This window comes from Perna viridis, chromosome 11 (genome assembly GCF_037379345.1).
Source record: "Perna viridis isolate PV_CMFRI_1.1 ecotype Kerala chromosome 11, ASM3737934v1, whole genome shotgun sequence".
In the NCBI taxonomy this organism is placed as follows: domain Eukaryota; kingdom Metazoa; phylum Mollusca; class Bivalvia; order Mytilida; family Mytilidae; genus Perna; species Perna viridis.
In genome coordinates this window covers 35166800-35238888 of record NC_142455.1, presented here as the reverse complement: position 1 = coordinate 35238888, position 72089 = coordinate 35166800, and the positions used below count along the sequence as shown (strand labels likewise).

General features: G+C 33.6%; 1 protein-coding gene across 12 annotated transcripts; it reads left to right on the top strand.

The window, feature by feature from the left end:
* Positions 1-18061: 18061 nt before the first annotated feature.
* Positions 18062-60472, top strand: LOC148603881 (uncharacterized). Of its 12 annotated transcripts, XM_088553819.1 has the most exons (7): positions 18068-18582; positions 28098-28418; positions 29179-29417; positions 32341-32464; positions 57442-57477; positions 58426-58482; positions 59415-60472. In XM_088553819.1, exons 3-7 carry the CDS (start codon positions 29184-29186, stop codon positions 60413-60415), a joined length of 1452 nt encoding a protein of 483 aa, XP_088409945.1. In that variant the 5' UTR covers positions 18068-18582; positions 28098-28418; positions 29179-29183; the 3' UTR covers positions 60416-60472. The 12 variants fall into 12 exon arrangements, with proteins under 12 accessions (XP_088409935.1, XP_088409941.1, XP_088409945.1 ...); XM_088553809.1 differs by having other exon boundaries at positions 18062-18582; positions 28098-29417; XM_088553814.1 differs by lacking the exon at positions 58426-58482 and adding an exon at positions 58319-58351 and having other exon boundaries at positions 18069-18582; positions 28098-29417.
* The last annotated feature ends 11617 nt before the right edge of the window (positions 60473-72089 follow it).

Genomic DNA, 72089 nt, shown 5'->3' with positions numbered 1-72089 from the left:
TACAGCAACATATTACAGATAACACATGTTAAAACAACAAGGTATGGGAAACAATCATTCAGGTACGCTGCTCCAGCCCTGTGGAATTCTCTGCCCGAAAACTTTAGGCAGTGCTCAAACTTCAATTAATTCAAAGCCAGGATTTCAAGCAGGGAGGGACAAAAATGTTCTCGAGTTGCTTGTAGTGGCTGTTAATCCATACATGGAGCAGCGACCCCGAAACCTTATTTTTTTTTACTTTTATTTATTTTGTTTTGTTGGCTGCCTATTTTGCTTTTTGTTCCATTACTTGATTTGCTTAATTTTTTTTAAAAATTGCTATTTATGTCGGTGTGCTGTATGTGTCTGTCTTATTATAACTGTTTGTCTTATTGCTTTGTCAGTGTATGTTACATGTATGCATGCACTGTATAGCTATTTCCTTATGTCGGTTATAAAAGCTCTCAAGAGCTAATGTTGTATTGTTGTAATGAACTTGCCGACTTAAAATAAAGCTTATTTGATTTTTTGATTTGATTTGATTGAAGACTGAGACCATCTAATCCTAGGGAAACATACTGTCCTCAAGTCTTAAAAGTCATCCTCTGGGTATTAGTTTTTTTTTTCAATAAACCATCTTTCAAAAATACTCTATAATTGATGTCAAGAATATTACAAGGAAGAATGTGAATTGTAATACCCACAGTATCGCCAACAGCGTAGTGTTTGGTGGTTCTGTTTCATAACGAAGACGGCGACGTTGAGCTTCTCGCATATAACTGACAGAAGAACTGTCTTGAATGACATTGTGTCCGAACACTTTAATATAGAATTGTTTAGTATTTCGTACTAATATAAAGAACAAACTTTTCTATTTCATGTTTTTGTGGCAGGTGACTTTCATATTCACATAATTTTTGGAAGAACAAAATTGTTTTCATACATGTCGGTTTTATAGTTGTGATTTTAGGTAAATGTGTGAACAACACTCAACACTTTTGATCTATGTTCTAAGGATTAAATCCAAAGGTGAACCATAAGAGATAATTAGATAATGAAATACACCAAAACTTTAATTTGACTGTCTAACTGTATAAAAACATGAATTTTAATTTACCTGAAAATTATCCTCAGCACATAAAATACTTTATCTTTGATATTTGAAAATTTTAAGCCAGTTGGATACATAATCCCCCTAGTGCAAATCGAAATTCTAAATTCTCCAACGACAAATTAGTATTCTAATTTACACTAAATCGGAATTCTAATTTCTTCAAGGACAATTCAGAATTCTGATTTGCACTGGACAAAGTCCAAGGCAAATTGGAAATCGAATTTTGTCCCAGGAGAAATTAGAATTCCAATTCGATCTATTAGGATTCTAGTTTTGTATTTATAGACACAATACAATAAAAAAAACCCACGCAAATGACTGTATAAAGTCACATCTTCTGTGGATAATCATGGTTGAAGACGTTATTTTAGAGTTACTTCACTGGGGTAGAGCGGATGACCATAACGGCCGTTACGGTCATCCCAAGATGGAGAATGGAAATTCGGGTAAGAATGTTTTTCTTTAATAAAGATGTTTATTCAAGTTATTCAACAAAATAAATATGACAAATAGTTAGTCATTCATCAGTGCTTGATATTTGAAGCGGGAAGAATATGGGTAAAATGTATGAATTATGAGAAATTACAAGGTAAAATTACCCAGTCAGATAATGGTACTAGACATCAGAAACTCTCCACTCCTACATGTTAACCTAGATGACGGTCTTCGCTGTCTAGTTGAGTGGCGGAGTTCAGGAACGGACTCCATATTTTCAGAATCTGTCGTTATAGGAGATGCACTATTAAGGTCTTGATCTTGAACTATCTCCCCATCTGAAGCCCTTCTATCAGAGATAACGACTTTCTCCACACGTGCCTTTATCCTCCACGCGTGCCTTTATCCTCCACACGCGCCTTTAGAAGAATTGGCGTCCCCATCTATCTCTGTCTCTTTTTCATCAGAACTATGAACATGAAGATAATTAGTAATGGATGAGTCACTGTGTTCTTGTTTCTGATAAACTGTTGTTCCATTTCAATTCCTCTTCAGAATTACTGCATGGGTATAATACTCTGGTTCCTTTGTCTTCCTTAATTTTCTTGTTGCAGAAATTTGTTTTGGGGGTTTCCTTGGAACAGGCATTGGCTTATCCCGAATGATTCCCACTGGTAACATGATATTTCTATGTAATGTCTTTAGACGTCCAGTGCCATTTTCCTTTCTCACTGTAAACACAGGAATGTCATCATTCGGCTGCTTAACAACAACACAGGAATCATGCACCCATCTACTAGTATCAGCCAATTTGTGTTTACACTCGAATGCTACAACTTTGACCAACACCCTGTCGCCTTCCTGTACCGTTCCTCATAAGCTTCCTTCTGTCTGGCTCTTTCTTTATCTGCAGCTTCCTTTGCTAAGAAATGGGCTTGAGTAATCCGATCTCGTAGCTCTGTAATATACTTTGTGTTTATATCCTTGTCACACTCTCTTAAACCAAACACAGCATCTACATTTAGTTTGGGATTTCTCCCAAAAAATAAGCATGTATGTTGATTGACCTTTGTCTCATGTCTCGTGCAGTTGTAGCAGTGTACAAGTGGACCTACCGATGCCTTCCAGCAAGACTGTTTTCAGGTTCCAGTGAGCCTAACATTTCCAGTAAGGTGCAATTGAATCGTCCTGTCATTACATTACCCGTGATATGACAGCGTGTTATCCTTGACTTTTTCATTCCCATGATTGCTCCTATTTTTTTATGATGTTACTTTCAGAATTGACACTTTGATCTGAGTGTATCCTTTCTGGAATACCATAGTGCAATATAAAATGATTGTAGAAGGTCTCAACAGTTGTCTTTGTTAACTGGTTTCGTGTTGTTATGACAAATCTAGTGAAGTGGTCTACAATCACTAAAATGTGCTGATATCCTCCTTTAGATTTTTACATAGTCACAAAATCCATACTTACTACTTCTAATGGTGAAGTAGTAGTGATGTTAACTAATGGTGCTCTCTGGTTGGTAAAGGACTTCCTTCTTATACACCTGCCACATTCTTGTATCTATGTCTCATGCCTTTATGCATTCCTGGCCTATAAAAACTATCTCTGACTAAAGACGTTGTTCTGTCCTTACCAGGGGGTCCCATATCATCATGGAGAGTCTGTAGCACTGTCTTATAATTAACGTACTCGGTGCGTAATACAAACTGATACTTATCCTCGTCATCAATCTTGGTCACACGGTGAAGGATTCCATCTATCAATCTTAAGTGACCAAGCTGCTTACACACCAGGGTTAGGTCCTACATCCTACCTTGTGGGCTTAATATCCTCCTGTAAATAACTAATAATGGTATAAATATCTGGATCTCTTGACTGTACTTTGGCCCAATCAACACTAAATCCTCTATGACTACATCTGGTGACAAAGATCTCCACATACGCTTCTGATATTGCTGCATTATAATGTCTTTCACTGAATATATGGTAATGGATAGTCGGCTAAGTGCATCTGCATCAGCATTATGTTTGCCGGGTCTGTATTTGATAGCTGCCAGTTCTGCCAACCAGCGATGCTCTGTTGCGTCTAACTTGGCAGCGATTAAAACATGTGGCTGATTGTCGTAGTATACCACACTCCTGAACTTACTGTGGAAGGGTGGTATACCAGAATAATTCATCTTTGTAAACCAATGAAAACAGTAGAATTTTATATGAAGTATAATATAAAGTTATATGGACCGGCAGAGAAAAAAAAATTAAAAAATAATAATCTTAAAGTATAATATAGTTTATCATCATATTTGATTAAAGCAAGGAGTTACATATATATGCTATATACAAATTCTTGATTAAAGGGTTTTGCATTTATATTGGTGAAAATTCGCAAGCTCATGCACTATGATCAGGACTTAAGATCCTTCCGTGTTACATGTATCAGCGGGGTAGTTGGTGAGCATGCTTAATATACACTTCCTCGAGAAAAAAATATTGATCTACCCAAAACATATCCATGTGAAACGCACACTCATCGACCACAATGCAGTCTATATACATGTTCACATATATACATGTAAATGCAATAACGCTATAATGTATATTAACAACTAGCACAGGTTTTGTACATTATATTAAACAGATTGTACACTAGAGCATCATAAATAGTAAACTGATCTCCATATAAACAATGCTACAGATAAGTAAATAATATAAAAAATACTGGTATCCTACATAATCAATACCAAAAGTTGTCAACAATTTACAACAAATACAAAAACATTGATTAAAGTAAAGAAACATAAAACATTTATACACATATTACCAGTGTACATTTTGTTTATGAGCTTTCATATGAACTCGTATGTCTACATACAATGACTAATGATTATTTAGTATTTTTTCTACTTCAAAGTTTGCGTCTGCAAAACACACACAAAAAATGACGCTATCTTAATTAGTCGACGAAACAATACTCCTCGACAAACCTGTCTTAAGTGACCATCCATGGGAGAGCAAAATTAACCAACGAATTGCCGTTACCAACTTCATGTCCGTTTTGTTAAACATATATTGTATTCCGTAAAATTAGTGACCTAATTCAAAATGGCTGGTCACTTTGATAACTGTCTTCATTACAAATGTTTTCAAAGTATTCAACACAAAATTAGGTTTTTTATCGCTTGATGTCCTGTAGGTTAAACCACAGGGACTTGAGATCGTGAGTTGTATTAATTGTACTAAAATGCTGTTTAACTATTTTTTTACATTTTACCTTCCATGGCCATACACTAAAAGGGAAACAGGCCACCATCTTAGATTTCAATACCTACTTCTTTTTTAATACAAAAAAAGTAAAACCTCTCGCTACATGCCTTATTTTTATCTTGAAAGACACAGGAATGACCTCTGCCTCGTTCATAATTATTGTCTCGGGCCTCCTCACAGCGGTATTTTTACAGTTCTTGTACGAAGTGGAAAGTTTTCATAAATTCCGCACAAAATGCAACTTAACTGACGATTCTGTCGTATTCATGCACAGTGGAAGGGACGGCTTCGTTGCTTTTGAAGATACGTCACGGGAGATTCAATGGGTCATAGTTTTCCTTTCCTCGTTTGTCTACCCCGGACTTGACTTTTTATGAGCAACTCGGCGGGTGTTTCTAGAAAAGCAGAGGACGCTTACCCTACCGGTGCACCTGGTCCATGCTCCCAGTTTTTAGTGCAGTCCGAGTTGCTCATTTGCTTTTGTTACTTTGTATGTATGATTTTAGTTACTTTATGTTCTTTGTTGTGTATGTCTGTTTTTCATGTCTGGTCTTTGTCCCTGGATTACATTCTTTTGATTACCGCTATAACCTTGGTTCCATTGATTACTTTTTCTTTTGTCAATAAGACGAAATAAAGATACTTTTAGTCTTTTTTGTATCCCATCGATTTAGATTTGTTTGTCTCCTTCAGTTTCTTGTTTTATACTTTAAATTGCAAAGACGAGTATAAGTGTCTGGTTCTTGTTATCCAAAGCGGAGAATAGTTCCGTTTTATTTCCCCATTTCCCGATCGACGGAAAACGTTTCAAACGTTCAAAAACTGAAAGTTGGACAAATCGCTAGACATTTGTTTTGTTCGAATTTTATCCGTTGTAAACGGTTTAAATAATAATAAAAAAATGAAATATGTGTATTCCTAAGTATATGTACAATTACTAAGTATTATTTCATAGAAGAAATTGCCAATTTGATTGTAAAATTGCGTTGGAGCATGGAATTGGAATTTTCTCAACGAACCCGGAAAATATTGACATCCGACATTTCTGAAGACATTTTCAAAAAGACGTAATTTTCTTGTTTGCACTTAACATTTTATCAAATACCGACGTACAGTTGCTGAAAGTTTGTACATTTATAGGAAATATTAATCGGAAAAGAATATTGTGTAAATAAGTTCGTACTTAAACAACAGACTTTGATTACTGGACACTTTTAGAAATCTGACAATTTACCAACACTTTCATTTTTGCATTGAATATTTTTTGCCTAAAATTAGCCCAATTTCGATAATTATTTGATTAATGATTTAATTGATTATAACGAATTAGAACAGTATACAGCCTTCACATATTCACGGTTTTGATTGCAGTAACTCTGCACTTACGATATCTCTAAAAGTAATTTCTTGTTTAATGCCACTAAACTAACTATACCCGAACATACATGACTGGTTTTCTCAAGATTTGACCCCAAAAAATTCTATAATTTTATTATTCATAAAACACTTCAGTTTATATAAAGACGTTGCTAATCTTTGAAAGCTAGTACATCTCTATGAAACATACATGTATCAACAGAGTACACTTACATGTATCAACAGAGTACACTTACATTCATTTGAATCAAGCAAATACATTTTGCGACAGTATTGAACCGATTCTCGTGAAAATAATAATTTTAGTATATTCAAAATTAGCGAAAAAAATATGTTAAAAGGGATTTAAAACGTAATTGTAAATTACTTGATTCGGTAAACACTATCATCTTTTACAGTCTAAGATATAAAGATCAAACATGTTGTATTTATGTCTGCACTTGAAAAACAGTTACATGTCTATGATGTTGAATTGGCACTTCGTCTTCCCTTTTAATATTCCTGCACCTGCTTGACAAATACTCAAAACGGTGGTCCGCTCTTCGAATTCGCTGACAGAACAAATACAGAGGAGTTGCGCATACGAGGCATTTAGACGGACGGACGGACAGATGGGATGATTCATATATTAGTATGCTGTACCCCTAATATGGAAATGAGTAATGATATTAATATATCAATAAAATAAGACTTGAAACGGTTCATACATGTACATGTATGTCATTAGAATAAATATCGGTGTAATACTGATGTTAGTATTCGAATTAGAATGGAAGTAAGAAATCAGTGAAAGAGACAACAACCCCCGCAGGATGACAAGGAACAAGAAGACGGCTAACTGGTCATTTAAATGGCATTACATGGCAGGCCACAAATGACCCAGGTTAGAATTATATATGGGTTCACCAAATAAGTTGAACTGTTAGTATAAAATTTAACGTAGAAACGGGTACATGTTCGTCGTATTTGCTTTCTTAACTTATTTGAAAAAAAAAGCACAATACATTCTCTAAAACAGCATCATATTATGGGCATAAAAGTTAATAAATCATAACAAAATATCCATCAGATCAATCGATCACGCCGAAAAAACAATAAATAAATACAATTAGGCTTTAGAACATTAAACTAAATTCTCACAATCATTTTGAGCATAATACTGATTATGTTCTGATTTACGTATATCACAAAGGATATTAGTAATTAGAGTAAACAAAGGAGCAGCTTCTGTAGAACTAATGTACTTTGACTGGTTCTGTACTTTGACTGGAACAGACGTCTGAGCATGTGTGGATTAATGTTGTTTGATCCATAGTAAAAAAAATAGAGCCCCAGACACGTGTAGGATTTTGAACAGAAGAAGGCCAAAACTGAGGTACAAGGTTCCATGCTGCTAACGGACCGTGAGCGAAACTTGGAAAGATTTGCCTTACGTTTATGGAAGACTGATTTAGGAAACATCCTAATTATGCAACATTACAACAGGTCACTAAAATGGCCATGTACTGATTCTGATTCTGTTTCCCCGTTTGCAAATTCTCCTTTCAGCTATGACACAATGCATGACATCGGATAGCTCTCCTTGACATCTCCAAACAGTATACTCTAAGCTTTGGACAGCCGATCGCATCCAGTCAATAAAAAAGTGTTCCTACACTTATTATACAATGTCCTGACGACCACAAATGACTCAGAATAAGCTTCTGGGCATGCGTGCTTAAAACTTGATTCGAGCGTTCCTCCAAACTGAAAAGTGAGAGGATCCACAGCAGTGAACTTTTTAATTTTAATACGTGTTTAGAACACAGCGGTGTAGAAGAGGGTTGACTCCTTTCTAAAGTTGTTTGCAATATACTTTTTATAACAGCTACATAAGATAATGGCATTTTTTTTTCTATATACAAGAAAAAAACTTTTGTAGAAAAGCTAATTTCAGAAAGAAAATAACAAGTATTAATACGCTAACTGGAGTTCTCTTCGGAACTTAGATTATAATGTGATATAAAGAATTCAAACAATAATCCATAAGGCTCTCTCTGTCATTTCAGGGTGTCGATGCCCGGAACTAAACCGCCCAAAATATTTTTCACAAACTACTGTACCAGTGTATTGTGGGATTTTTGTAAGTATTTTTGTTGTTGTACAAAATTTGATTGCTCTCAAACCATTTAACCACCGTGTTTTCTTCGTATTTAGAAAGAATAGGCGCTGGTCTTTCTTTCTTCTGTTTTTTTTTTGTTTACTGCTTGGTCCGGCCACGGAAACCTCTGGCACCTGTTCTTTTTTCAGTGTTATCTTCTTGGACAGGTTCCGATACATTTTCATGTGAATCCGGTACATGGATGCTTGCTATTCCGCGTGGACGTTCGAACCATGTTAATTTAACGAGAGCTAACACAGAATATCCATTGTGCGAAACCAAGAAAAACTTTCTGAAATTTAATGTGAGGTAAAAACGACTAAATGTCATTCAAATCGTTGTGATGTTGTAGAAAGATCGTAGTAAGGACGTATTGAGCGTAGTAGTATCGCGGTATCCGTACACAAGTATAGGTCGTAGCACAGTGGTGGCGAAGTCGCGGCGGATCCCGACCTAACACGACCATACATGTACTACGCTCTCCACGAGTCTTCACGACTACAGCACAGCCCTACTACGATTGTCTTCGATCTCGCAAAAATGAAGGTCGTATTACGGTCGAAGTCCAGTGTGACGTGGGCGTTGTGATAAGAGTGTAAAGGTTGTCTTGAGAGATTGCATGTACAGGAACAAGGGTGACTAAGTTAAAAAGGCAGTCTTTTAGATGAAAAGGCACATGCATGTTATGATTCTAATGCTATTAGGAACAGTTTTAGAAACTCATTGGTTTGTTTGAGAAAAATCAATAAAAAATACCTATTATTTCGAATTAATTAAAAAAACATTGTCAATTTTGTGTAGAGTTTTTTTTTTATTAGACATCGTACATAACATCACATGATGATTTTCTGCAGAGTAATCGTTCTTTTGTCTGAATTTGTTACGTAAATGATGTGTCTGTGTTCAGAATAAACAGTTATACACAAAATGTATTTTTGTGGCTTAAGATAACTCCATGACATCAATAAAATACACAAGTTAAATGTCTGTTCAGCATAATAGATATCTGATTATACAGGTGTTCTAAGTATACAAAGGTCATGTGAAACAAAACCAGGTTCATCAACAATCAATCTGCACATGATAGAAATTGTAAATCGATACTGCATCAAATCGGAATTGTAATAACATTCTATATTTTGACGTCCACAGATGAATAACCTTTGAAAGAACGTGTGACGAGACTGAAATACTCTACTAATACTAGCGAACGGAATCAAAGTTTATATTTCAAAAAGATGTTCGTTTAAAGTTTATAGACCACAAAGAATCACAGGAATGTCCTCAAATAAATAAAGACAAAAAGCCCAGTACTGCATGCAACTATGATGACATCCGTTGTGCAAATGGATGGTATGCATTTAATAACAAATGACTACAAGTATTGTCACAATTAAGACGTTGCTCCTTAAATGATACAAAATAAAATGTAGATGTGATTGTCCCTAATACTAGTACATGTAGTACTTGTATTGATATATTTGTCATTTTACACATAGTGACAAGGAAAACATGCAATTTAAAAGGTTATCTTGTAAGGACCAAGCTTTTTTGTTTTGGATGGCGTAATTAGCCCTAAAAGGTTATCTTGTAAGGACCAAGCTTTTTGTTTTGGATGGCGTAATTAGCCCTAAAAGGTTATCTTGTAAAGACCAAGCTTTTTTGTTTTGGATGGCGTAATTAGCCCTAAAAGGTTATCTTGTAAGGACCAAGCTTTTTTGTTTTGGATGGCGTAATTAGCCCTAAAAGGTTATCTTGTAAGGACCAAGCTTTTTGTTTTGGATGGCGTAATTAGCCCTACACAATGTACCAATTACTTGTTTGAAATGGCCACTTCACATTTTTTGTTTCTTAAGGTAAAGAGATTATCCATACTGAATATTACATGTCAAAATTTGTATCCCGTGTTGTATCAACCCGAGACTCATGTATCATGCCAAGGGTCACCGGCCCGCAGGTTAATATAGGTCGAGGGTTGATACAGCATGTGGTACAGATTTTGACATGTCATGTTTATTATACCATATATTTTAACCGAATTTAAAGTTTGGTCTGTAAAGGAGTGTGATATAGGGTATGCGATATAGTTCTGGGTGTGATTTAGGGTATGCGATATAGGGTAGACGATATAGTGTTTAAACAAACACATATAATGCATATACAAAAAAGTTATATTTTAATCTCAATATATGATATAAAGCAATGACGTTTAAGACATATAGTGTGTACGTCTTTAACATGGAAAAATACATTTTAAGGGCAATATACAGATATGGTCTTTACTTTGCAACTTATTTGTGATTTGTTTCCTAGAAACATGTCCGTGCAGAAGTTAACACTTTAGTTGAGATTACTTTTTCATGTCATATCACATGTCATATCACATATCTAACATCACAGGTAATATCATCACATGTAATATTACATGTAATATCACATGTGAACTGTAAAAAACTAACTTTGATACTTATTTTCTAATTTATACCTTTAACAAGTACTTACGGTCCATGGTTCAGTTGGGGTTGTACTTAATTTTGAATCAGAGGAAAATCTTGTCTGTTAAATTGTATGATGACTTCACGGCCTTTACCCACTCTGACAGAGAATCAATGTTTTCTCGTTGTATCCATTTTCTTGCGTAGTCCTCCACGGCTTTCATAAGAACTTTAAAGCTATAATTCCAATGTTCACGGTATTTGGGACCATTGCAGAGATTCGTTTTCGATGATGGTTAAATCTCCCGTAACGACGTGATCAGAAGGACCATATTTGAATGGAAAGTTTTTGCAAGAACAGTCAGGTGGTTTAGCCTTGAAGTCCCCAATCTCGAGGTTCTGCAATAGCCTTTTATAATTGAAAATTTTGGATGCGATGGGTGAAGTATAGGAATATGAAATAGTTGGTATGGATTTGTCTTTGAAATATGGGGGAATTTTGTTGGTTACGTTTTGTGATGGAGGATGTTAGCCAAATTAATTGCATCTATACCTTTGTTGACAAACAGCAGTGGAAGAAATGATCGTTTTTCCTCATCTTGACATTTTACACAAACCTTTTTTAAAAAGTCTATGAAAACCAATATCCAAACTGATGGCAACAAGTCAACAAAGTTCAGAAATAGGAATGTCAAGACTTTCGAAAGGGAGTGTAGTAGAGTGAGAGGTATAGAATAAAGTTAAGTTCAACTGTGATAAAGTCCGAGTGGTTTTTGTATGAAAGGAAGGTGACCATCTATGGAGACATCATGTGCATGTATCTTAGGTGAAGTACAGTGGCGTTGGCCATGACTCCTTTTCCGTCTTTTATTTTTTTCAAATAAATTAATCACATTTATGCTATGTTATATTGCCTTGAGAGGTTTCATATACTTTTGATATTGTCATTGCATCCGTAAGGTATTGCAGTGCCTAGCATGCATATCCAGTATAATTATTCCTCTCTTTCCCATACGATACTTTTTACTTGGGGCGGGACTGTTTGTTGGATGGTAATTTTTGTTCCAGAAAAATTGATCTGTAGTTATCATAATTCCATGGAACCAGCTCCTCTCTTAACTTTTTTTTTTTTATGACGAAATCCGTAATATAGACATTGTTTAACACATCCTCTTGTATACAGGACCTTTCTAATTTGTACCGTTCTTTGTGTTTTGTATTTATATCTTTGTGTTTGTGTTTATGTCCCAGACATGTCAGAATAGGATCGATATCTTTATAATGCGTTATTACATACACTTAAGTCAGGAAAGGTTTGATTGATTGATTGATGATTGTGAATTGATGTACTCTGCTTTGGACTACATCCGATACGTTGAATTGGATCTTTATTGTGCTTTCTCACAGAACAGAAACATCTGCCCATAGGTATGTATGTCACCCAGATTGGATATATTATTTTGACACCGAGCCAATCAGTCGTCATGTTATCCCCTTAAAAAATGCGTGCTTGGCAGAGAAGCAATGACTACAAAGAGTAATCAAGGAAACCAAGGTTATAGCGGTAAGCGAAAGAATGTAATCCAGGGACAAAGACCAGACATGGAAAACAGACATACACAACAAAGAACACAAAGTAACTAAAATCATACATACAAAATAACAAAAGCAAATGAGCAACTCGGACTGTACTAAAAACTAGGAGCATGGACCAGGTGCACCGGTAGGGTAAGCGTCCTCTGCTTTTCTAGAAACACCCACCGAGTTGCTCATAAAAAGTCAAGTCCGGGGTAGACAAACGAGGAAAGGAAAACTATGACCCGTTGAATAAATCAGTTTTCATGGTGCAGATGGATACACCATAACGATCCACGAGTTCAAGATGACGACCATAAAACTTCTGTAGTGATGACTTCAATCTTGTAGCACCATAACCCTGTTCCAGAAGCCTATTTGTTAGAGATATAGCGCAATACAAAAAGTCTGCGTAGTTTCGGCAAGCTTTGGCATAACGTATGAGTTGTGATATGAACACTCCATACGCAGGTGCTGAAGAGATGTTGCCACAGATGAAAGGAAAATTGACAATTCTGAATGAAAAGTCATCACGTTTGTCGTAAAGTTTGGTTAATAGTTTTCCTTTACCATCGATTTCTAAGTATAGGTCGAGATATGAGGCTGACCTCACATTGTCTGTAGTATCCTTTATTTCAAGTTCTTTGGGGTAGATGTGATGTATCAAATCTCCGAAAGTAGGATAGTTTAAAGATAATACGTCATCTAAATAGCGGAAACTGAAATTAAAGGATCTAGCCAAACGATATTCTTTCTTTCGGATCAGATCAGCTATAAAGTCAGTCTTATAAGAGTGAAGGAATAGGTCAGCAAGTAAAGGAGTACAATTTATTCCCATTGGCATGCCGACCGTTTGTTGAAAACCACGTCCACCATACTGGACAAATATTTTGTCAATTGAAAATCCAGCATTTTGTAAACATCCTCCTCTGTATATTTGGAAGATGATATGTAATTAATTCTTACAAAGTATGAAGAATCTCTTCCAAGAACTATATATACATGTATTAGTATAAATGTTCGAATCTTTGGTGGTTCTTGGCTGTGGATCCCCACGCACTCGAGGCCAGCAAGCTACCATGAATTGTTTTGTAGCCGATTGATGTTTTGGTACACTCGTATTCTCTTTAAGTGAGTGGCGGTATAAACCTGATACGTTTGCTTCTCCATTGTGAAGGAAGGGCGACGTCATCTGGTATATGTCCTTCGTTCTCTGTCCCATGTATAATTCCACGTATCCTTGCTTTATTATCGTTATTCTGTACAATATGGAACTTTTTCAACAATTGTGGTTAAAATGTACAAGGTTGGCTGACAAGATGTAAAGGCGTGCATACGTTAGATACAAAGTATTTTCGTGGTATATTTATAAATTTATATGTACATATACAGTCTAGAGAACCAGATTAATGCAAGAGGTTTTAATCTTCTGAAAAAGGGCAGTGTTCAGGAGAGTGTCATTATTGTTTGACGAATAATGAGCCGTAAATTGTACTACATGTACTTGTAATACACTTTCACACACAAATACACACCAGCTGAACCAATGTCGGAAACCGCCCTGTGTCATACAGTACAGGTCGGTTAGTTCCAAAATCATCAATCAGTGTTTGGTGCACTGAGAACATAATTGTTCGTTTTAAAACGGTTTTATTTAGTATGAACATCGTGATAGATACCTGAACGTAAATAAACGAAGTATCATTACTCAATCCACTATTCTATGATATATACCGTGTGTGTTGCTAAAAGATAATTTTAAGAGCATAATCATATTCTTTATTATCTAACAGCTTGTAAGAAAAGATAGTAACAATACAAACTTAGCTTGTTCGTTCTTTGATCTGTAAACGATTTCTAAAGTTTGATTGCACGTGCAGAAATGATACATGCATACTTTATTTCCTGTATATTTTCACAAAAAGTTCATTTTTCTTGTAAACAATTGATCGTTAAGTGAAGATTATTTTAATTAGTAACACAATGATGCCTTTGATGTCAAGAGTTTCAATGAATTAGTAACACAATGATGCCTTTGATGTCAATAGTTTCAATGAATTAAGCTTTTCACTTGATATCCGTAATGTTCAGTCTGAAAACTAGAATGAAGTGACTCACTCAAACGTTGTTAACAAATTCTTCCTCATAAGGCCATTCTAAATTAATACGATGGCTCTTATGTCAATTTTTGCATGAAAATAAACTGGTAGAATTTATTCATTTCTTATTGCATAAATTCTTATCCACCCCCGTAACAAGTTACATATATCAAAATTGGTCAAAGCTTGAATATATAAGAAAGACATGATGACAACTGAGCTAGAGAATAAAGAGATAAGTCGTGGTATACCTACATGTACATGTAACTGATACATATTTAAGATACCAGAATTTATTTAGGAGCCTTCTATGGAGTATTTATTGTAGGAACTTCCTATGGAATATTTATGATATCAGGATAACACTACACTCTGTACAGGAACCACTATTAAACAGAAGTTAAGATGACGAGCAGTAACATATTTACATGTAGTTACATGTCTTTATAAATGGTCTGCCCATTTGTATTTGAGCACAGGGTGGGGTGTTGCTCCCACTATCAAATATGCTGGCCAACTAGTATATGAACACATCATCAAATACTTCTAATACTATCAAAACACGCGGTTGTACATTCAAACTCCATATTTCTACAATCGCTTGGACCTTGCAACTTTGCCATCGCTAGACAAACCGATATTCTCGGCATTTATTCTGTAATCTACGATGCCACTAGAAAGGGGGAAAATTTGTGTTTCTAGTGTAATCGCGAACAACATGATAAATGCCGAGAAACTGTCCAAATGAACCCCTGGGCTAATGAAACTCCAGACAATCCAGAATTGATCCTCGCTGTCGAGCCATGGATTTCTTTACAGCGTTGACCGATGAAGGATACGAGAGAGTTTTTATTCTATTAGTAAATCCGTCTCAACAAATTGGGCTCGGTGAAAAAATACTACTTGCAAATTGACATTTAGCCCAATGAAGCACGCTGTATAACCACTATTCCTTATTTCCTAGCACATTCGTTGACAGTAGAGACTAAGCTCAGGAAATGACCGAATAATTATCTCTGCGTTTTTCGCTTAGCGCTTGACATTTTCATCACTTAACGTCAATTTAATATCTTTATATAAAACACTTGGTGTGAAAAGTGATTATTATGTGTCATCAAATAAATATTATACTTTATAGAGAAGATATTTCTTCGAAAGTTACTGATACACGTATGTAAGACATGGTCTATATAAGTTTTATGATTCTCAAGAATTTGCCGAAACTAGTCGAATAAAAAAGTTCATGTGTTGACAATTTGATGCTAAGAAGTTTTGCTGTTAAGTGGTAAAATATGCTGAACATTGATTTTGGTCAGACGTCTTTAAAAAGTTATCTGAAAGGTCAATAACTTCACAGGATACTTAAAACGTTGATAGCTCAGGTATCATTGCATGCAGTATCAACTTAAACTTTCTTCTGGTTACTGACATATAACAGGAAAAAATAATGCAGAAAAATGTACATATCTAGTATTTCATCATATCTTACATCATGGCTTCACATTCGATGCTAACGATAGACATTTAGTAAAACCGGATTAGATATCAGAGCCGCAGAAATGGGCCAGAGAAGTAAATTCAAAGTGAAAGAAGCCTTTAAATTGATTTAAAGTTGAAATATTCAATTCAAAAACCAACAAAAAAGATAATTATTTACAGTATCTAGTTCCGGTTCGCTGGATAATTTAAAAAAAGGACTACCGTTTACCTATCCTATCTCGCCCCTTTCAGCCGTCGTCCAATTTTAAATTCAGCAAATGAATGTTCAAACGTGAGAAAAGTGTAAGCGATGCTCAGTTGCAGGTTGTAACTCACATTATATCATATACCTGTTACATGTCTGTCTCATGCTTTTAATTCTTTTTTGTTGACTTCAATTACATGTACAGGTTTAGTTTTAACGAGAATCATTCGGTCAGTCTGAAAGACCTTCAGGTGTCACGTGCATTTCTATACTGATAACACAAAGGACTATAATCCTGTGCCAAAAATCAAACGCTACCATGCTGAAGTTAATTCTTTGTAGTGATTTCTTGTTTCTGTGTTAAATGGCCTATGTAATCGTTAAAATAGTTTCATTATGAATATAGCCTTAAACAAGTGAATTATTTCGTGTTGAGAATTCTCACCACAGAGTTGACTATTTAAGTATATAGTTGTGTTGAAAATTCTTTTTTTTTTTTTTTTTGGTTGTACTAATAGAGTAGTATATGTTATCAAGAGAAACAAATGTTTCTGACAACAGGAAATTAAGTCTATAGGAAAATATGATTTTCCACTCAGAAAGTCACATTGTATTCTCAAGCGGCTGAGGATTATGTCAAATTTCCTCAACTTAATAGACGAACGTAATATGCGATTATATAAATGCATCCTGACATCTTCCGTCGCCATTTGTATCTATTTTCTATATAAAATAACAATGGACGTAACATGTTATATGTCATGTTAGTTATGATATTACAGTCTTAATCCTTGCGTATCACCTACATGTACAAATGCACGTGTTGAGACCACATGACATGTAAATTTTAGCGCTTTAAATGATTTCTTTCAGGGAATTACATATATGTTTTTTTATAAAAAGAAAATAGAGAAGAGGTTATCCATGCATGTCAAAACCCCGCAAAATTCACTTTTATTTCTTACCCAGAAACAACATAACCAGTCTTAATTTGTCATAAAAGGTTGTTTGTTGCACTTTTGAAAAAAAAATACTTATATTGTACATGTACATGGAATTTACACCTTTGAAAAGTTATCGTTCTTGATTTGGTTGATTTTCTATGTATGGTGTCCTTCCAAATACAGATTTGTATACGAAAATGGCTATGGTTGCGTAAAATATGGCATATGAAGTCACCAAAAATCATTGTTTTCTGTACATGAAATACATCTACCATTGGCAGTATATGAATTTAATATGTATTGGTACCGGAAAAAAATCAGCATTAATTTACTGCTTAATATCAAATAAATGTCATAATGAAGAGAATTGGTGACAACTGGATTTATCACTTTCATAAATAAAGGCACATGCATAGTACAATGGCATGCGTACACTTGTACTTGTATAACGTACTGCTACTTATCAAGTCACGCTTAAGTCATTGAGGTTTCCCACCACTTATCCACTTTGTGAACTTCAAATAAAATTTACTATCTGCAGTACGTTATTAATCACTATAATAATTCATGCTTAGTACATGTACATGTACCGTGGTATGCCTATCCAAAATAATAAAATATAGCCTCTATCATTTATATAACAATTATGTATTTACATTAATCACTTCATAGAATACATTTAATACTATATAATCATCTATAGTTGGTTTGCACATGTATTCAATGTTGTCTATTGATAGATTTATAACGAATGAATCAGAACACAACCGTTCATAAAGTCTGGTTTTTTTTTTTGTATACACAGTTGGCCGATAGTTCTAGTACATATGTACATTACATAAACATATGGAACCTTGTACATATACATTGCACATTTCCACTCAAGAGCCGTTTATATGCAATGAAGTACGTTGTGTTTTTCTTCTAGTAGTTTGTCTTATCGGCATATATATATTCCATAGGCGGATCCAAAGGGGTCGTCTTATTGTAAACAAATGTTGATTATATCTAGAAAAAAATCCCTGGAAATCAGTGGAACCACAAAGGCAAGTCAATCACCGTCAATATAATTAACACACTATATCGGTAAAAATGACATTCAAACAGTGACAGTAAATGAAATGATAGTCACGGCTTTTCACGTACAGCACACCGTCACACCGATAGTAACCTACTACATAACCCCAGGAAGGTTAATATGCACCTACAAGATGAACCCTATACCTACTTTTTTTTATTTGAGTTCCCAAATCATGAACCCCAGGACTGATGAATAGATAACCCTGGTATATCATGCAATATATCGTGTATTCATGAAGACACCACTCAATGAACCCAATGATGTCTTTCTACCTGTGTGGATTACGTTAAAAAGGAACTATAAATGTACAAAATTACAAAACTTTTAAATCACCTGTGTTTTATGTACACAATATTTTAGCGGAAGTTTGGTTGGTAAACTCTTGAATAAATAAACCCACAACCACCTAAATAATGGAAGTACATGTACGAGGGGTCCATTAACAGGTAATATTATGTAAACAGGTGAATTTATGTTATTTAAAACGTTCAACTTCAAATTTTATTGTTATTTAAAGAATTTAATCATTTACTTGTTATAGTTGGGATAATAATTTGAAGTGCCTTTCCAGATATGATTAGTTAATTACTCTTTCTATCTGTTGTTCTTGTCTAGAATGACAGATTGTTTTTGTAAACACTTGTAAAGACATACAGTGTACATTTGTACTTGTAAAAGGAGATGGTTGAACTTGTACATGTATTTACTTTATTCTTATATAGTTGGCATTGTGTACATGTACATGAACATGTAGTTATTCGACTTGTCTTGATGTACACCTCCTATAATTGTGCAATGTTAATGAGTACTGAATACAAAGAGTTATATCGTGAATATAATTTTTACTGTCGATAGTTGTTCATTTTGACATAAGCAGTTGATTCCTGTCATTGCCTAAAAACAATAGAGAATGGACATTTTCAAATTATGTATACTACATTCGCATTTTCTTCTAAAATTACTCCATCAAGCGCGCGGCATATCGGAGATACTTGTATAGACCCGGAGTCATACATGTATATATCTAAGTGAATTGATATGCCTACCCATGTGCTGTTGCTTTTGTGAGCTAGGACATTGAAATCCGACAAAGGATGTCGAACAAGTACTTCGATTGATCAAACATTCTCGTCCTGAAATGCACGAAACATCCGTAATACCACCATCAATCAATCAATCAATCGATCAATTAATTAATCAATCAATCAATCAATAATACCCAAACTTTTGAACAGAATGACACCTAAGTTTCTCAAGTTAGAAAATGAGATTGCTCCAATGTCGTTAGGTCAGTTTCTGTTTATAAAACTGACAATTTGTTGGCTGAAAATTTTAGTTATCACTTTCCTTTTAAGACTTTTGGGAATATGCCCATTACTAACCCCAACATTATAACATACATTTCTGCTTAGCATTTACACATATATGATTATCATGATTTGACAAGACATATAACATTTTTAATTATTTCTGTCAAAATACTAAATTTGCAATACTTGTTTGCGAAAAGTTAAAAAAAACTAACAACTGTCGACGGTAGATATAAAATTTACGCACAGTTTTAGATGACAGTATTGAATCAAGCAGTATGTTCGTGTATTGATGTTCATTTAGTTGTCGGTTGAGGTCATTTTTAGAATTGTCGGCGTGAGGTCATTTTTAGAACAGAAACAATAAATCAATTTACATAAAAGAAAACAATCAAATGCTTAGGGGGCCCTGGGATTCTATGTCGGATAAGTATGTGGCACTGCGGGGGCCCTGGGATTCGACGTCGGATAAGTATGTGTCACTGAGGGGTCCCTGGGATTCGACGTCGGATAAGTATGTGGCACAGAGGGGGCCCTGGGATTCTATGTCGGATAAGTATGTGGCACTGGGGGGTCCCTGGGATTCTATGTCGGATAAGTATGTGGCACTGAGGGGTCCCTGGGATTCGATGTCGGATTAGTATGTGGCACTGAGGTGGCCCTGGGATTCGATGTCGGATAAGTATGTGGCACTGAGGGGTCCCTGGGATTCGATGTCGGATAAGTATGTTTGATTTTTTCCAATGGAGGAGTGAATTTTTTTTTTTTAATTGGAACATTTTTTTTTTTCAAAGAGATCCCAGACTCCCTACCCTATTATAATATTCGGGACCTTACAAGCAGAAGAACAAGTACCCCACTATTCACCCAGTAATACTAGTGCTTACACATTTTACTCGGTACGATACGGTTGTACTACTATCATCGGTCGTATAAGTTGATTAAAGAGTAATCAAGGGAACCAAGGCTCTAGCGGAAATAAAAAAAAATAATCCAAGGACAAAGACCAGACATGGAAAACACAACAAAGAACATAAAGTAACTAAAATAATACATACAAAGTAACAAAAGTAAATGAGCAACTCGGACTCCACTAAAAACTGTGAGCATCGACCAGGTGCACGTGTAGGGTAAGCGTTCTCTGCTTTTCTAAAAACACCCGCCGAGTTGCTCATGAAAAGTGAAGTCCGAGGTAGACGAAAGAGGAAAGGAAAACTATGACACGTTGAACAAATCAGTTTGCACGGTTCGAAGGTATACACAGTAACGACCCACGATTTCATGATGACGACCATAACATTTCTGTAGTAATAACTTCATATTTGTAGCAACATCCATGTTTAAAAAGTAAATACATTTGAATGATTTGAAGATCCTCTGGTTAAAAATAGCAGACATTGACAAAATCGTGAACAATTTCACAAAAGGGTAACCCAAACTTATCATACAGCTGTTCTATGACAAATAGAGATTTTCTACTACATACCATTTTAAAAGTCATCGTTATGAAAACCTCGTTATGAAAAACTTGTCAAATTAACAACAACAAAACAAAAACAAATATATGGTTTATGTTTATATTGAGGTTTTAAATTCCTGATAATTTAAGATGCCTTAAGTACAACATCTTACCATAGTTCTACACAGCGGTTAAGTAGGCTAAACACGTGGTTTTATTCAATCGTTTCATTTAAACCGAATATTGTATGTTTGTTAGAAATTTTACATGCAACCATACAAGATCCTTATACACTGTTATCTAGTAGATTACGTAACATCATAAAATATTTGTTATCTAGTGTGTACATTTTTTTAAAACAGATGTTTGAAACCTTTTTCAAAATTGTTTATGGTGTTTACCATGGCTTTACGTAAGGGGGGTACGTGGGGTTGCCCCCGGGGGTTGCGTCTTCTGTTCAATTCATGCTCTACACCATGCAGCATGTGTTTCTGATCTCCGTACACAGTTATGGCCGATATTTCTAGTATCAACCTTTACATACCGCATCATTGTAGGTTTATGGTATTAATTTATGGTCCTAAATACATGTAAAACATATACGATGATTTGACGAAGGTTTGTTTGGCATCTTATTAATGCACTTAAGAAATACGTCACATTCTGACGATAGAAAAAAAAGTTTTGTAATCAGATATATTTTCATAAACTTAAACACATGTTTTATTAAAATGAATGAAAATAATTGCGTTATTAAAAAAACAGTGCATCTTTATCAATCTTATATATATCTACCATACATGAAAATTAACAAAAGTAGCGCGAGGTAAAACGAAGATTGGATTAAGTGTCATACTTTGATGTTTTCTATCTTTATCACGTAGGTGTCAGTTATAATATTAATAAATTTATTGGCAATCGATTACCATCAATATCTGCGTGATTAATGATAGCATGAATCTCTTTTCAATATTGTCAAGTAAATACAGGTGGTAGCAAAGTGTTAATCGAGATCTTGTTTTTGTTCGACTCGTATTATTGGGGGTTATTTATTTAATGACAAACCAGAAACAATTACATGTAGATGCATTGCCTGTTATATATGCTGGTTTGGGATTAAATATTTTGCTAGTTGACAATGCAGTCTTTGGATTTACTTTGGATTGCTTGGTTTCAATATTTCTGCACTGCTCTTGAGAAATCACAATTCTATAGGACACAAGACAGGTCATTGAATTGTGCAGAACGATTCGTCAACTAAATACCTGCAATATAAGACATGCTTTTATAATGCTGAAGCGAAAGACACTTGTTTCATGCTTAGAGGAATTGTTTTACATATACAGTAGCTAGGCTTTGTACAGACAACATACTCTGAAATAAAAAAATCATGGAAAACCTGACTTTTCTCACAAAATAGGCGCACGATTTGCAGACGGTGACCTTGTTATGAATACCCTTCTGTTTGACTAGGATTTCTATAGTTATATTTATGGCGCTTAATATAGAGACAAAATAAACATCGCATGTAGCTGTGATTTCAATCAGATTTCTGTAACATAAGGTAGAAACAGATAAAAAACACCTTGCTCTATTTGTTATTCATATAAATATAATTTATCGGTCTAGGTAATGCTGTTTTCATAGTTTCAATCTTCGCTATTTAGCCGATGCCTACCATCTGACCAGTCCCTAAAGAATAATATAACCTTGGTCCGTGAACTTCCAACATGTCAATGTTGTAAACTCACACAAACTTAACAAGAAATTCGTGTGATTTTCAGGAGAAAATCACTGTACACGAATTTATGTGAAAATTTTAATTAAGATTCTCATAAAATTAAACTGAACTTATTCCCAAATTTTATTTTCTGTATGAAAATCGTATGTGATTTCTGGTCCAGTACAGCAATACAGACAGCACTGTTATAATTCAGATGTTTATATTGGTCTTCTCTGTGATTCCGGTGCAGTTATTTAATATGAAACTAATTTTCAGAGTCAACAAACTGATGGTAGTGTATTTTAAACTTATTTAGACATATAAAAGTTTTCAGGAAACACCAATCATTTTTCATTTTTTGAAATCATATATTTACTTGTTTTTTTTACACAATCATTACTTGTAGTCTTGGTCTGTTCACTGCCTGTATTATATACAATCATTACTGGTAGTATTGGTCTGTTCATTGCCTGTATTATACACAATCATTACTGGTAGTCTGGGCCTGTTCATTTCCTGTATTATACACAATCATTACTGGTAGTCTGGGTCTTTTCACTGCCTGTATTATACACAATCATTACTGGTAGTCTTGTTCTGTTCACTGCCTGTAGTATACACAATCATTATTGGTAGTCTGGGTCTCTTCACTGCCTGTAGTATACACAATCATTACTGGTAGTCTGGGTCTGTTTACTGCCTGTATTATACACAATCATTACTGGTAGTCTGGGCCTGTTCATTTCCTGTATTATACACAATCATTACTGGTAGTCTGGGTCTGTTCACTGCCTGTATTATACACAATCATTACTGGTAGTCTTGTTCTGTTCACTGCCTGTAGTATACACAATCATTATTGTTAGTCTGGGTCTGTTCACTGCCTGTAGTATACACAATCATTACTGGTAGTCTGGGTCTGTTTACTGCCTGTATTATACACAATCATTACTGGTAGTCTGGGTCTGTTCACTGCCTTTAGTATACACAATCATTATTGGTAGTCTGGGTCTGTTCACTGCCTGTAGTATACACAATCATTACTGGTAGTCTGGGTCTGTTTACTGCCTGTATTATACACAATCATTACTGGTAGTCTGGGTCTGTTCACTGCCTGTATTATACACAATCATTACTGGTAGTCTTGTTCTGTTCACTGCCTGTAGTATACACAATCATTATTGGTAGTCTGGGTCTGTTCACTGCCTGTAGTATACACAATCATTACTGGTAGTCTGGGTCTGTTTACTGCCTGTATTATACACAATCATTACTGGTAGTCTGGGTCTGTTCACTGCCTGTAGTATACACAATCATTATTGGTAGTCTGGGTCTGTTCACTGCCTGTAGTATACACAATCATTACTGGTAGTCTGGGTCTGTTTACTGCCTATATTATACACAATCATTACTGGTAGTCTGGGTCTGTTCACTGCCTGTATTATACACAATCATTACTGGTAGTCTTGTTCTGTTCACTGCCTGTAGTATACACAATCATTATTGGTAGTCTGGGTCTGCTCACTGCCTGTAGTATACACAATCATTACTGGTAGTCTGGGTCTGTTTACTGCCTGTATTATACACAATCATTACTGGTAGTCTGGGTCTGTTCACTGCCTGTAGTATACACAATCATTATTGGTAGTCTGGGTCTGTTCACTGCCTGTAGTATACACAATCATTATTGGTAGTCTGGGTCTGTTCACTGCCTGTATTATACACAATCATTACTGGTAGTCTGGGTCTGCTCACTGCCTGTATTATTCACAATCATTACTGGTAGACTTGGTCTGTTCACTGCCTGTATTATACACAAGCATTACTCACCTGGTAGTCTGGGTCTGATTACTGCCTGTATTATACACAGTCATTACTGGTAGTCTTAGTCTGTTTACTGCCTTTAGTATACGATTAAAAATGGGACAAGTTACTAGTATTGCATGTATCTATTTTAAAATAAACACAAATGTGGTTTTATATGTGAACAAACAATTGAATAAAAAAACCAATATTTTTCATTCTCATATGAACATCGAGCCTTTTCTTACACTGTAACGGTGCAGATGTTTATATAATCAGTTTCACGTAATACCATTAGATATAAATGAAGCACATAATACACGCAGACTTAAACAGCATCAAGATTACTTTTCAAATTTTCTCTCTATCTCATACCAATTAAATCCTTCACCCTCAAGGTTAACAGTCTATAGGTGATCTGTTATCGCTAGTTATGTTTTGCCAGAATTTGTTGATGTAATGCGTTCTTCCTTCAATTGGTAACAGAAGTGATGAAAAAGGAAGCAATTTGTGTTTTTGGAGAAATGATACAACTGAGATCATTGCATCACTGTAAGTTAAAGTTTTAAATATTTATTTTGCATGTTTTAATGAAAGTATAGATTTCAATATTTTAATGAAAATTATGACAAAGGATTATTTTTCATGCCTTGTACATATTTGATATGATCATTTGAATCTAGCAAAATAACTGCATAAACAAATATACCGATATGCATAAGCATGATTGTGGACGTCTCTTATTCTTTTATATTTCTCTCATTTTCTCACAAACAGAAATTTGTCCTTAACATTGCGTTCTGAATAGTAAAATCAAGTGGTGCAAACTAACAATGGTGGATTCATTTCTGACCAACTATACCCAGTCTCATTCCACGACACACCTAATTGAAATCGAAGTACATGTACATGTATGTATATGTACACCATTACATTTATTTTTCCATGTATGAATGAAAACACAGCTAATTCATACACTTTGTGGACAATGCAATTCACCATTTACAGCAACAACCTACATGTATACACAAAAAAATACTATCAATACATTTACTTTATGCTCAATGCTTTATCAATGTATTGAATTTAATAAAATAGGAATTTAAGGTTTATACAGATGTAATAACTAGGTATTAGAAATATTAAGCTCCATCTTGTCAAAACGAGACAGTTCATTTAACAAATTGTTCTTTGTATTATTACTAGCTTAAAGTTTCACGCTAAGTTTCATAATGGGGCATAGTCGTATTGACCTTAAAAGGAAGTATTAACTCAGTGTCTACGACATACCATGCTATTATTGTAGGGAAAAATATTAAGTGTACTTGTATTTTATTTATATTTGATATCTTATAACAAAAGATATAACTTTCGTATGTGACGAAGGTGAAGTTTATCTCATCGTTTGAGATAACTTGTGTCAATACTTTCGTGTACATGTATTTAAATACATGTAATTCAGGGTATTTGAAGAATACTGTCATCTTGAGAGTGATAACAAATTCCTTATAAGAGTCTGGGATTACTCTCTATAACTTCGAGATTATTTTTAGCTGTATAAGCATCAAAACTCTAAATATAAACCTATTTCACTAAATATTCATTGTTAATGTTTTGTGATTTTTGTGTATTATGTTGTACTTAATGCACTTGTTCTTGCTGAACACTTAAATCTTAATTGTGCTTGATTAATTCGCACACACAAAAAAGCAATATTAACTTCCGGTTATCATTCACCCTGGCTTAGATTACATCTACAATGTAAATCGGAGTCCAGGTTTGTAGTAAGAATATCGCAAAAAGATTTTCAGTCAATCAAAATTCCCAAATGTAAACAAGAATTACTCATTGGTGGATAAAAAAAAGGGGGAACCTCTTATCAATTTACACAATTTATTGAAATAGCGTATTTTTGTGTGTAAATGCATGCATTAAAATAGTGTTTTTCAAGGACTTTTTTGTGGCCCATTGACTTACCAATTTAGCGGAATGTTATTGAGAATTAGATTAATGTATTTTTGTCGGTTTCCAGACGGTAGATATCAATTAAGATATTTTTTCCATAGTTCCTTTGCATTAGTAAATACTTGTACCTGACTTTACAACTACATAGACACTGTAGCCCTTTCAGAGTTTGTCAATTATTACATGTCCTCTAAAACACAAACCTTTGTTTTTAAAACATTTTCCTTTGCTTTGCGTTGTGTCTCCAAAGAACAAGCAAGAGAATGTTTTTTGGGCATAGTATAGGAACAAACTCTCATGATGATTACACGGTACTGTCTCCTATAGAGCCATTCTTATACTTTGTAAGTATTATTGGTTATACAAATTGTCAATGATGTTGGTTCTTATGTTGGTTTTATGGAGGAATGATACCTTTTTATGTAGGTGAAGTAACATGTATGTAATGATATTGACTGTAGTATTTGTGCACTTGCATTTATGAGTAACTCGTTGGGTGTTTCAAAAAAAAAAAAAAAAAGGAGAGGACGCTTACCCTTACCCTAACGGTGCAACTGGTTCATGCCCCTAGTTTGTAGTGGCATCCGGGTGGTTCGTTTACTTTTGTTTATTTGTACGTGTTATTTTGGCTATTTCATGTCCTTTGTTGTGTGTGTCTATTTCCCCTGTATATTTTTCATCATTGTAATGTATGCTAATCTGGGTTCCCATGACTACTCTTTTATATGGGATACTTTTTATTTTTTCTATTTTTAAATTTTTTTTTTGTTGGTGCATCGTTTCTGGTGCTCGTTCCTCCGTTCGAAATAAACCATTTTCTAAATGTTGATATGTATATTGTATATATCTGGATCATTTGACTTTATCTTCGACCTATCCTCACTGGCGGTCCGTGTCATCATCCTCCGATTTACCGGAACCGTATCAGTATTTACACGGCCAATTAACGTGGACATGTACTAATTGTAGTAAAACTGTGCAAATGTTTGGAGAGAAAAAAAATCAATTTCTGTACTTAATATTTAGTTGTCCGGATTGTTGTGTACACAGAATGAACCTAGTATCCGCCTATAGTTTACTAACTATATGAATGACAAAGCATTGATCGAAAACATCACTGATGAAATTTACAGATAAATAATTCCGTCATTAAGGGACTAATTACCAAGAGATAACTCCTGGGATGCTTAAAGCACGTTTAACTTAGTATCCGCTCTGTCTAAAAGAGATGAAGCAGGTTCGATATTGGTTATTATAAACCCAATGTATCTTAGAGATGCTGCTACGTTCCGTAATTACCGAGCACCTGTTTTTCATTCTAACTTCACTATGGTAAATATTTTAATGATTTTTCAAAGCTAATTATCTTGTTTTCTGTAATAGAGATGAAATCAAGGGAAGTGTTGAGTGTGATATTATTGTTTAATGAAATTTCAATGCATTTTCAATTGTAAGTTTGTAAGTTTGTGAATCCGTCAAGTCATCAGGTTTTGAACCACACATAACTTACTCTATAAGTAATTCAGTGTAAAACACTCGTGTACTGTGGCTTTGGTTATATTTTACTGTAGGAATTGTAAAGCTGTTCAACACTTGTCGTTAATAATGAATGGGTTTTACGTTACATTAAAAAAAAATCGTCTTATATTTTATGAGCTAATCATTGGTTGAGTTGTATGATTTTCTCGTATTCTGTTTCAGAGTTTGACGGATTTAACCACCGCGGAGTGAAACAAGATCATATTTTTGTAATCAATGGAACATTTTTTGAAGCCAGTTATTGTGCTGAAGGAATAACGAAGCTGATTTGACCGGGGAATTATGATTAATTGTCATTCTATTAGGATATCGTGTACAAGTTTGCAAATACAAGCTATGATTTTATTGATACCAGTGTGAATATAGCGGTTATGTCACTGTTTCATATGGATGGGGTAATTAAGACTTGATGAGTAATGCAAAATACATTTTGGAAAACGACATAGCGCTCTTTCATCTTCGACTTTACAAGCCGTAATTATTGTAAGTAGATTTTAGCTGCAAATAGTTTCATTGTGGAATGAATGATTGAAGTGCATTTTTCCTGTGTAGCTTTGCTTTATACTTATTATAATGGCTCAAAGCTTAAATAGTACCGCGAGGACCGCGGAAACAATATTCCTATCAGATCCCTTCGTGCCGTATGTCGCAACGGGAAATGCAACAGTTGTCGAGTTCGGGAACTCTACCCGGAAGGGTTTTAGTGTGGTGGAAACTGCATTTTTCGGAACATGGATTACTATATCAATGATCTTTGCTATTTTTGGAAACCTTATGGTAATAGCGGTTGTAATACGACATCGGGGCATGCGGACACGTACTAACATGTTCTTAGTCAATCTAGCCATTGCCGATTTTCTTGTTGGAGTACTCTTAGCGCCATTTTCTCTGACGACTTTAATAGCTAAGAGATGGATATTTGGTGATATTTTATGTTTTATTAATAGCTTTTGTAATGCAGCATTTTTCATCACATCTATACATACATTAATGTATATAAGTATCCATAAATACTTGTCCATTACTCGTCCATTGACACAGCTGACTAAATGTAAGATTTTAATCATGATCGGTGCAGCGTGGGGTTGGGCTATAACTTGTGCATCTCTTACGACTTTCATTCTTAGCACTTCAAGATACAAGGAGGGAACAATGCAATGTGGACCAAAATATCCGACCTTGTCTACTAAGTCGTTAATTTTTCACTTTATTATTCAAGTGTCGAACTTGTTTCTACCCTTAGCACTGATGATAGGATGTTATATACGGATGTTTTCCGAAATAAAGCAACACATGCAGAGATTGGACGAGAATACAGCATTAGACCGTAGTCAGATCTACAGTCAACAAAGGAGAGTGACCATTACTCTCTTCATTGTCCTATCTTGTTTCGTTTTATGTTGGATTCCATATTGTGTGTACGCCAACTACGTCACGTTTGAGGAAGACAAGAGTAAGATTCCTGGTTATGCCAATGCTATTGTAAGTATCATTTATATCAAATACTAAACGAATGTTTGAATTAACTTTAAAATTTAGTCTGAAACATGTTTCACCTCGAACGTGTATGAATAATCCTTATATACAACACAATCAACATTATACACTCAAATTAACAACACAGTGATTTCAATGGTAATCAAAATGAATATATCTCGGGACGAGACACAACAAAGGACACAATAACACGCACAACTTCACTCTGGACTTCACTCGAAACTGAGCGCATGGACAACATGCATCGGTAGGGTAAGCATCTTCTGCTTTAAAAAAAGCTCCCACCGACTTGCTAATCAGATGTCACATTCAGGCTATATTCAGAGGAAAACAAACTATGACAGGGTGAACAAATCGTTTCAGTTAAGTTTGATGGAGGCTTGATTGAGGTCTATACAACGAAATAAGTCAGGTATGTTGGCCAGTTGCAGCAATAGAGATTCTATGCCTGAAAATAAATTGTCTCGAGTCTAAACTACTTTGTAGTTTTAGATGATATTTAAATGAGTTATTATACTTCGAGCTTATAAAATGAATTCTGATTTATATATAATTAATATGTACACTCCTTCAGACGTTTAGGTTTACTGAACGCACGATACCTAAACGAACGCTAAACGCTCAAGAAACGCACGTTGAACGAACGCATCTATCGTGTGTTTAAACGAACGCTCATATCGTGCGTATAAACGAATGATAAACGAACGTTCTAAGCGTGCGTTTATTATAAACGCACGATAAACGAACGCTCATAGCATGCATTTAAACGCACGATAGACGAACGATGAAAAATAATAATAATATTAACAAATAATGACGAAAGTAAGAATAAAACAATAAAAATAATGACAATATTTGAATTGATAATAGCAAATAACAGTTGAATAAAGGAAATAATCGAAGTACAAAAATGAACGCTTCTATCGTGTGTTTAAACGAACGCAAAACAAAGAGTAAACGCACGATAAACGATGCACGAACGCTAAAATGGGAAACTTGAACGTTTCAAGGAGTATATATATATATAATTTAAAAGGATCTGCGATCGGTCTATAAAATTTTGATTATGGTAGTAAACCTCATAAGACTTATTCCGAATAGAACAACAGAACAAGGAACAAAGAGACACAATATAAATGACAACTCCTCTATCAGACAAAAAAGGGGTGGTTTCAAAGTAACACAGATTGCTGTTACAGTACAATTCAAGAGAAAGGATCCTATCCTCTATGATACGTGATATTGTACATGAACCATTCTTATTCATACATGTACATGTAGCTTCATGGTCACCAACTTCACATAAAGATCAACGTTTGTGACGGGTTTCGTCCCTTCATTAGCATTGGTAAACACATGAAAGATAGATTAAGCAATTTATTTCTACACGAATACCAATAAATTAACGAATTAAACAAGATTCAGGTTTTATTTAGAACTATTTGTACAATCTTGACAATATATTTTTATCTAATTTGGTCTCCTCTAATGGAAATTTATTGCCGTTATTAGATCGTGTATAAATTGATATTTTAATGTTCAAATAGAACCTCGTACATTTTGGACACAGTTACCTGCTCTTAAATTGTTAACATCTATTATTATTCTATTCAATAAAGACGGCGATTCCCATGCAACGGACCAGTCTGAGATCTTGTGATATTTTTGCTATTAAACCACATTTATAAGTGGTTGGCTTTAAGGCCTTATACTTTGTATCCGGATGCACTGATTAGCTAATGATGGGAAACGCTTTCGTAATAACGTCTGATAAAATTAAGTTTTGGGAATAGATAATTATGCAACTGGATAAATAATTCCAATGATTAGTATCAGGAAGTGATATATAAACATTTTAAGCATAGACAAACATTTGAATCGTACCCATAAATATATTTAGTGATAGATGTAATTACATAATCTGTTAATGTTTTCAATGCTTTGAAGTAAATTTAGACAACTAAACAGACCCCCCCCCTGATGATTACCTCCCTTTTCATCTAAGGAATAATAAATATGAACTTTTGTTTGAGAGAAAACAGAAGTGAAGTTTTGTAATGAAGGCAGTAAATATCTAACATGCTTGAAATAGAATCTGGGACGTTCGTATTATATGTCTTTGATAGCATGTAGAATATGCACCAAGCATGTAAATGGTCTCATCGGGGTGTTATATCAAATATAACACTTCTAAATAGATCTTTATAATGCAGGGTTTACCTGAACAGCACAAAAGTATAAGCTGGAGAGGACTTAACGATAGATATCAAACTTATCATAGGGTGTCCTAGAAGAATTGGGGCGACTTGTCTGTAGACCGAGTTGTCCTAGGGATATTGGGGCGACTTGGCTGTAGACCTAGTTGACCCATATGTTATTAAGGGCTCTCGAGGAGCAAATACAGCACAGTAGTAATTGGTAACATAGGTTCAGTAATATAACAATCAATCAAAACAAACTCTCAGTGATTTTATGGTCTTGGGTTAAATTTGTGTAGATTATACTCCGTACAGTTTAATGTATCAGCCGTTTCTCTTCATTATTTTTTTTCTCATTGTTTTTAACTGGTGTAGCATCTTGGTAACATTAGATATCTATTCCAGAATATAATGTACATGTATGTTTTAAAATCAATTAACTCAGAGGAACTTAAATGTTATTTGGTCAAAGAGATTGTTTCATAGGCAAAACATAGTTTTCATTGAAAAATTATCTTGCAAAAGAAAAAAAAATTACGTAATTTTCTGGGATTTCATGGCCAAAATAACGATGTCTATCAGTTCCATTGATTTGTATTTATTTTCTCTCAGGTCTATTTTTTGGTTCATCCGTTGATTCTGACTGTGTATGTCTCAGGCCTATTTCGTTTGGTCCATTCCATTGTTTCTGAATTTATTTTATTTCTCAGGCCTATTGTTTTGGATATATGAACTCTGCTTGTAACCCTATAATATACGCGTGGAGAAGTCCGTCCTTTAGAGAGGGATACAAAGAAATCCTGTGCCAAGAGCCGTCGTACGTCGTTAGTGATGGTAAGTCCTTATTTTACCTAATGCTGATTATTTACTTGAAAATTATGCAAATTATCTATTAAGCACCGTTTACTGTTTTGTGCTTTATATTGTTCACTTGTATATGTACTCTTCAGCAAATTGTGTGAAATATTGCTTCCCTTATAAAGAGGCTTTATGCTTCAGACTTGCTTTTAAATTCCTTGTGCATTTGCATTATGCTTTACATAATGGTTATCTACTATTGTAACTAGTCTACACTATTGAACTCATTTGAAGCAATTTAAAATGAATATATCTGAACCACTAAGGTTATTGGTATGCAATATATTTCGCTTAATTGTTCATTTCTTCAATTCCGTCGTTGTGAGTTACATTGAATCACGTTTTTGCACTGAAAACTTAATAATGTTCGTTTATACAGAACATTTACAAAAATTCACACCTTTTACTTTATATCAATTGTTTGGTACTGTATTTTTGACAATTTTAAAGGTCTACCTTGTCATCGTTAAACAACTTTTCATAATAGAATAGTCACCCCTCCAAACAAATTTAAAATGCTTAATGGTTTATCAAACATAACATTGAAGACATAGTAAACGCCTCCTTAACTACTTTATTATTTTGATATGTCATATTCCCCCTGAAGGTCAAAAGTTAAACGTGGTTAAACTTCTTGTTATAGTGCATGGTGCAGGTCGTATTTGGTTTCCGTGCCATGAATTAGGTCCCTGTCTATGTATGTTATAGGTTTACATTATGACAATTAAAGAAATCTTTTATTATCAGATGAAACATCAGATGTTAATAATTATTTACACATCATAAACAATCTGTAGATAGATACATGTATGGGTAGAACATACAAGTACTCGAAGTCATCGATGTTTGCCCTCGAACGGGTAAAACGGTTTTTATAATTTTAAATGGTAGATCGAAGTAAGTTCCTTAGTCACATTGATGGTGTTCTTGCTAGTTAAAAAGCTGAGTTAGTTTGCTTTTTAAGATTACTTTGAATTTGTTGTACTGTGTTTTGTCGATTATAGTAGGACCGTATTGTCATTAATGCGTCTTTTTTTCAGGGGAGTTTTTTACTTGCCTGTTCCCGTTACATTTTTTTCAATTTTTTTCTGCATTCTGAAGAATCTAGGAATTCTTTGGTAATTTCTACCTGGGGTGAACCGTATTCATTGACAACGTCTATCATTCTTCTGACAGTGTAATTATTTTCGATACAAATCTGGTTTTCTGTTTAGCTAATCTATCACAAGTCCCCATGGCAAGACATGTTATAAGGAGACCGGAAAAGACAAACGGGAACTATGAGGTACTGGTGTTGTCAGTTGGTCACATGAATCTGTCCTCGTACGTTTGCGCAGCCGTCCCAATTCCTCATTTGCTGCTTCCGCCATAGTTTTTGTTTCTAATTTTTGTTTTTATAGTTACTTTTGCAATACTTTTGTTGTATCCCCTTGCATTTGTTTGTATATATATATGCACCACTTTCATGTTAAGCAGTAAAATGACAAAGAACCTACATGTGGTCGCTGTAGTATTATATTTGCAAATTCGCACGGAAATGTTAAGGTCAGATATTGACAAAATATTTATGTACATGTAGTCGGCACGATCATATAAGACAATTACATTTACGTGTGTTTGTGTGTGTGTGTGCTTTGTATTTCAATTTCTGTGTAAGGATTGTGGCGTATTTTTAAGGAAAGCCTGTATACATGCATAATTACACAGGAAAAGAAAATAATAATACGTATTATAATGAAATAGTGACAGTTTACATGCCCGCGGCAGTATATTTATGGTACATGTAGTAACAAATTTATGAGAATGTCAGGTTAAAGGGAAAAAGTAGGTGGAAAATAATTCTTCCATTCACTTTAGTATGATGACCATAAAAATCACTTAAAAACTAAAAACGCACACACACACAAAAAAAAAAAAAAAAAAAAAAAACAATATAATTCTCAAATCTCTTCAAATTCGTGAAAATCAACCCCCTGTTGAGTACGTACCCCCTTGAAACCTTTAGCTGTAATATATATTTGTAAATAATGACCATAAAGAAAGAAAACAGTGAAAAAAGCAAAAATCTCAAATAGCTTTTTTTACATTTTTACATTAACATTTCAATTACTTTTTCTGTGGAAATCATGCAGCCTCAAGAATATACTTTATCTAAGCAAGTGATTAGCGCAAATAGATACATTTGTATAATTATGAAGATTGATGGACTTGCTTTCTTTGATAATTGTTCGAATCATATTCCAATCAGGTAATCTATAATACCACAAGTATGAGGAGCCACGCAAAATACGTTAGTTACATTCTAAACCCATTCAGATACTGATCGTTTTGTTGAGAATCAGTATTAATGTTATTGGAAATAGTTTAATTATATATCCGGATGAACCAGCCTTCTATTTTCTAATAGAATGGACAATCTATCGTTAGGACTTATCGATAGTAAACATCAGAATGTAATATAGTGCCCATCTAATCAATGTCCATTGTTTAGTTTCTGTGTAATATTGTCAATTGATTTGCTTTTAATTGTCTGATTCGTCCCCTAAGGATTTTACACCGTAGACCTGCATACAATTCAACATGTCTTGTAATACCTATCGATCTTAACATTAATTCGTTATGAATAGGAAGCTAACATCCACTGTATCATAATATACTTATTTGTTACTTTCAATTTCCCATTTAAGGGTAATACAAGGTAACTAATTACAGTTGATATATACACGACGGTTTCTGAGAATAATGAGACAAATTCTCTGAATCATTGTTTTAACAGATCATTTTCAATGTTTCCACAAAAGTTTACTTATATAAAAGTGAACTTGTATGTTGAAAGTACAAATATCTAGTGCGTGCTCCATTTATCAGATATATAATCAATGTCTTCATTACACAATAACACATAGCTATTTAGTTATGAAAATACAAAGAAAACCAATTCCAACAAATTAGCAAAATATCATTTCGTTCATTGCTGTGGAACAAACCTCTGCTCGGCACCATTCAGAAATTCTATAGAAATTGTGGAGGTAGCATTGGCTTTGTGTTCTGTATACTGTATATTAGTAGAATTAATCCCCAAGGTCTCCTGTCTCTAAAACCAAGTTATTGAATTATTCAAGGATTCACAAAATTTTTCCTGGATTGAATTATACTACTTTGAAAAGAGTCACTGAGTGAGACTCTAGGGATCTCCATCCTAATGTAGCTTTCATCATCTATATTGAGGTGTTTAATTACCACTGTTATAAATGAACTGGATCCATGCTTTTATTACCCAAACTGTCCGTGATTCTTAAACAAGCCTTTGTTTGTAACAATTTGTATGACGATCTGGTTTCACAACAAACCTTGAATAAGATACAAATGTGCGATGGACTATAAGGCCAACAAATAATAGTATTGTTTCCTGCTACCAGCAAGAAATATATGGTAGTTAGGTACATGTAGGGATATCGTTTTATTTTTCAAAAAAGGTTTTACATGGAGTGAAACAGCCTAAACTTTGACGTGCTTGGGTAAAAGTTGCCGCCATGAAATGTTTAGACACACATGGAGTAAGTAGGGTAGCAGGAAACTGACATTATCACTTTTGTTGTGCATAAGCGCACAAAGCAAACATGACACGGAATACATTACGGTCTTTCTATGCAGAGTACAATATGTAATTATAGAGCTTGTATAACAGCACTAAGCTGATGTTTCGGAAATTTGTAGACAAGATATTTTTAACCAACTTTATCTATAGTTATAAGTTTCTTTGTTTGGTTGAGTGTTAATTTAGATATTATCTATAACTTATACTGCAATCACTTCATTATGCCTGACTATACTCGTCCAGGTCATTCAAACATATTTGTTGGTCACCATCATTATAATTGAAAATATATTCATCATATTTTCAAGGACCTTTAGGTACTATTTACGTCCGGACAAGGAGACCGACACCAGACATTTGTAAAGATATACAGAAACGAAAATATTCCGGTCCTTAATCGGTAAAACCAGCATGAATACTCTTAGGCATTCAGGAAAAATTAGCATGGAAATGAACATAGTCTTAGTCTACAGTCAGCATGGTGATTCTTTAGTCACAGTAATGGGTACATAATGCGCACCGAGTGATGCACGTTTGACACATTTACCCAAAACGTAGTATATGGTAATGCCAGAATGTTACGACAATCATCCTGGTCAGAGTGTTTTCAGAGTTATATGTCGTTGCATGATATGAACACACACTTATTGTACAGGTATTGAAATTGAATTTCATTTATTATTGAAACCGGAAGTTAATGAAAAAATCGGATAGTGAAATTTAATGAAAATAATACGAGCCTCTGTTTTTTACTAATGCACATACTTCCTTGTATGTTTTAATTGTTTTTACTGCATAATCATATCCATTCTATCATTGAAATCTTAATTCCAAATTTTATGTCGAAACTAAGTATTTAAATTGAAAACTAGAGTAGTGGAGTTAATGAAGAGAAAAACAGATACCATGGTTTTTTTCAACACTCACGGTAATGTAAACAAACGGTATTTTTCTGGTTTAATTACATATCGTTTTTGAACTCTTGGGAATATTTTAGAAGTCAAGTATGAAAAGAATGCTGATATATGTTGTTGTTTCATAGACACGTTGATGATCAGCGCACAGTTTTTCTGATCTTTTACATAAACATAATATTGTTTGCTTTTCTTGTTGCATTGCTGAGAATCGAGGTTTGGTAATCGGTCTACAGTTCTTCCAGTATTATATAATTGTTACTACTAAATCATTTGATAAGTGGTATACAGATTTGATATAGGTACTGTGATGCTTATATACAAAACTCTAATATGTCAATCCCCGTGCAAGTCCGGGTGTTAAAAGAATAGGCCCACAGCAGCGCTAAGCTTGTCGTAAAAGGCGACTAAATAGTGCTCAGAAGCCTAGCCGGGGGCTAGGGCGCTCTGCCCACAGAGCAACTGGGATGTGTGCCCCAGGTGGTGGAATGGGGTACCCCTGGCGTTTTACATGCTGGGGTTGTCAGGCTATAATACGGGAAACCTGACCGCAAACCATAGTGGTGCACCGTGTTGGGAAAGATGCCACGTTCCTCGCACGTTAAAGAACCCTACTGTGGTATTCTCCCGGAGTAAGAACCATAGGACTCCGCCACAGGAGGCTAAATTGCCCGACCCTACCCACCTCTCCCTATTTCCAGTGTCAATCAAAATTTGTCGACCCCATTGTCCTTGTGTTCCATCCCTTTTTTATTTCATCATCATTTCATGTTCATTTTATCAACAATTTCATGTTCATCGTCTGAATATAGCTGAAATATTGCTGCTCGGACGTTAAACCCCAACAAACAAATACACAAATCTAATATGTCAATAAATTTATGAATAAATCAAATGGCAAACTCGCGTTACAAGTTGTCCTATTGCCCAGGACAATTATTATTCGGACAAGTAAAATACCGTAAAGACAACCAAATTTCATGTATATTTAAACATGCATTAACTAAAGGACAACTGAGTTTTCAATTTAGGCAGGTAGCAATTTTATTAACATGACCGACAGGACAAGAAATTGTTAATACCCTGGAAACAAACAGTTGCGACCATAAAATTAAAAATCACCTGTGCTTATATTTCTAGGTATCATCTTTGTTTATTATCTCTTACTACAATGTGGTATTTAGACTTACATTTTCACATTCATTTGAGTAATCTGACTGTCAAGTCTTTATTGATACGTTATTCCTGGGACATGTTCCCTTTTGTTCATTATTGATGACAAAAACAGTATACCAGATTGACTTGATGACTAGCGTTTTTCACCTGCACCACAAACACCGAAGGCGTTACGCACGATATTGCTACCATTAAAAAAAAAAAAAACGTTACGCGCAATGAACGTCATTTTACAGCAAAATTTACGCCTGTTACGTTTTTTTTAAAATTTGTACTGCATGGGTAAAATTATGGTTATATTGTGTGCCCGGACTGAAAGTAAAGGAATGTTTCTCAATTAGTTAAGATTTGTGGCCTGAAATATTTTTCCGTCAATGCCTGGGATTGTCTGTCTTCAAATTACAGGTACATGCATGTAAAGAGATATCTGTTCTATGAAAGTAATTAGATTAAATTACAACCCGTTCCTAACAAGCATAAATTTCGGAATTCGGAGGGGTCTTGGATAGCTGGATACAAATTACGTGATTTTTGGTACATTTTCCTCCGAATATTGAAAAAGAATATTTGATTAGAGAAAAAGATTTGAGAGGCGGTAATACAGTATTTGAATACGTCACCCTGTTTTGACCGAACACAATTTTCTTTTCTGTTTTTCAAATGTGAAATACTCATAACACATCCAGTGGTGAAACCAGAAATTCCGAATGGTGAGGGCCTGACAGACCTAAGACGGGTGCGTTCGTGTTGTTTTTTCTTACCATTCAAATCCAGACTTCCTTGATTTCCCTTCAATTGATTTTTGTATTATTAACAAAAGTATTTGAGCATAATTATATAAGTCTCGTCCTCCATTTAACAAATCCGCCTATGAGATACAACATACACCAGATAACACTGCGTCACATAATTTATATCTAAATTATGGATAGCTACGCAAGGAATAGTCGCTACTTCCTATATGTTTTATTCCCCCACCTCAAAATCGTTTCTGTGTCCACTTAGCGGCATAAACGTACATAACGTTGTTTTTGCGGTTTGGTATGAAATAGCTAGACTATTGTCAAATTAAATAAACTACATGAACAACAATTCAATGATAACCGCTGCTTTTTAAAGCTTACTCCGTGTATTTTTTAAGCATGTTATTCATTTATACTTTTAGAAATGTAAAATCTTGTCCTGCGGCCACCTATTCGAAACAATATAGTTTTAAGTACATTTACACTCCAGCATCGGACGAAATTGCCAGACTTGCGGATTTCTTGATAATATTACTGTGTGGCAAAATTTTCTACTTAAAATATTGCTATAAGTAAAAGACGATGTGTACCTTGCGATGGTATCTGTATCTGCCATATCTGGCTGTTTAGTTTTTTTCTTTTTAATTAAGTGTTTTACGTCAATAAATTGACATGGACAATAATTTCACTGTCCCGGGTCTGGAAAAAAATCCGTTTTAAATAAGTGACGTCAGAACAGATAACAAGTCATGATATGTAAATGTATGATGTGAGCATGAATTTCATTTTCAATTTCCAATTTCAGCACTTTTAGGGCAGATTGTAATCGGTTTTCAGCAATTTTAACTCAAAATACAAGTGTGTTTCGTAACGTTAGACATCGTACTTTCAACGTTTTTCTTTCATATTTTGCCGAAAAAATAGTAATTAAAATAACGAAATTGTAATAGTAAATTAATAAGTTAACCTTTTGAGTAGAGTTCGTGCTCTTACTTAACATCCAGGCAGTTTGTTTTATAAAACGAGGACAGTTTCTAGGCGAATTTAAGTCGTGATTACAGGCAATTTTTAGTTTGTAGCGATAACGTGCGCACGGTGGGAACTATTCACGGTGCCAAAATGTTTGTTTTTTGTATACTCAGCGGTCCTTTTCACAAAAAATCGTAAGTGTAAAATTAGTCGTAAGTAATTATGTCATAATAGAGTTAAGTATTGTGACGTCACAATTTACGACTAGTTTTACTTATACGACTTTTTGTGAAAAGGGCTGCAGATGTAACAACTCAATAATGGACATTCTAGAAAATCAGAGGACGATTACCCTACCTCTGTACTTAGTCCATGCTCCCAGTATTTAGTGGAGTAGATGGACATTCTATTCTATCAGAGGACGCTTACCCTACCTGTGTACTTAGTCCATGCTCCCAGTATTTAGTGGAGAAGATGGACATTCTATTCTATTAAAGAACGCTTATCCTACCTGTGTACTTACTCCATGCTCCCAGTATTTAGTGGAGTAGATGGACATTCTATTCTATTAAAGAACGCTTATCCTACCTGTGTACTTACTCCATGCTCCCAGTATTTAGTGGAGTAGATGGACGTTCTATTCTATCAGAGGAGGCTTACCCTACCCGTGTACTTATTCCCAGTATTTAGTGGAGTAGATGGACATTCTATTCTAGCAGAGGACGCTTACCCTACCTGTGTACTTAGTCCCAGTATTTAGTGGAGTACATGGAGTAGATAGACATTCTAGAAAAACAGAGGACGCTTACCCTACATGTGCACTTAGTCCCAGTATTTAGTGGTTATTGTTTCTCTGTACATGTTTTGTTTTTGTTATTGCATATTGTTGGTTGTGTGTATCTATATCACCTGTCTAGTCGATATTACTGGTTCATGTTTTTTTTATTACCGTTCTTGATTAACCTTTGAGGTATAATACCACTTTTAAGAACCAGTCGCATGCACATGCCAGAAAATAGTCCGTAAAAAAACAAAGTAGTTCCAAGGATGCATTGTATATTTTGTTTTGTGACTTAGCCAGTATATGCAAACTGGGTATCATCTGAAAGCTTATCATGCCAGGTACACACTGAATACAACAGTTTTTAACTCTGATGTAGAGAAAACAATTCGAGTCTAGATCTTAAGCCCGTTGATTTGTCAAATTTTCGACACAAAAGTAGTAATTTAGTATCAATTCTAGCATCATACTAGATCGAAATGTACCTCTAAAATACTATTCGTGTATATGTGTTCTACATGTGTTTTTTACTTGTATGAGAGCGGGAAGTTCACATCAAAAGATGAAATGATCAGTTAGCATTAAACTTTCTATAATACAGCTTAGAAACGCTTAGTCTCCGAGTTGTTTTGATTGAAAAACACTCGGGTCATCACAGTTTCGAAGTCACCCAATTTTAAATAGAGCATATCGCAACTTCGCTTGAAGTTTGTCGATCTTAGCCGAACTGTTGTGTTACTCAACACAGTTTAAAGTTCAAAAGTAATGTCGGTACATAAAAAAAACAAAACATTAGAACACAAGGCCTAATGAGCTCTTAAAACCGACATGAGCTTTGAAAATATCAGGTATAAATTATTTTCGAAAAAGGAATACACTTATTTTACTAGAAATGTACAAATGTACGATATGTCAAAAGATGTGAAATGGAAAAGAAAATGAATTATCAATCAACCTACAAGTTTCAGCTTTAATTTGTGATTTTTGAAATTCTGAACCAAGTCCATACATTGAGAAAATCACTGATTGCATGTAGTTGGGAGTTCAGTTTAGTAGTCAGAGCATTTAATTTGCCCGGATGTTGAAAGCAAGCTAATGGCATAGAATATTTGACGATTAGCGACTTCGAAGACTTCAGTCTCTGATTTTTCTATAAATTAGATAATTTTTCGTCTTTTATGAATAGTTTCACTTCATGTATTTTGATGCCTTTTGCAGCTTTCTGTATAATATAAGTTTTGTCCATCATTAAAGACCGTGTGGTAACATGTAGAAGTTTAATTGTTCGTTCCTTGACTTTTGGAGGACGACTGTCTCCTGTTTTTATATGGTTTGTCTTTTGACGTTGCCCTCCCCCTCATAACATACATTCTCTCTCATTCACTCTTCTTTTATTTGATTTTTGACGTCTGGTGCTGATTATGTCCATTGTATGGTAGTATAAATTTCTCTATACTTCACTGGCATGATTAATGATTCTGTCTTCTATGACTACGATATATTAATAACACAATCATTAATACATCAATCAAACAATCATTATATTATTGGCCTGATGGTCCTTACTCCAAACTATATAATGGTCCCTGTGCAGTTTGACTTCATACTTCTCTCCTTAATTACATTGTATCACGAATCCACAAAAAGGTTTACGGTATGTAAAATGTAAGTAATTTTACTGATGGTTTCAGAGTGGTTTCAGAGGAGACAAATAACGCTATTTCCTTTCAAAGCGCTGTTATAAGAGTGGTGTCAGAGGAGACAAAGAGCGCTATTTCCTTTCACAGCACTGTTGTCATCTACTTCGTGCTCGTATGAATGTGATATCATATGAAATGGAAAACATAGTTTTGTATATCGTGATAATCCCTCAAAGATCATTCAAGCCCATCATGGTAAATTCTGTATTTAATTTAACAATTCGTATTCCCTATTTCCCACTTAGATATTTAACCGATATATTTTTCCATCAATCGTAGATAACCGTCTTTTGCTTCTCCTATGGGATTCTTTTGATATGTTTCAACATTCATGGGATGGCTGAGATTAAAGAATAAACCGTGGGAAAAGCAGAAACTCAAATTTAAATACCTTCCCTTGATTTCAGTCTTTGCGTCGTTGAGAGCTACACGACTCTTTTTAGACATATGTTAATTTGTTTAAACATATGTTAATCCTTTTTGGATTCATTGATTATGCATGTACATTTATGTAATTCTAATAATTAGTTCTGAAATGGTTAAAACGTTTAGTAGCTTAAAAACAATAGACAAAAAAATGGAACCAAGAACACATTTACAAACTTGTGAAAATGTGTAGGTGAAAGCTTTATACCAGGAAATGTCATTAGATTTCGTCAACAATGTACATGTATTGCCAAAAGGTTAGTACCTAATACACTGTAATTTTATGAATTGATTCCCTTTTCAAAAGAGGGTTCCTTAGTTAATTAGATACGTTGATGACAATTATAGTTACTGAACAAACATATCATTATATTGTTAATTAAAATAATGCTGGATATTTTGAATTATAATCAAAGCATGTTTATATACATGTAACACACAAAGATAAAAGCCTGTTGACACAACGACAAGCCTTGATTCTTATACAGTGTACAAACAGCTACAACCAGAGTTTATATTGAATCATTAACCTTCAATGAATGTCATTTGTTATCTCTGAATACTCCACGGTCAACAAACTGTGCTATATGTTATAAATGTTTATGTACGACTGTATGGTTGCATGACCTATTTCTGATGAAAAACAATACATGCGGTAATCCATGAAGGTTCATTGTCAACTCAATTCACATGTTAAAGACGCCCTCGCAAATAATAAAAACCAAACCAAAAATTAAAAGGCAATTAACAAAACCAGACAAACCATAAATGGTACAAAAAACATAGATTATAAAGAACGATAAACAACAAAACAAAACAAAACAAAACAAAATAACAATAAAAAAAGACAATACAAAGACAACATTCACAAACAATGTCGCAAAACACCCCTCCCCCACAAAAAAACAAAAGAAAAACAAAACGAAGTAACAAATAAAACAAAAGAAAGTAATTTATTTTATACATTTACACCAGACCAGGCACGATAAACACGTCTTCATTATATGATAATATTTTCTGTTGAATACCAATATCAAACATTGTAAGGAATTTTGTACCAGATTTATGTAATTTCCATTTGGTTATGGAGAAATCTGATAATGGTGTTGCAGTTAATTTTAAAAGAAATATTTCATCGTTTTTTATACGTTTTGAGACAGACCTAGAACATATGTTTGTTATATGTTTTTTTCAGTTCATCATGAGAATTATATGAAAATATATGTTTTGAAACATATTGATAAATATAGACTTAGAAACCTATCTGTAAAGAAATGATATTTCATCGAAAATTTAAGATTTTATGTTGTTAAATTGTTCGTACTCCTTCATTAGATTTATAACATATACAGCACATATCTTTGGTTATGAAGCATTGTCTGGGGGTAGCGTGCTTGCCTTGAGTCACGCTTTGAGTAAGGGAAGTCGTTGAATCGACCCTGTCGAATTCTACTGAAGACTTTGAAATAGTTAAAGAGTGAAAACAAGCTGGGTTTGAATCAGTTTATAAACATGCCCGAGTATGAGGTGGATGACATGCCTTCCTATGGAATGTTGATTCCGTGTGCTGGCCTTAAGTATCGGTATTAATAAGATCATTTCAACTGATCATATGTTTTGGAAATAAGAAATGAAGTATCTGCCACTATAGCCAATCTACAGGTATCTTAAAACCTCATTTCAAACAGGCCACAACTAAATTAACGAAGACAACACGCAAGCCGACATTTAATGTGTTTTTTTTCATGTTGCTACATCATTAATGGAAAACGTTACTATTTCACTATCTAATTTCCGCTTTATTGCAAAATAATCTCATTTTTATCGTTTTTGATATTTTTAGGATTTCTCAAACTAAAACGTAATCAACCCCACGGGGGTCGGACATTGTAATGTTAGCATTGAAATCATCTTACTACTAGTTCAATCTTCTGCTATTGCAATATTGTAAAGTCAAAACGAATAATAATGATAATAATAATAAAACACAAAAAACAAAACATGCACATTAAAGACTTACAGCTGGAAAATTGATCCCAAACAAGTATTTTTTTGCGTAATAAAAGTCATGAAACAAACAGTTTAATTTACCAAATTACATTGATAATATATCATTATAAACATCTTTCTTTACTATGATACTCTTCGTAAAAAGTTATTGAGCTATCTATTCCATATAAATTGCTAACTATGAAACATGGTTTTGCGTACATGAAGGGTATTGATATGTATTCTCTATTTTGGATTTATGATTGAATGTAAATTCCTATCATATACATGAATGCATAACCCCAAATCATACAATGTATATTTATCATAAACATGAATACATATAACCCCAGACTCCCAATCTCCGAGCATATACATATCATAAACATGTATGTGCATGTATAACTCACAAACTCTGATCAATGTAAATACAGGATTTGCAACGTTTTGTTACTCTGATAAACGGGCAGTCTTGTTTCATCACATTGACCAATAAGAATATAAAATACAGAAGCACTGATAAGTACAAATAAGGGGATATGTCTTGGAATATGCATAAAATCATTTGTCTTGAGCGAAACACCCACTGTTTTTCATTGAATAGTAAATTTCCCCAAGGAACTGACAGGAAATTAGGAAAGTGATAACTAGTGCTTGCCTTGATGTTTTCATTGTCTTATTTCAATAAGAACTTCATTTGAATTTATAATATTTGACTTTATGGTATGTCTAAACTTCTAACAACCACCACCAGACAGAACAACGACAATAAAATTACCGTTGGGAACGCTTCTGGATAAAGTAAAAAATTAATGATATTTTTTCTCTGAAGTGTTGTAACTTAATGTAACAAACCAGTTATCCATGTATACATGGTGCCGTTGCTTCAACCTTTACATTGTTAAGTCCTTATACAATTCAGACACTGCTGATGGTAGAAGTGATACACCCACTGAATAAACATTCTTTTTTTTTCTCTACATACAACGTACAATATACCTACATTTGTCCTCTCTGAAAACCATTGATTCCATTTCACTTTTAATTGAAATATTCAAAGCAAGAATGATATCTTAGCAAAATGTAAATTTATATCCAATATTTATGTTTTATATCTTTCAATGCAAAAACCACATGACTAAGACTGGTTATGTGGTTGGTTACTTCTCTTTAGGGTTTTGAAATGATCTTAATCTTGTCTGATATTAAGAAAGACTTATACTTAATATATTTAGAATGTCGCATTAAACTCTTTCGAGGTTTTCTGAATTTAAAAGCTTACTTCCTTGTATTGTAAATGGTATACATTTTTGGTGCTAAATTTGACTTTCTGTTTTGTATTTTAGAACTTATACACAATGTTTTAGGATTTAGTTTCTACCCTGTATTTGTATTTGAGAACTTATACACAGTGTTGTATTATTTAGTTCTTACCCTGTGATTGTATTTGAAAACTTATACACAGTGTTGTAGGATTTAGTTCTTACCTTGTGTTTGTTTTTAGTGCTGCTCATGAGGGGTTACTTCTTGAAACACGTTTACATGAAATTTTGTAAAATTGGCACTTTTGTATTTTTATTTTTTTTTTATAAATATTTTAAAATTGGTACTTTTGCATTTTAACTTTAAAACAAAGTGTAAAATTGATACTTTTGCAGTTTTTAATTTTTATTTTAATTTTGTAAAATTGGTACTTTTGTATTTTTTAACAAAGTAAATATGAACCTTTCAAAAATAATACTATTGAAATTTGAATAAGAATAATATATACAAGTGTGTGGCTTGTATTAAATGGCCAGGCTCAAAACGATAACGACGTCTAAAGCGATAACACACCAGAAAACAGCAAATTAGGAAACTTGAACTGATTGTATTAGTTTTAATTTAGCTCAACCTCTATTAAAGGCTTGGATCGTGGACCAGTTGAAATGGTAGGGAAGGTACCCCAGGCTTTTGGAGAAAAACAAAACACACCGAGTCACGTGAATTATTTTCATCCAATATATTTTATTTATTCCCTATGATACTCTGTTAATTAAAGATATAACCTCACCGTATCTGTTGCCGTACCCAATCCTTTAAACAGATAGTACTTCATCTCTGGTGCAACTGTGACTTTAATGAAGCCTCATTAAGATTATGTAAGTGTCAGGCAAAACCTTATCTTTTGTTATCCTTTTGGTATTTTTTTTATTTTGCGCAGTCATGCAGCGCATAGTGTTCTGGCATGAGAGATGGTTTAGATTATCGGTTAATTGTATATTCCTCTCATAGTGAGATAAGTCTTTAACATCGCAGTGACGTAGTTGTCTTTACGCCACCTTTATCATATTAATAAAATTTGACTGTTCTTACTGTTTTCGATTCAGTATTTTGTTAAACTTTTACAATATATCCACTGTTTTGTAAGATATTCTGTTTTTCCGATTTCCGTTTCGATAAGAAAACCTGCTTACCACTGAATAAACTTCAAAATAATACGCTTTACATTTTTTTTCATTTATTGGATTCGAATTGTTCAATTTAAAACCATTTCTTCTAACTTATAAGTGCCTTGTACTTATTTGTGTATAAATACGTATATTACATGTATATCTGTTACATAAAGTCTGATTAACATGATTTCTTAGTTTATCAAATCAAACATATATTTTATTTATTCCCTATGATACCCTGTTAATTAAAGATATAACCTCACCGTATCTGTTGCCGTACCCAATCCTTTAAACAGATAGTACTTCATCTCTGGTGCAACTGTGACTTTAATGAAGCCTCATTAAGATTATGTAAGTGTCAGGCAAAACCTTATCTTTTGTTATCCTTTTGGTATTTTTTTTATTTTGCGCAGTCATGCAGCGCATAGTGTTCTGGCATGAGAGATGGTTTAGATTATCGGTTAATTGTATATTCCTCTCATAGTGAGATAAGTCTTTAACATCGCAGTGACGTGTAGTTGTCTTTACGCCACCTTTATCATATTAATAAAATTTGACTGTTCTTACTGTTTTCGATTCAGTATTTTGTTAAACTTTTACAATATATCCACTGTTTTGTAAGATATTCTGTTTTTCCGATTTCCGTTTCGATAAGAAAACCTGCTTACCACTGAATAAACTTCAAAATAATACGCTTTACATTTTTTTTTCATTTATTGAATTCGAATTGTTCAATTTAAAACCATTTCTTCTAACTTATAAGTGCCTTGTACTTATTTGTGTATAAATATGTATATTACATGTATATCTGTTTGGCTGTTGGTACCTGTTACATAAAGTCTGATTAACATGATTTCTTAGTTTATCAAATCAAACAAATGACATGGAAAAACTTCAGATAATATCACATTTACAAATGTAACTTATACAGAACAAGTTTAGGAAATAGGAAGCTGTTTTTGAGTAATCCAGTTTTATTTAAAATTAATAACTTTGTCATTATAGACCACTCAGCAGTGGAAATATTCTTCTGCAGTAACAAAACACAACTTAAATTAAAAAAAAAATAAAGCCAGTTTGAAATCATTGATGTATGTAAAAATATTATTTAATAATATAATCAATGGTATGGAAATTCGATACAAGATGTTTATCACCTTCCTCTTTCTTTCTTGGCACTAGCATTAAGAATATTAATTCTGGTTTTATCTAATCGAAAGATCGAATAGAGAAGTATAAAATTACTTGCAGTTCAAAGATGACATGCATGACTTTTTGAACAAATACCGCCTTTACGTGAAAAGTAACACAGACTTATCTCAAGATGATAAATATACATAAGATATAGAATAACTTTTTTTATCTGCTCCACCCATTCTTTTTAAGCCTAATATTTCCTGTACATTTGTTTAAATTGTTTTATATCTAAAAAATGTTTGCAATATTTTCTCATTTACTGTGTGTGTAGATCTTTATCATAAATACATTTCATTTAGATGATTTTGAATACTTCACATTGTTTTTTTTTTTGTTTTTTTTTAATAAAAATGACATTTTGACCGATTAAAAGTTATTTATGTGAACATTTTTTAAACCATGTTCGACTTCGTTTACATTTTTTCTTTCAAACCTTTAACGGTTAGAAAAAATATACTTAAGAAAAGTTTTCCTTAAAGTGAATGTTTCTTCGATGACATTAAACTCGTACAGGGAATGTTTTTTTTCGATATCTTTAGATTCTCATACAGGGAATGTTTCACCGACGACAATTAGCATTAGACTTCCAGGTTAAAAACCACTAATTCCACTTCCCATAGGCTTCTATGCTAATTTCACAATATCCAATGGCTTCTCTGGACTTTACCTTAACTTTAACCTGCAGAGGACTATATATCAGCATGATTCTACATATGTCAGCTCACAATCCTCAGAATGGCATGTGGGGTTAGCAGACTTGCAGTGCAGTACTGGTCACCGGAAGTGAAGGGTCTATAAATAGCATGGGAAATCCCAGTGTTTTCACAAGATAGGGGTATATTTAAAATTCATTATGGAGATTAGGCTTCACATCACAAGAAGCAAAATGCACCTATAAAATGTACAGAAAGGTTTTTCCTTTCAGAAAATGTTTAAATTTTTTAAATAAGATGAGAACTTTTTTCACAGCACTATGAGGAACAGGGGTAATTTCTGCGTAGGACTATTTTTGCGTACGTTCCAAATGCTCATTGGTTGAATTGGTGGTTTGTAACCTCCATACAGGGTCTGTTTCGTTTACTACAATAGACTTCCTTTCAGGGAGTATTTCTTTTATTACAATAGACAGCCATACAGGGAATGTTTCTTTTATTACAATAGACTGTCATACAGGGAATGTTTCTTTTATTACATTAGACTTCCATACAAGGAATGTTTCTTTTATTACATTAGACAGCCATACAGGGAATGTTTCTTTTATTACATTAGACTTCCATACAAGGAATGTTTCCTTTACCACAATAGTCTGCCATTCAAGGAATGTTTCTTTTATTACAATAGACAGCCATACAGGGAATGTTTCTTTTATTACAATAGACTGCCATACAGGGAATGTTCCTTTTATTACAATAGACTGCCATACAGGGAATGTTTCTTTTATTACATTGGATTTCCATACAGGGAATGGTTCCTCGATGGCATTATACTTCTATAGAAAAAATGCTTCGTCGATGGCATTAGACTTCCGTACAGGTCATGTTTCCCATGGCATTAGACAATGTTCTAAGACGCATTCGAACTACTTTGCCGTTCAGACACAATTATTATACTACTTAATCGGTTATGCTTTAAAAGAGATGCACCCACTAAGTAAACTTCCTAATTGCAATTCCTGTACCAGTCTGTTTTTCGCACTTGTTTTTACCTTTTTTTTTTTTTTTTTTTTTAAAGATATAGGATTGTCGCTTATCATAACTATTCATCAATCGTTGCCTGATTGATATAAAATGAAACAAACATGAAACCTATATATCAGACGGAATTATAGAAATACAATACGTGAATTATTTCAAGTTTGTAGGTGGTACATATTAGTGAAAGCAGAACTTTCTTCAAATTATCACGAACTCGCCCTGTCAAATTATGCAATGGTAATAAAACTTGCTTCAAATGTTAATTTAAAAACAGAAACACGACATTTTTGGCACAAATTTAATTCTATTTTTATATTTGTATTTAATAGCAGTATTTAATTATTGGGTTGTATCAATCATATGATTTGCTAAACAGAAATCGGGAAATAGATTCTAGGAAACGATATAACTTAATGGATTTGTACTTTATTCTACAGAGATGCTTTGTTTCTGATTTCGTATGTGTTATCCTGTTGATCTTTACAAATATTATTTTGATATCACTTCCTGTTTTGTTGAAGCAGTTGAAATGTGGGGTTATGTCACGCCTGAAGTTGGTTCTTACATTTCTTATCAGGATAATTACTTCAAAATCAAGCCGCCTCTTCCGAATTTCTAGGTCTGCTTTCTACGCTACGCTAAACCAAGTACTAACTACTCTAATTTCCTTGAACGCGATAATTATCTGTGCAACAGACTCCTGAATCAGGAGTATGAGGAAATGCGTCCCAAAGATCTCTTACCAAATTAAAATTTCAGTTCTTGGTTGAAAAAATCTCCGTTTCTTTTTAAAAAAATGAGTAACGGTTGCTTTTGTAAATTATTCTTTATACTGATATGACCACTGATTTACCGATTATGACACTATAGACTATAGTATGCAAATCACTACCGGTATATTCACACCGCAATGGAAAAGGGGGTTTTGCGCGCTTCAAAACCTAGATTTAACTCACCTTGTCGTTTAAAAAGCCTTTACCAATTCAGGACCATTGTTGTATCAGCTTCTCTGGTACTGTAATATACATATAGATTGTCAGATTTATTTTGGACCCTAACATACCTCATCATTATACAGACTTGTGGCCATCTTTATGGATATCAAACATAAAACAGGACTTGTTACAGGAAGAGAACGCCCCGTGCGGGTCCGGTTGTTAAAAGAGGAGAGGCCCACAGCAGCACTAAGCTTGTCCTAAAAGGCGACTTAATAGTGCTCAGAACTCTAGCCGGCGGCTAGGGCGCTCTGCCCACAGAGCAACTGGGATGTGTGCCTCAGATGGTGGTATTGGGCAACCCTACATGTTACATGCTGTGGTCGTCAGGCTATAATACGGAAAAACCTGACCGCAAACCATAGTGGTGCACCGCGTTGGGAAATATGCCACGTTCCTCGCACATTAAAGAACCCTGCTGTGGTATTCGATAGGAGTAGGAACTTTAGCGCTCCGCCACATGAGGTTTAATTGCCCGACCTTACCCATCCCTCCCTATTTCCAGCAGCAATCAAAATTTGTCGACCCTATTATCCTTGTGTCCCATCCCTTTTTCATTTCATCATCATCATCATTTCATGTTCATTTTATCATCCCTTTTATGTTCATCGCCTGAATATAGCTGAAATATTGCAGTTCGGGCGTTAAACCCCAACAATCAATCAATCATATGGGAAGAGAACAGAATAATCATAATATTTAATGCTGCCTTAAAAATGTTTACCTTGTATTCAGAAAACTGTAATCTTTAGAGTTGTTTTGCTGTCTTGTATTATAAGTACCAGACAAAAATATTGAAAGTTCTACTTTTGAACTTTTTTTGAATGGAGGTTTTCATATGGTGATTTCTGAGTCTCTTACAGACATGTTTTTTTTCTATGTCAAATGTCGCCCGTGTATGAGAGAAAATATAAATGGTTAGGTAGCAAAAGGCAAATGTGACTTTCATGTGTAAAATTTGCATATATCAAACTAAAATACACCCATTAATTACAACTGAATTTAATTGTAGATTTTCAGTATTCAATGCTAAAAGAATCTTTCATACATTTTTTCTTAGTCAGTTAGAATAGATAAAACATACATACCTGTCAACATTAAAAAAAATGTTGGCAAATATTGAGCTAATGAAAAACTCAAAATTAGAACGAAGTATAGACAGTTGCCTAATTACTAAATGATGATGATTTATTTATAGCTTACATCATATTGACGTACGTCATTAAGTTTTAGTGTTGATGAGTTACAAAGATGTACTGAACATACGATAAGAAAGGCTCCTATCTGTCGACTCCATAAACATATCTTCAAATACTGAATACCAGTATGCAATCAGAGACCATTGCAAACCAATAATTAAGGATGGAACTATGTACAATTTAAAGGCTCTGATACAAGGAAGGGTTTAGTTTTATCTAGGAGAAAAGATATAAATATGCACCATTTAGATGTAAATGACTTGGAGCATGAAATGGCTGCTTTGGTTTAATAAGACTTAGATGTCTATTTCAATTACAAGAAATGTGTTACACTAATGAGTAAATGCTAGTATACTTAGGAGGAGAATTGTTTTAATTGACTTTTCCTTTTTACATTAAATCGCATTGTTTCGTTTTGGTCATATCATAGACCTCAAAAGCAAGAAAATTTATAATAGTATTCGTCTTTTATTACCGTATAAGATAGTGTGTCTTACAAAATGAAACTTAAAATAGTGACGGGGACGTTCGGTTTAACTCTGTGTAGATCTGTACTTGACTCGCATGTCCGCTCTCCTCTTTTACTGTAGATATTAATCATTATAGAAAAGACATAGTGTATGACAATCCTTCATTTAAATGATAGACTTGATATTTATCCAAATTTGATCAATATGTCATTTTCTTAAGTTGATTCGCTGTATGGTTAACTCAGATATCACCATGGTGATTCGGAAGATTGACTCGCTGTATGGTTAACTCAGATATCACCATGGTGATCGTGGATATTTATTGGCTGTATGGTTAACTCAGATATCACCATGGTGATTGGGAAGATTGACTCGCTGTATAGTTAACTCAGATATCACCGTGGTGATTGGAAAGATTGACTCGCTGTATGGTTACCTCAGATATCACCATGGTGATCGTGAAGATTTATTGGTTGTATGGTTAACTCAGATATCACCATGATGATTGGGGAGATTGATTGGCTGTATGGTTATCTCAGATATCACCATGGTGATTGGAAAGATTGATTAGCTGTATGGTTAAGTCAGATATCACCATGGTGATTGGGAAGATTGATTGACTGTATGGTTAACTCAGATATCACCATGGTGATTGGGAAGATTGACTCGCTGTACGGTTGACTTAGGTGACACCATGGTGATCGTGAAGATTGATTCGCTGTATGGTTAACTCAGATAACACCATGGAGATCGTGAAGATTGGTTCGTTGTAGGGTTAACTCAGATATCACCATGGTGATCGTGAAGATTGATTCTCTGTATGATTAACTCAGATATCACCATGGTGATCGTGAAGATTGATTCGCTGTATGGTTAACTCAGATATCACCATGGTGATCGTGAAGATTGATTCGATGTATGATTAACTCAGGTATCACCATGGTGATTGTGAAGATACTTTACCAGTAACTATATTTTCATGTGATACCTGGTTTTTTTTCTGGTTATTTTGCAACTTGCTCAATATAATAATGCCTCCCCTAAAGAGTGCATACTGATAAATTTAGATTAAATACGTTGGGACAAACGAGCTGAATTTAATAATTTTTCAATAGTACTAAAATGTGAAAAGTAGCACATGCCCATTTTTGCTAATTATTGAATTTCCAATGTTCAAAGTAGACGGGTATAATTTTTGAATTGAATTGACATTATGTACATATACTTTATTTCTAACTGTTTCAATCCCTCGTCCTCATTTATATTTCATAAATATCTCACCAAGGTATGAATAGAAAATCTCCAAACACGTTGATTTGATGCTGCGTAAATTACTAAGCAGAAAAATAACATTTTAGATAATATTCTTTTTCGTGTAAACTTACAGTTTATATCAGACGATGTTTTATAGTTATAGATTATGGTTTTCAGATAAACCTGTCGAGTATAAATTACAGCTTAAAAGATAAAACACCTTACCTCTGTCTGTTTTATTGTACTTAAATTATAAGTTTACAATTTCAATACATAAAACTATCAATATTCTGGTTATTCCTGTTTTTAAAGGCATTATAGGTAGAACTGTCGAGTTCCCACACAAAAATTCCATCCAGTCGAGTCTTACTAATAAACTTTATAATCAAAAGCGTTTTCTATCCTTTCATTACTGGACATTTATTTCTATTCAAAATTTTATGCGTAAATGTACAGTTCATTTCTTACCAAATAGAAGCTTGATAAGAGGACTGTCGTAATTGAAGAGAAATGACCAGTAAACAAAGCTCCATAAAACTATGAACAACATACTTGTTAAACAAGAACACCGAACTCATATTGCATTTATTTGCTTTTTCTAAGTATTTCTACAAAGACATCGTTTTATTTTATTTTGTCGTTAATTTAAGGCGGAACATTTTTAGCATGAAATCAGCCGTTTAACGATAAGATATACGTCTCACATGGTAAAAACTGTACAGGATACTAACGTTCGGTTTCATATTGTAGTATACCAAAAGCTTTGACAAAATATTATTTCATATCAGCAATATCTTGGCGTTAGAAATGTTTCATTCTCAAATGGTACCAACGGCAATGTGGGTGTAATGCCACTAAAGAACGACGTAGGTAGATTTCTTATCGAATTTCGTATAATGTATTTCAGCACAATTTCGACGCCAATTCGATTTTTTCTGGGCACGAAAATTGAATTATCCCGACAGAGCTCTGCCTCCGTACTGGTACTTTAATTTTGAACTTATCAGTAAAATGACCTAAGCACAATGTCATTATTTATCTTTGTTGGCTCTGGCAAAATGAAAAATGATGTAAAAATGATTAAAGGCAAAGATAAAAGCTTCTTGCCATCATCATAAATCGGTTATGTGGAGTGTTTACTATAAAGTTACTTGTTTTAACCATTAGTTCTGTGTCATAACAGAAGAACCCTTTGTGTAACAGCTGGGTTACATTTACTATAGGAATGTCTGTGAAGGTTATTTTGAACTGTCGATCGCCGGGTTTTATAACTTCTATGACAAATATTTGTTTGTAAGAAAATTAAAGTATTTGTTGCACTTGGTCAGATTGCAACATTTGAGACACCATTTGATCCTTAGGAATTCGTTTCATTAAGTTGGTATTTCTGTATACCAAGTGTACCAGACATTGTTCAATTCGAATATTTATACCCCTGCTTCGTAGGACAGGAGGTGTACTCTTTAAGTTCTGTCTGTCATTCCGACCGTAACCAGAACTTTTGTAACATTTTTCTCAGGAACTGCTGATCATAACCACTTGGTATTTGGTATGCAGCCTCAGATAGTTGTCCTATACCGCGCTTACAGATTTCGGTCCTGTCAGACAACCACTTGCTGTTTACTGATTTTGCGGGAAAGCGTAGGTTTATTTAATGAGTAGTAGCTGACAGATCCCTTGTTTAGGATGTTTTATTGGAGGTCAGGTTGATCATTTACTTGTGTGTTAATTCATGTTCTTTCTTGTGTGTGCATATCTTTATTTTTTTTGTCTAGTCGTTATCCTCGGATTATCAGAATTCTGTTTTCTTTATTTCCCTTCCGTGTGATTTTAGTTAATACCGATACGCAGTATAATCTGCCGCTCATTGGATAACTTTATACATTATGTTATGAATTCGCACATACACATTTTAAAACTGATTAAATGTACGAAGACGTATCTTCAAATATTATAAAGAAGATTGGAGAGCCAATACAATGGGAACAAAAGGTGTGGAATCCTTTGTCAAGACATCTCTGAGAATACTAAAAAGACAACACAAGAAGAAATCCTACAACAAAAAAGAACCGAATACAGTACAAACCTCACTAGATCGGAAATGTTACTTTTTTGTGATATTTTTCTTTTAAATATTGCATAATTTCTTCATTTACTATTAAAGAATAAGTTTAGAAATATATTCCACATGTTATTGTACCACATTATATATCTCGCTAAATAACCGTTAACGCCGTCAGTGACATTTATTACATAATAATGTATATTAAACGAGGCAATTTGCGGATTATTACCTAGAATGTTATAAACACTTTCTATTTATTGCTCAGCTTGTATAAAAGGTCAGTACTCGGAATCTTACTTCCAGTACAAATAACGTTGTCCGTAATTAACTGAACTGAGTTTCTCGTGTATATGTAATATCGGCGGTCTTTCAAATGGTTATTATCATGCTATAATGTATAGCGTTATTTTTGTAATCATTATTGTCCTGGTTTAGTTAATATGATTTTAGGCCATGCCTATATGATGGGCGGAGTTCAATGTCGCAAAGCGTCTCCGCACTTGCGCAATTGTCTACCTTCGTATATCCTTTAGACAAATTTCGTCTTTTCCGTCAGAATATTTTTTTAGCCATTCATAGGTCTGATTTTACATGCTACACATATAAAGGACGCTGCTGACGCTCTGTCCGTATTTTAATGTATTGCATACATTCTGGATATAGTACAAAGGGCTTCCTAAATGACTTTTCGAAATATTGGAATTTAAATTTCTGACAACACTAATGAAGTTATTGTATAACTGAACTGACAAAACACTTTTCAGTCATTATATCAAACTTGGTTCCCTTGATTACTCTTATGAACGTCGTGGTTATGAAAACAACAATTATTTTACGTAATTATCACAACATGTCTTAGAAATAAGTACATGTATTGTATGATAATTATTTGTTGTTTTTCACTTGCCTTTAGGAGATAATTTGAAAGAGTTATACATTTATATTTAGCTGGAATTGGGGTTAATTCTAGTAATAAGAAATCGTAACACACACATAGTTTATATTCTTATTTCAGTGTCCTGTAAATGATTTTAGTGCTTGTATGTTCATAATATTTGTATAAAAACTTTTCGTAATTTAAATGATTCATTTAGAATTTATAAGGTTTTTAAATGTTTATAAAAGAGTTAATATTATTTTGGTGAAAATATGAAATTTTTCTAAGGATATTTTCAGTGTTCTGCTGGGCCGCATGTAAGTCAACTTTGCATGCACCAAATTAAAAAAAAATATATATAATGGCAAAGTAAACCACTAAATAAGTGTATAACCATGATGATAAGATAATCTTAATTATATATGTGTGTCTGTCTAAGTATACTGATATCATCCTTTATTTGCCAAACAGACGATCCCAACGAGAAAATACCAAAAATGCTAGTGTGTACGTATAAATTGCATGTATATCATTCCCCTGTTCAGAAATATAGTTGGAAGTTTAACATGGCGTGTGTTCACGATTGAATTTTGTCCGCGCTGATTCATTGTTGTTTGTGGTCTGTGTTTACATTCATTTTGGTTCTTTTATCAATTAGAGTCGTATGACTCAGTAGTAGTTTCGTATCTACAGCTTCTTGTTTTCATAAAAATAAGTGAAGGTGAACACGTGCACTATTTATTAATAAATTTTACAATTTAACAATTATGATACATTTGTTACACACTGTTTAATTAAATTACCACCCCTTACCTAGTAAATCTACAGAAAATAGCATGCAATGAAATAACTGACATGTATATCATGTTTACCAGTATACAGAACACGTTTTAATTATTACCATTGATACAAATATGATATGTAATAATTTAAAATGTAGAACAGCAGAGATTTCAACATGTATGTTATTCCATTGTTATCATTTGTTGACTTTTTTCTTGGTTATGTTTGGTTACTGATACAGTAAGCTGCTTAAATAATGTAGTTCTTATGATTTTATTAGCATTTGATGGAATAAAATACTTGCAACAAAGTGCTTGAACAATGAAAATCTTGGCATCTATCACCTTTATTTTCTGTTGTACACATTAAGACAGAAATGAACTTTTTGTACAGTAATGAATTTGTATTCCATGTACATACACTCAACGTCTATTGTATTGCCACTGAATGCAATAAACCCAATATACGCATACCACAATATTTCAATTAATACTGCATATTTTTGTTCTAACAATCAATGTTAAAGTATGATGATGCATGAAATATAATTTTTTTTGTTTTAAAGTTTGTATGTATTCACTTTCTAACTACGACAAAAGTAAGTCTTCTTATTGTTTTACAATTTTATTTTAATCAAAGCGGGATAACTCTAATTCGTTTTTCTTTACGCAGATGAGATTGATGTGTTGTATAACCAGTTAACTCGACAATGCGTTTTTGTTTATAAAGGTACACACTCTTTAGACCTGTCATTCTGATAAAGCTAAATACGTTATAAACTCAAAGCATACCCGAATTTTGTTTCGAACCCGTTCAAGTTAATAGTCATTTAGACGCTAGCTTTCACACATATTTGTATTCGCTTAGTACCATGTTCATGCATTATAATTACATATTCTATCATTTAATTATAAACAGCAGGAGTTCAATTATTTCTTTTATTAATATAAATGAATACACGACTTCTGATTTAAAAAAGAACTTTTTATTGTTTTATTTAATCGACATAATTATTTGGAAATATTATGATAATCAACAATTTGTGAAGTCATCGTTAAAAAGAAACGTTTTAGACATTTAAGCATACTAATAAATAACATCAACTGTAATTGATACTAATGAAATGTCAAACGTACTTTTCCATAAAAATGCTGCTTGCTTTATGTGCTAGAATTACTTCTTATATACTGTCCAGTGTATCTTAGTTTGTCATTTTATCTAACTTATTGTTGCCTGATTGAAGAGTTTATTTTTCTGTAATTATTTTCTGATATTGCATGATACTCTTCATATTCTATGAAATATTTATTCTAACTAGTAAATATAATCCAATGTAATTTGCTGTGTTTTATTATGATTTTAGAAATTCATAACTGAAAAGGTCAACTTTCATTCAGTAGTTTTGATCTAACTGTATATCTTATAAACACAGGAGTTAGTGCTTGACATCATTATAGTATACTGAATCGTACTTGAAATATAAACAAATCATTCAAATCTTAGGTTTCAGTATCAGTTGCTTTTTTTCAGTGAAAAATATCTGTGTGATTCATTTAAGAACATTTATAAATTAGTACTTCATGAACTATTATCACTTGCAAACGAAAGATGGGAAATGGTGAACTGCAGAATTGCTTCTATTATTGATATTTGTTTTGTAGATACACTACATGACTCGTCCCCGGGTCCTCTCAGACGGTTATCTACAATGATTCACTCATCTTTTAGAGGTTCCCGAGCAAATTCACGAAGAAATTCAGACGAGTCTATTCATTCGCTACGCTTAGGTAGAAACAGTGTGACATCGCCTGCAGTGTCATCGCACAAATTAATACGACAACTGACATCAAAAACGGCCAAAGGCAGTTCTCTAATCAGACGAGATGGATCAATAATAATGATAAAAAATGGGAAAATCATTTCGATGAGAAGAGATCCTTCCTTCTGTAAAATGTCGGATGATGTTTTTCTTCCCTCACCGTCCGATTCAGCATGTCATAGTATAGGCCGCTCACACTCTAACTCATCTACGCTGAATAGGGTCAAAGAGGAAAGTTTTGAATCGGAACCACTTCTTAAGGGAGACAATTCTAGTCACACTCATATGTTGACAGTTGAAAATGGTCATATAGGTCTTACAGATGTAAAATCTCCCGACAAAAACCATAATCTTCCTAATCATTCCGACATATCAGACGACAACAGACGACAGTCACCGAGGAAGAGGCTCACGAGACATGCACGTTTGTCAAGTACTTCTGATGATAATATTGCTGTACACATTTCAGATTCATCAACTCTAGAATTAGGAAATGACAGTTCAAATCTGAATCCGGACGAATCATTTAGTATTCATTCTTCTTCTAGTCATGGTCAGGGTTTACGAATAACACGGGATTCCGACTTGGCCCAGCATCCCATGATAAAGTCTAGTAGTGAATCAAATATGAAGACTCATTCACTAACAGTCGCTAATATTATGCATTTACATTCAAAAAGTTCGAATATAATATACCATGTACCTTATTTAGAGTCATCCCTTAGTAACGCTACAAATTTAAATAATCAAGCTAGTTACAGCGATTCCAATATGAAACAGATGCCACAACACCGACAACGTTGGACAGTCACTAAAGACAATATCAGAAACAGTCCCAAATAATAACACTGTATTTTAGATGATTTATGTGGTTTTAGCATTAAATTTTATGAATTCATATATAGTAGTAGAAGTATGATGATAGTATGTTAAAATTCCGTTTCGTCGGTCGATGATCTCTAATTTTTCGTACATATATAGTATGTCAGCAACAGCAATAATAGAAAAAAAAACCGGTTTTTCTTCCTTGATCAAAACACACATATATTTTATTCGATAAAATAAACATAAAATGTAGGTTCTAATGAAACACTGGCAAAGGAAGTATCTCTTACAACAAGTAAAACCAATGACATACAGTTAAGAAACACTGGTATATAAACAACTTAAACTCATGTTGATTCTTGAAACTGATGTACACCACACAACAATTTGTAATATGTGATTAGTATCTTTGTATTTTATATTTATGTATTTCTAAATACACCGAAAAATGTTTTTAAAATGTTAGAATTCACTTTGTGTTGCACTGTATCAAAAGTCGATCTTCCCATTGGAACTAATTGGGTCTCATCATTTGTCGATTTATTACTTCACTATAAACATATCATGATATTTTCATTCAAGTCTAATTTAATAAATATACATCAATGTGCTGTTAACGACAATAACACACAATTAACAAAGACAGTTTGCTACATGAAATCTCGTTAATATATATACGCCTATTATTTCCTTAAAATATGGCATTCAAAAGTGGTAAAGAGTAACTGTGAATGTAAAAATACTTAAAAACAAAAGGAAGAAATGGGAACCACGGTTGGAGCGGAAATCAGAAGAATATAATTTATGGATGAAGAATAGACAAGCAAAACAGACACACACATCAAAGAACATGATATAATCAAAATAACACGTTCAAAGGAACAGAAAAATAAGCAACCTGGACTACACCAAAATCTTGGAGACAGCAACGGGTGCACCGGTAGGGTTTTTATTTTGCAAGAACACATTATTATTTGTTCCATACCTTGAAGAGTAATCAAGGAAAGCAAGATTCAAACAGTAATCAAAAGAATATAATCCATGGGTAAATAATAGACAAATAGACAGGAAAAGTAGACACACAACAAAGAACACGAAATAACAAAAATAACACGTCATAATACAAAAGTAGATTAGAAACACTGACTCCACTAAAAATAGAAGCATGTATAAGGTGTATCGGTAGGTTAAGTGTGTAGACATGCTTCTAGTTGCTCATTAAATGTCAATTCTGGGGTGGTCAAAAGAGGAAATTATTTGAAACTTATACCTATTTGTAAAAAAAATCATTCCCAGTGTGTAATACTACTACCATAAGTAAGAAAATAACCGGGCACTCTTTTACTTCCAGAATAAGATTACCCATTCCTGCTGACCTTTCAGTTGCTGACACTTTTACCTGAAGGCTATATATCAAACTTTAAGTATATGCTTTCGACTAAGTGCTCCACAATGCATTAAAGAAGATGAAGTACATTTTTTGTAAATGAAATTGAAACCCCTTCTATGTTATATCATCAACTTCTGGAATATATACAAAGTAATTATAGAAACAACACACAACATAGAACCACACATAAAACATAATGAGTAAACAATCTGACTTTTGTTCTATTTTTGCAACACTTGTCGAGTTTATGATGATATACCTGGTAATATAAAAACAGTATGCTGCCTGTACGACAAATGAGATATGGTATAACTCTGGAAGATATAATGTTCAAGGTAGTTGAGGAATAGTAAAGTAAAGATGACATAAAATTGTTTAAATTGAATTTTTTTTCAAATAGTACGGAATTGTCTTCTACAGTTTCAATAGTAAACAAAGCCAATGACTCCCAGATAAACAAGTGTTACCATGAACGATTATACAGTCCTGTAGTTTAACAAGTTTATTTACATGAAGTTTATATAAACAATTTATATCATTGAAGTTTAATAGGAAAATGTGTGACATTTATCCTGTTTTTCCCCCCTCCCTCCCCACACACACAAAACCTGGCGTAAATCGGAAGCGGAGATAGAATAAACATTGTGTTTTTGTAACATCCGCTGCACAATTAATGTTTATAAGCTATTTAAGTAGTGAACAAATGTTGCAGCTCATTTTTTTTAGAGGATTATGTCTTTTAACGATGCCATAATGCTGCATTTTAAGCTTCTACCTACCTTTTTTTCAAAGTAACTGTATGTAACTATGTATCAATGCTAATGGCAGGAAAGGTTTATGATCTTAAGTTCATTATTTAACCAGACACTTATCTAAAACAATATTTGTACAGACTTAATGACTGTTTCATTTCAACACAATCACAAAATAACCTTAGGACTTGTTTATGTAATTAGAGTAACAACACATATTCCAGTAATTCAGGACCTATGTTTTGACAGCAACTCTGGAAAGTCTATTATTATAAAATTTGGGCTACTACAAAGAAAAATAAAGAAGGAAGACTGAAACGTAATTATTTCTTTTATTTTATACTGTTGTGAAATGGCGAATACATAGAAATGCAGATATCATATATTGAGTAATATTTAACAAAAGTTCTAAGCTTGACAGCATATTGGACTTATTGGAAAACTTTTGTGGACAATAAAAATATCCTCAATAACTGCCACAAGCCTGAAGATATAGCAAAGAAATAATCATAGAGAACATTGCTATTCTTATCATCATTTCATTCAATGCATGTTCATATTTAGTTTACGGTTTTAAAAGGTTATAAGATGTCGAACGCACTTAGCATTACAAAATCGCGTTGTTGTTCTCAACTTTCCGATTATTATCTTGATATTACAATTTATTACATGAACACAGAGACGATCAATATTCACAATGTTGACAAGATAATAAAATAAAATGAATATGAAAGCTGACGATAAGAACTTCGAGAATGCATTTTTAATGATAAAAATAAAGTATATTCTACAGAACACATCGCGTCTTCCGGGAAAACATTCATTGCCTTGCCCCATCTGCGGCACCAGTCAAACGATTTAAAGCATTGAGCGTAGGTTGTAAAATGGAGAGAAATTAGATTTAACTGAAGATATCCTTCATGGAAACTTCATATGACGATAAGTAAATTGTTATCTTCTGTTATGATGTTAGCTATGAAGGCTGACCAAATTTATGTTATATAAACCAGTTTAACAGTATCTTGAATAAGATTGCCGAGAAAGTTTGGTTTATATACAGTTAGAAAGAGGGGGGATCAAAATTAGAAAGTCAATTATTTTTGCAAGACTATTTCCGGATGACACCGACTTGCATTATACCGTGCCGCTGGCGAAGAAAGACATGGCTATTTTTACGGAGCACCTGATCTCACGCCCAGCTTTTTGTGGAGGTTCTCCACGTTAGTTTTGAGGTTAGATTTCATCCCGTGTCATCTATGTGTAGGTGGTTCAACGCATGAAACAGACGTAGATGTATAAATTATACAGAAACAAAACATTTTCTATATAACGGGAGCTGAAATTCTGACATTGAAAGACTGAGCTGGTCTTTCTTATTTTAATGTAGTAACCGTTGTAAAAGCCCAGCTTCCTACAAATATAGAAATAGAACGACCAAGAGTGGCAACAAGTACAGGTTGTTCCAATAGGCATTTCCTTAGTCTGTATTCATAAAAAAGATAATATTTTATAAAACATTGACCCAAATATAACTAAGAGTTACTAATGCTCTATCATCATTCAAAATGACAGAAAACTACACCGTAACTTTGTAACTTTAAACTACAATTACAATTAGTATTTGACAAAGGTTTTCAATAAAATTCAGTAAAATTGGTCTTGAATTTTGTATTTGTATTTTTTCTGAAAGACGCAGCAATATGAACTTCTATGCTAACTTAAATATTTTTAAAACATCAGCTCCTTTATATTTCAAACGTTTATTAAACATATTGATAAAATTGTGCTTTGAACATTTACTTTATTGAAATAGGGTATAAATTCTAACGTAGGAGTAGAAGGATGTCTACAACAACAGGAAACCATTATAATGATAAACTTTTACGATTGTTAAGGAGGTCACGGTAAGCAGTTTGTAAAACTGCAGGACTAAATCATGATGATAATTTATATTTAACCCGTTGATTTTTGTCATGCTTAGTGTGTCAAAAATATACATCCAACATGTTTACTTACTTATAATAATGGTAATAGGTATAGTGTATATGTCAAAAAGAGACGGCAACCCCATATAGATGAAAATGTCAGCCCAAGGCCACCTACTGGACGTTAATGAACGATGAGGAAACCCTAAAAGCACAGGGTAGGCTGTAGCTGGCCTCGAAAGATCCTTATACACAGGTACAGCGAACAAGTGTGGTTTAATAAACAGATTTATATTCCTTTGTCTGTCATTAGCACAGCTTAATCTTTGTCCAAACTCTTTACTTCGATACTTATAGCTGATTACGACTTCGGAAACTTATCAAATTAGCGGAAGGAAAAAGAATCTTTACGCATGTAGTTCATACAAATATATGATTTTAACAACCGATGTTAGGTTGAACGATGGTTGCTTTTGTTAGGTGCCGCGGTGGAATATTTTAATATGTAATAGGTAGTTTAGTTTTGTAAAAATACAAAATTAATAAACGGGTCAGAAAAAAGTTATACCAGCTTACGTTGTTTTTTTTTTTATTAATATAACAAATATAACATACATACAAATAAACATGCGTTATATACGTACGGCAAATATTTAGTTAAATATCCATACATCAATCAAATATATCAAAGAGGGGAAATATAAACGAAAAGTAATAACAAAATTATCGAACTGATAAAACCTAGGCAGCAGTCTAAAGGAATAGTCAAAGAAAGATAATGAAGGAAAGTTTGTATAACAAATTACAATATCTGGATAACATGTTGAAACTTGGAAATATACACAATAGACCTGACTTAGTACAGGCATTTCAGAATTCCATTTCTAAATCAACTTTCATATAAATGCAAATATTTTGTGTTTGAAAGAGTGGAGAAATGCCTGGTCAAATCTGAAATCGTTGTTACGTGATGAAGTACAATATTTAGTACATTCACACAAATCGTATCATATATACGTTCTTTGGATGAATCAACTTTGTGTATCTTGATAAATAAGACTTTTTCATTTGTTTTAAGTATGTGTTATTGCTATCCAAACGTGAAAACTAAATGAAAGATTCATTAGCTGTAATAAACTATTTATGACATTGTCATGTTGTTCCAATTCTCATAGAAATTTTGATTTGATTGAAAGATACTTGCTTTGGAAAGGTTTTTTAAGGATAGCTCTTAATTTCAAGTTATGCGTAATAACCAATATTCGGACAGTTTGCGCCTTTGAAACCGTGAGGCAGTTTATGAGCAAGTATAAGATGTCCAAATGCTGGTTGGTTTTTTTCAATTAATGTTAATAATTCTTACAATTTAATTTCCAATCAATTTCAGTCAAACCTATGATTCGTTCCTTCATCGAAGCCTTATTTATAAGTTGGACATATTTGAATTGCGGAATGTGGGTCAATTTATGTTGGAATTATAACAGTACGAAGTTAGTTTCCCATCTTGCCCAGAAGAGAAATAGCTTATAATAATCAAATTCAATTAGTCTCATATATAGAAAGTAGGCAAACCTTCTACACACAGAAGTACACCAAACTCACGGAGTTGGTGAATATTTCCAAGAATTCCCAATTTCCAAAAGTCCAACAAATACTTATTTCTTCCTCATCTTCCATTAAATTAACATGCATCAGTAAGGAATAAAAGCAGCTAAACGATGAGTAGACAAGACAACACCAGGCCGGCAATGGTTACCGAGATGTGCATATGTAGCTACTATATTTCACTGTATCGTGCGAAGCTCAGAAGACAGGCGAATATTAAGAAATTATGAAAGACAAAAACAATTCTCTAAAATTGTGAAAGAATTTGGTATTTTTGAGATAAGATAGTAAATTGCGAGAGGATATAATGTTTTGCAAATGTTGGCTATTGATTTTAATAATGTCCAGAAAAAAACGTCTGCCGCCGCGTAGTGACATTCAGATAAACTGAACTACGAATATAAATTAAAAGGTTTATTTAATTAGAATATTGAATTTGGCGACAAGTGGTACAGAAAGAAACGAAGTCATCTTTCAATTTCTTGTTTTCATTACAAGCACTGTCTGCAACATTTTCCAGGAACATCTTTAAATGATTTTCCTTGAGGACATTTATGTCCCATCCACTGTGGACAATCTACAGAATTGCACATGGCTTTATCACTCCATTCAACACATCTACAGAATATACACGGGGTCACAAAAGTGTCACCCGTGCTGTCACGTGGTACTGCGACTACTTTTCCAGTGATGTCTGTTGTGCAGCTGTTTCCAGTCGCCGTAACAACAGTTAAACAAACAGCAATAGTGATTGTAGCAATTGTACATGTATTCATCTTCTAAAATACGAAAGATAATAATGATAATTACGGTATATTGGAAATTATATTGTCCAAATTAATTTTTATCAATGTAAAATGGTTCACATGATACAGTGATACAAAACAAGCAAATGGCGTTAAAACAAGGTAAAAACTTAAATAGATACGGCACGTTGAGTAAATGACAAAATGAATCTACCAAGATGGCGGAAACTTTGAAGGTTGGGCATTGGCGTATGTGTAAGGCCTTAACAACAAAATAATTTGACTCTAAAATATGAAATAGTTAACCATGTGGATATTGAATTTCAACCATATATGAATGTGATTAAATTATGGCCTTCATTCTAGAAATCATACCGAAAGCATGCGTTTCTTAAAATGCTTTTCATATAGTGATTTTAATACTTAAAAATGTTTTCATATCCTGGTTATTACCCTTAACAAGTCAAAACCAATGTTACATGTTTTTGCTTTGAGTAACAAAATCCCTTCACTCGATAATTCTAAACAATGCTTAAAAATGACTATTTAGTCATCAAATTACATCGAACTTACCAGTGACGACGATATCATATAAAATTGATACAGACTTCGTGTCCATTCCCTTTTAAAGCCCCATGTTACTGACCAGATGTTCCATCAATTTCTTCTGAATGACCTGTGGTCATGTTTTATTTACAGATATATAAATACATTTGACGTTTGAATTACAAAAACAGAGCTTTAGGGATTGGAATATTTGAAACTAATTATCCACTTCACACGGCTCAAAAGTTAAAAAAAAGTTTTTATTCTAGCGTAAAGTAACGAAAATGTTTCTTTGAGCAAATCTAAATGAAAGTAACAAATTTTCTTCTTTCTGTAACTATTTCAAATTAGGTATTGCACATTACTTGTTACCAGAAAACCAACGAAAATAAACCTCTTAATAGAATTTCTAAATTCAGTTATTTTAGAAGTAAATGCTGATTGGAAGTGAGATATACCAATGTATACATTGATATTTTGAACTTGTTCAAATATGAAGTTTTGATCGATATTGGAATTATTTCAATAGAAATATAAAAGAAATTGTTGAAGAAATTGTAAAAGAGTGCAAAGTATCTATACAAGCTTTTCTGAACTACTTAATCATAAAAGGATTACTGTATTTATATTAGTGCATCTTATCCCTTACAAAGTATCATATTTTATTTGCAAGCATAGCAATAAAATATATATTCGGAAAAATATATAATAAATATATGCAATAACCTAATAGTATTTGCCATATTTGCAGAGACGTATATGTCTGTATGACTAATCCCTTAAACGATGTATTGATTATTATAAATATGCAAGTTATTCTCTTCTCGCCTGCAAGACGGAATAAATAATTAAAAGCCTGAGACGGGGAAACCAGTCGCATTACATGGGTAACAGTCAAGAAAATAACGGTCGCTTGTTTGGCTGAAATGAGGATGAGAATCTGCACTTGGCAAGGGATGGTGGCTCCTAAAGAGTAATCAAGGGAACCAAGGTTCTAGCGGAAATCAAAAGAAAGTAATCCATGGACAAAGACCAAACATGGAAAACAAACACAAACAACAAAGAACATTAAGTAACTAAAATAATACATAAAAAGTAACAAAAGCAAATAAGCAACTGGAAATCCACTAAAAACTGGGCGCATGGACCAGGTGCACCGGTAGGGGAAGCGTCCTCTGCTTTTCTAGAAACACCCGCCGAGTTGCTCATAAAAAGTCACGTCCGTGATACATGTAAACATAACTTTCGTGCATGTATTTTTGTTGAAAAATATAGAAACATGTTACGGAAATATGCAGAATCTACCGAAAATGCACGAAGCAGCTACATTTCGCGCTTTTCACACTTCTCACAAGTCATCCGTTACTACTGCACAAAGTGAACGAAACTTTACAAAAAGGAAAGTGTCCATTTAAAGTTACCCATGAAAATTTATTCTCAAATATCATGAGAGTAAAATAATTAAACTTTAACGTTTTGGTCAATATTTCCAAAGTCGTCCTATACCTTTGGGTTTAAATGAAACTTTACTGAATTAAAAGACACTATATAATAATATGCATGAAAAATATGATTCCAAAACAAATGTATAATTAGAATTTATCGTAAGCATATCTCGTAAACAACTTCATGGATTGGATTGAAACTTTACACAAAGCAAAAAACATCATTTATAAATGTGTTAAAAGGAATATATTAAATGTCTTATTATCCCCTCGCCACAAAAATTGCGATAGTATATAGTAACACAAATGTCCGTCCATAATATATTTGTGAACCATAATATATATGTTGCTACAAGATTGAAGTCATCACTACAGAAGTTTTATGGTGGTCATTATGAACTCGTGGATCGTTATGGTGTATCCATCAGCACCATGAAAACTGATTTATTCAACGGGTCATAGTTTTCCTTTCCTCGTTTGTCTACCAAGGTTATAGCGGTAATCAAAAGAATGTAATCCAGGGACAAAGACCAGACATGGAAAACAGACACACACAACAAAGAACATAAAGTAATTAAAATCATACATACAAAGTAACAAAAGCAAATGAGCAACTCGGACTCCACTAAAGTTCAATATTTACTTTCTACTTTCACTAGGGGGGTTCAGGAGATTACCGTTTCAGTTATAGTTGTGACTCCTACATTTATCCAAGTATCTACCAACAAAAGAAAAATAAGCTATCTTTTGTTACTGCCTCATTAATTCATTCATTTTTTCACTTGATCAATTTGATTTTGGTTTTTAGGTAACTATTATAACATTTTCATCTTAAATTACATACCAAGTATGTGACCGACAGAAATCTTGTCTCGTAAAAGTCAATATACTGAGTATCTTAATCTACAAAAAAGAGACGGCTAGGAAAAGCTCTTACTTGTTATTCTCGTTGTTAACATGAAAAAATAAATTTTAACTTATTGATTATATTTGACATTTGACATTTGACATTGCTACCTTTTATATGAAGGCCCCTTGTAATTAAATATGTAATATAACATCGAGATCTATTGAAAACAAAGGGTCAAAGAGAAAACGAGGAGTAGATTAAAAAATTGTGGTGAAAACAACACAAAGAAAAACAGCCAAATCACTATAGATAACACAATTAATTAAACACTTAGGGCTTCACTAGTGTTACCTACGTGTATCAATAAACGTGTCCCGTTTATCTAGAAACAACAGTTGACTGCTCATATATTAAAAAAAAAAATAGTATGTGGTATGGTTGCCATTGGAAGAGTAATCAATCAAATGCCAAGCTAAGAACAATTAAACTTTTACATGTCATTTAAACTTCGGATCAAATCAAAAATGGGAAAACTATTGTCATGGTGATGGTGGCGCATAGATAACTACCATAAAGCAGAAAATGACATTGTGCAACATAAGCTTTTGTTTTCTAATACACTATTTTGTTTAGCATGGTATTTAGAAAAACAATTTCGGACCTATTATTACTAACATCTGTTAAGCCATGACCTGGATATTTGTGTCAGTTGTAGGTTTTGTGGTTGTTTTTTTACACATCACCATAAATAAATAGTGAATCAATTAACTAGAATGGAAGTTTATAAACAAGGTATGAGTTTTACCTCACTTATGGCCATGTCATTTATTGCCATCAGTCGGCGTCCGTCGTCGTCATCGTCTCTCGTCCTTCGTCGTTAACATTTTATCACAAATCTTCCCATGAAACTTTTAAACAAATTAGAACCAAACATGGTATGAATATTTCGAAGGGTATTCTGCATTTAACTAAAAAGAAGGCTGCAGTTACTAAAAATAGAACACAGTGGTCAGACAGAAGTTTTTCACAACTCTAAAACCACTACAATAAGCAAAAGTCTGACATTGAATAAAAATGTTCAGCATAATGAGATCTATTTGTTGTCAAATTTCCGTGTAATCTGTTAAGCCATGTTGGAGTTATTACCTTTTTTACGGTTTTTCGCTATTTTTAATTATATTACATGTACTTTTAAAAATTTCTCTAAGGACCTACTGGAAAGAATTTACATAAAATTAATGCTTAATACAATGAGGTTATTTGTAAAGCTTACAAAACATCGACAAACAATATCTACGTATCGAAATAGTAGAAAAAATCAAAGACAACGGAACCCACGTGTATGGCCATTTCAGGGCTCCTAAAATAATAAGGATATTTGTAAAGCTTACAGAAAAACGGTCAACAAATACTAAAGCATAAAAGAAGAAAATATCATATACAACACACTTTAGGTCATGGTTACAACGTAGAACAGGAAGTAGAGACAATCTACAAATAAACAGCATCAAAAATGTTCTGAGATGGTAAATTGCGCACTTTCCAACTCACTGTTCAGATTACAAATCTATACAATGTAATAAATTTCTGATCCATGAAGCAATGCAATACACAGATAATTACACACGTTTGTTATTTTTTGAACAGCTTTTTCATTCACTGTTTTTGATGTAAAAAAAGTTGTTTTGACTTTGTAACAAAAACAAGCATATGTAGACAGGAGACATGTGGCAGGGAAGAAGTCGTTAACAGATAGCTTCAAAGGGCTTGGGGATAATGTCTAAACGCATTATACAAGGAATCTTTATCAAAATAATAAGATTAATGAACATAGAGAATAAAATGAGATACAAAGATTCTATCAATTCAAATGAATTTTTCAAACATGCTTTTATTGAATTCTTTGCATCATTTAAGTTTGAAGAAAACAATATCGTAAGAGGGAAAAAGATTAAAATATTTTATAAGACGTTATATCTGTCGTCACGTAGAGCTTGATATATTTTACATGTACGTATGTTATAACAGATAATTATCTCTTCTGTACTTTTCTCAGGTTAGTCCCAAAACATTTGAATAAAAATGTATCTCTTTTTGTTATAATTTAATTGTAAATACTCAATTCTATCATCATTGTACAAATACTCATTTACATTCATTATTTGAGATATGACGTCACACTCAAGGAAAAAATATAGTGTTTTGTTCTGATTTAATATAGCAATTTGTAACACGTATTTTGTCTATAAATGTTTATAACTTTATATTTCCTTGTTTCGGTAAAAGAACTGACCATTTAGCTGAAGATCATTTGTTGTATCAGGTAAACACCCATTTTTCCGAACAAATTTTACTGAGTCGGCTATCTTTATTTTTAAAGATAGTACTTGTTACTACTATCCCCTCCCTTCCACTCCATTTGATTTTTTATAG

Bases quoted from the DNA above. Each gene is read 5' to 3' on its own strand.
- LOC148603881 (XM_088553809.1), top strand. From the start codon at position 28,509: ATGGCTCAAAGCTTAAATAGTACCGCGAGGACCGCGGAAACAATATTC. The intron at 29,418-32,340 runs GTAAGTATCATT...TTTATTTCTCAG, and splicing joins CTGGTTATGCCAATGCTATT to GCCTATTGTTTTGGATATAT. The intron at 32,465-57,441 runs GTAAGTCCTTAT...TTTGCCAAACAG, and splicing joins GTCGTACGTCGTTAGTGATG to ACGATCCCAACGAGAAAATA.